The sequence below is a fragment of the Salminus brasiliensis genome, chromosome 1 (assembly GCF_030463535.1).
Source record: "Salminus brasiliensis chromosome 1, fSalBra1.hap2, whole genome shotgun sequence".
NCBI classification, from domain to species: Eukaryota; Metazoa; Chordata; class Actinopteri; order Characiformes; family Bryconidae; genus Salminus; species Salminus brasiliensis.
Window position 1 is genome coordinate 16,110,883 of NC_132878.1, and position 71,040 is coordinate 16,181,922.

At 40.0% G+C, this 71,040-nt stretch overlaps 6 protein-coding genes across 10 annotated transcripts in view; 5 read left to right on the forward strand and 1 right to left on the reverse strand.

Annotated features, from left to right (window-relative positions):
* LOC140573630 (uncharacterized) overlaps positions 1-4,416 on the forward strand; it is a 15,345-nt gene extending 10,929 nt beyond the window's left edge. Inside the window, exons 10-16 of the mRNA XM_072693087.1 lie at positions 314-712; positions 1,366-1,545; positions 1,689-1,758; positions 1,887-2,118; positions 3,632-3,706; positions 3,816-3,906; positions 4,151-4,416. Of these exons, the coding sequence (XP_072549188.1) occupies positions 314-712; positions 1,366-1,545; positions 1,689-1,758; positions 1,887-2,118; positions 3,632-3,706; positions 3,816-3,906; positions 4,151-4,226 (1,123 nt within the window). The 3' untranslated portion in view covers positions 4,227-4,416. The remainder of the gene's footprint in view (positions 1-313; positions 713-1,365; positions 1,546-1,688; positions 1,759-1,886; positions 2,119-3,631; positions 3,707-3,815; positions 3,907-4,150) is intronic.
* Positions 4,417-4,806: 390 nt separating this feature from the next.
* Positions 4,807-10,605, forward strand: tmem141 (transmembrane protein 141). Its single transcript, XM_072693122.1, has 5 exons — positions 4,807-4,917; positions 6,067-6,133; positions 6,670-6,750; positions 6,931-7,038; positions 10,364-10,605. Exons 1-5 carry the CDS (start codon positions 4,864-4,866, stop codon positions 10,432-10,434), a joined length of 381 nt encoding a protein of 126 aa, XP_072549223.1. The 5' UTR covers positions 4,807-4,863; the 3' UTR covers positions 10,435-10,605.
* A 5,025-nt stretch (positions 10,606-15,630) lies between these two features.
* On the forward strand, positions 15,631-35,364 carry sapcd2 (suppressor APC domain containing 2). The gene is made up of 6 exons (XM_072673336.1): positions 15,631-16,705; positions 24,881-25,017; positions 31,574-31,720; positions 31,887-31,988; positions 32,446-32,559; positions 33,432-35,364. The coding sequence occupies exons 1-6, from the start codon at positions 15,865-15,867 to the stop codon at positions 33,558-33,560; spliced, it is 1,470 nt and encodes a 489-aa protein (XP_072529437.1). The 5' UTR covers positions 15,631-15,864; the 3' UTR covers positions 33,561-35,364.
* An 11,862-nt stretch (positions 35,365-47,226) lies between these two features.
* Positions 47,227-48,168, forward strand: hcar2 (hydroxycarboxylic acid receptor 2-). The gene has a single exon (XM_072660273.1). It carries the CDS (start codon positions 47,227-47,229, stop codon positions 48,166-48,168), a length of 942 nt encoding a protein of 313 aa, XP_072516374.1.
* A 2,368-nt stretch (positions 48,169-50,536) lies between these two features.
* LOC140549594 (uncharacterized) lies at positions 50,537-59,055 on the reverse strand. The gene is made up of 2 exons (XM_072673340.1): positions 58,575-59,055; positions 50,537-56,474 (listed from the first exon to the last, which is right to left on the reverse strand). Exons 1-2 carry the CDS (start codon positions 58,774-58,776, stop codon positions 54,979-54,981), a joined length of 1,698 nt encoding a protein of 565 aa, XP_072529441.1. The 5' UTR covers positions 58,777-59,055; the 3' UTR covers positions 50,537-54,978.
* A 4,553-nt stretch (positions 59,056-63,608) lies between these two features.
* LOC140549604 (uncharacterized) overlaps positions 63,609-71,040 on the forward strand; it is a 10,542-nt gene continuing 3,110 nt past the window's right edge. Inside the window, exons 1-12 of one of the 5 annotated variants that reach the window (XM_072673380.1) lie at positions 63,609-63,654; positions 64,645-65,297; positions 65,793-65,868; positions 66,237-67,863; positions 67,955-68,035; positions 68,172-68,343; positions 68,479-68,568; positions 69,203-69,246; positions 69,371-69,543; positions 69,702-69,772; positions 69,855-70,000; positions 70,089-70,233. In XM_072673380.1, the coding sequence (XP_072529481.1) occupies positions 64,791-65,297; positions 65,793-65,868; positions 66,237-67,863; positions 67,955-68,035; positions 68,172-68,343; positions 68,479-68,568; positions 69,203-69,246; positions 69,371-69,543; positions 69,702-69,772; positions 69,855-70,000; positions 70,089-70,233 (3,132 nt within the window). In that variant the 5' untranslated portion in view covers positions 63,609-63,654; positions 64,645-64,790. Of the gene's footprint in view, positions 63,655-64,013; positions 64,103-64,570; positions 65,298-65,792; positions 65,869-66,236; positions 67,864-67,954; positions 68,036-68,171; positions 68,344-68,478; positions 68,569-69,202; positions 69,247-69,370; positions 69,544-69,701; positions 69,773-69,854; positions 70,001-70,088; positions 70,234-71,040 lie in introns of those variants that run through there. The other 4 variants (XM_072673367.1, XM_072673351.1, XM_072673360.1 and 1 more) reach the window with 4 other exon arrangements.

Genomic DNA, 71,040 nt, shown 5'->3' on the forward strand with positions numbered 1-71,040 from the left:
ATACACCATTTTCTTTGTATTTTATGTATTTAATTGGGGGTCACTTCCAGTATTTGTGTGGCTTTATGTTCCAAAAACATCATAATTCAGTGGGCAGGGATGGCTCAGTGGATAGAGCACCGGGGGTATTGATGACAGAGTTGTGTTTAATACCAGACTCGACAAGCTGCTGCTGTTGGGCCCTTAAGCAAGGTGGTAGTCTGAATAAGTAATATGTAAATGAGTTGGTTCTTGTGGTGTCAGAGATTTAAAAATGAATTATGACCATTTCGCCATGGAAAAAGCACAGAACTGTCCTGGTTCTCTCCATCAGGACTACAGTGAGCTGTCTGTCTCCCAGCACTACCTATACATTAAGTGTATGTGCACTGGGTCCTGGGGACAAAGCAGGTCCTCGCTCCAGCATTGCTGTACAGACCGATGAGAGTCACGACCACGCGCCCAGTGGCCTGACTGTGGCTGTCCTGGGAAGACATGAGCTCCACATCAGCTGGGGTGCTCCAGCAGCACCGCTGGGGCGTCTCTTCAACTATGAGCTGCATATGAACGGCTTTGTAGTATACTTGGGCACGGAGAGGGCGCATACAGCCCGCCGCCTCACCGCTAACACGGCCTACACATGCACAGTAACAGCCATCACATCCAGAGGACGCTGCCAGAGCAGGCCTGTCACCAAAAGGACGGCAAAGGACGGATATATGAACATAAACAGGTGTGTAAGGTAGTGACTTTGTTACTGAAGATTTGTTTACTTTAGGCCCACCTTGCTGGTTCAGAGGTCAGAACTGCAGACCATCTGTTGATGCATATTTCATGGTCGTCCCTTCTCTCTTGGCTGGAGATCCTAGGAATGTTTTTTTTAATGGTTAATTAAAGTAATCACTTAACTGTCTGCTGGGGTTAGAAACCAATAATGAGTAATGCTTATAAAGAGTGACAGTTTTATAGCAGACTTTGCAAAAGTTTGGAAACCCTTGGTCAAAATATTTCAAGCAAAAATAATGATGAAAATAACTGTTGAGAGAGAGGTGGGTCAGTCATGTGTTTGGATCAGATCTAGAAACCTTTTACAAGTAGAAATATGTGTGAAAATTCTTCAAACAAGAATGGAAAGCTGACTACTAAGAAGAATATTACAAGCTGTGATACCTGCCAAAAGATACCATATACCGTGTGGGGATCTCAAGCTTTTATGACAGACCCATTTTGCTCGCTTAGCTATTTGCAGTGACAGAAGCGCCAACCAGGGATGCCCAAAAATGCACAAGCCATTGTATGTAAATACAAGGTTGGAGTTTCTATAGATGTGAACAGTGCGTATTTGGATTATGGTTTAATTAATCTTTGTCTAAAACACATTTTCAGGTGTCTGTATTCTCCCAGTCGTCAGCCCATAACTCAGCCGTTACCAACTCCAGTGGTCCGAGAAGTGAACAAGGTCAAAACCAAGGCCAGGAAGTCATTCTCTCCACACAGTCGGCTGCCCAACGTCCAGCCGAACGTTCACCATTACACAGACCCTGATCTTAGAAAAGACAGGCATAGGTACTAACAGCATAGTGAGAATAACAGTTCTTAGCAAATAAGCAATGGTTGATTGTACGCTGTGCTTCATCTCTTAGCAGCTGCGGTCTCTGTTTGTTTGACACTGTCAGTGGAATGAGCTGATCACAGTTTATGTTTTGCAGGCTGCCCTCTGTGTCCGTTCTGTCCCACAATACTGAGACAAGCAAATCTAATCTGATGTCTGAGGAACAGGTGTGACAATATGAACATTTATTCTGAAATATTACTTGGCTGGTAATTGTGAAAACATGACCTCTGCACTGAAAGCATCATATTAACAATGGTGCTAAATTAATTCAAATTCCTGTCTGATTTGGTAGAAGTTAAAGGGTCTTGTCAATGAATTGGATGTCAAAGCAAAGTGGAATTGTGCCAGAGAAAGTTCAGATGCAGTGGCATTCCCAGTGAATGCTCCTAAACGCTCCATGGTTCTGCATCAAGAACACAATGAACAGCATGAACAGCATGAACAGCATGAACGTACACGCAGACCCCGGCATCAGTCAGATTCCCCACTGGACCACACAAACTCCAGACTACAGAACAGCTCAGGTAGGACCTTCTGCATTCTGAAAGAACAGTTCTATGAGAAGCTGACCATAAAACCACCATTCACCATTACCTTCTAAAAGAGTGGCAGTATTATACTGTAGCAGTATTGTGTTTTTTAATATCATTGCGGTCATGCACAAAAAAATTCAAAAGGTAACTTTATAAAAGAAGAAAAAAAACATCCTTCTTAAAGCCCCTGTCTACTAGTTTTAAATCTCAACAATTATTTTAACACTAAAGATATGCCACAGAATTAGCCTTTTCTCATTGTTATATTCAATATATAGAGTTATATAGAGTATAGAGTTAATATATACATATATATATAATGGAGTTAATCATAGTTAAATGCTTTAAAAGTTGCAACCTGCAGCCCACCCAGAACTGTGAGGGCGTGTCAGATGACAGAATGATTGGCAGGGGCATCAAACTGGCAACCTAATCAACCCCTGTCAGTAACTGTGCCGGTGTTGTAAAAGACAAAAAATAAAATACATATATAGACTGCTAGCTAGCTTACTGTGCAGACAAGATCAGATCATAAAGCTGTGGTCATATTTAATTATTATAGCTACAGACTATAATTTGTATAGCTATAGACTCCAATTCATGCATTCACTTGATCTGACTGATGTAAAATGTTTTAAAATATCAGGAGGCAGCAGGTACTTTCTGCTTTGTTAACAGTGTGATAAATCATCACGTTCTGAGTTTAAAAGGAGAAATGTTATCCTGAGATTATGTGACAAGGTTAAATTTCCATAATACGGTCAACAAAGCAGAACATTTCTGACCTGTTTTTTTGTGAATAAAGAGGAAAACACATCACAGGAGTGTATAATGGGCCCAGAGCTTAAACTGGCACACAGAAAGAGCTTACAGACAGAGTTTCAGATAGAGCTTAAACAAGCAGGCGTGTGGTCGGTATGATCGCCAAATGTACGCTGATGAACACAGGTGTTTTAGGGATGAGCTGCATGCTGGGGGGAAGCAGGTTAGATAAATTAGTGGAATTATCTAGTTGAATCGAGGTAGGTGACGTCAGTATATTGCTAACTCTGCCCAACTTAAATCCATCAGAGGAAAACTGCGGGAAATATACAGTAGTAAAAATCCACTCTCCACTGAAAAGACCAACATAATTTTTTTCTCTGCCAGTAAATTCTATTAATAATAGTCAGAAGAGAATCCTAAAAATGAGTAGACAGAGGCTTTAACTTTTAATGGAAGTCATTTTGGAGCATCATATTGGTTGTTTATCATGAAATTTGAACACAGTGTAAAGAAGAACTGCCAGATTGACATTTTATCAAACAGTGAAAAAAAGAAAAAATGGAGATAGACAGTTGCCGACAGTTGCCCACTGCTCCGGGCATGTGTGCTCACTGTCAGTGTGTGTGTTTGATCACTAGTGTGTATGTGTGTGTTCACTGCACGGATGGGTTAAAGGCAGAGGCCAAATTCCATCTGTGTCCAACACAAATGGTGAACATGGTTGTCTTGTCTTGTCTAGCTGTGCTGCTACAGTGGGGGTCTGGCAGAACAGGATCACACACAGGAAGACTGCCTCTCATCAGCCAGCAGATTAGTGAGTTCCCCCACATGACTCTGGTGCTAATTACTTTACTCGGGTAGGTATGGCTGAGTAATTAACTGTGTATGCAGTGACCTCTCTTTATGTTTATTGTTGGCTTTAGCTGAAAGTGTGAGGCTGCTTCAGCCTGTCTCTTATCACTGGCCTGATCTAGAGCGGACAGAGCACCAGCACAACAAAACTCCCCGAAACAGGTACACACCGATCACTAGACCTTTACATTTGTATTAAGGTTGTATTAAAGAGACAATATTACTATATAAAAATAAATAAATGAACAAATGGAACATGAATACACCATGCTGTGGTATTCAAAAAATGACATGACATGGGCCTTGTGCCCTTTATGTACTTGACTGCATGACCTTTGACCAAAGCCTTTGTATAACTTTTGTTTGGTTTGTTGATACTCTCATTTTTTCCTCTCTCTATTTCTAGGCTTGCAGCTGGGTCAAGAGTGCACAGTCAGTTAAAGGGGCGACATTTCCTTACACCGGCCTGGACAAAAACATAGTTGAACAGAATTGACCTATTTCAGAGTGTGGACAGGGCAGCGGACTATTGTGTGTGATTTTTCATACAGGAAAAAATCAGTGTGTTGTTTTTCCAGTAAAATAGTGTATGCCATACAGTAAGTGTTGATTTTTATTAAGTGAAATTGTCAAATAAATTCTCTTTTGGTTTTAGAATTAAAATCTGGTGTGACTAAGGAATCTAACATTTCATGCAACATCAATCATTTTCAGATGCAGTAATAAAATGCACAGAATTGTATTTGGACTTATTAGGTCATATTGATGGCTGTCTAATACATCAACGGACCACTCTGTTCTTACCTGCTTGCCACTTTCTTCAGGGTTTGGAGCAGTATGCTGCCTGCCAGTCTCTGGCATTTATGTTGGGATCAGGAAGTTTCGTAGTTGAAGAATTTTATTTGGACTCCTCTTTAAAACTGGTGCCTACATTAGATGATTGCAATCAACCCTTCCTGTAGTGTGTGTCTGTGTGTGTCAGTTGTGGACAGTTTATGGTGGACCCTCCCGGCCACTAGAGGGGAATATTGAATGAACCATGCAGACTGTTGAGTAAAAGAAGAGAGATCAAGTGCAGAAGTGGAAAAGGGGGAAGGGGACACTGCTGACTGTTTAGCGATGGTCAACCTCGGACTCACTAAAGTGGATGATGCCCTCGCAGCGAAACACCCGGTTGGTCCTTTAGGAGTCATTAATGAAACTGACTGGTGCTACACTAGAAGTGCGCCTCTCACACTTGTTCTGAAGCGAGCTAATGCTGTCTTCAAGCCCTGCTCGAGTAGGAAGTTCCTACTTACATTTTTGTTTACTGTATTAGAAATATATTAGTTAGACAGTAAGAGCAGAGTACAGGCATCAGGTGAGCTGTGTTTATGCAGTAAGCATCATTGCAGTAAGCCATTAAAAAAGACTAGAAAATTAAAATACAGCTATCAGCGTTTTTTATTTACACGTCTCCAAGTTTGAAAGTCAAGGCTTATTAAAATAAATAAAATAATAAATAAATACGACTTCGTGGCTCGTCGTTTATTTGAGTAGGCATTGGGGGAAAGGAGCTATCAGAAATAGTGGCCAGCCGTAAGCTGGTTGGTAGGGACCAATCTAGTCCAAGGCTGCAGTATTTCGATACACAAATGTATACTTTTATGCCATGTAAAATGTAAAAATATATATATTTATAAAACGTGGGCAGTAAAATAACATTTGAAAGTTCTGCATTAGGCTAAACTGCCCCATAAATTAACTATTAATAATAATCCAGGACCTGTGATTATAAAGACTTCTCTGCATCTCGTGTGTGTGAGAGACAGCCAATGGAAAAGTAGTTCCTACCTTAAATATTTGTTTAGTTAAAAAAAAATAAAAATAAATAAAGGATAGATATTTAGTTGATTGCTTAAAGAAACCTTATTGTGGCAATAATTTTATGTGATTATCAATTTTCCAAAGGAAACAACAAGATAAAAGGATCTGTCTGTGTATATTGATCTGCCTAAACTAGATACCTATTAGGTATCTGGTAACAGACCAGAAAGAGTATGCATGGATTTACACATCAGAAAATATAGGTTAAAGGCTGGTCTCTAAAGCATATAGCTGATGTTACTGCAAAAACCTTGTATCTCCAAAATGGCAATTTGACAGAAAAAGGGTGAAAAAAACATTTCTTAGCTATAATATACATCATTGTAAAAATATTTTGGGCCATTTTGGGCTGCACTCAATAAATTGTTTATGCACGCAGAATCATTAGGTCATATTGATGGCTGTCTAATACATCACCAGACCACTCTGTTCTTACCTGCTTGCCACTTTCTTCAGGGTTTGGAGCAGTATGCTGCCTGCCAGTCTCGGGCATTTATGTTGGGATCAGGAAGTTTCGTAGTTGGTGAGTAAGGAATAAGGAATAAATCACTGTGTGTCCAGAGGTTTGTATGCAAATATCCCCTTTTTCTGCAGCCTATTACTACAAAAACAAAAAAAACAGATATATGGGAATTTGATTGCATTCTGCCACAACAGCATTAGTGAAGTCAGGTACTGATATTATATGCTTAATCTGGATCACAAACAGCATTCCTGTTCATCTCAGAGATATTAGATGGATCACTCCAGAGAATACAGTTCCACTGCCCACAACCCACTGAGACCTTAGGCTCAGCGTCTGCTCCAGTGTGTTCTATTGGCAGTGCTTTTCAATGGAGATTAAGCTGTGATTAACTGTGTGCCATAAAATGCTATGCTATGGGTGCAGGCATGGTTGCACCTTAAATTAACTAACTTCACTGAAATAGATGCCTACAGACCTTTTGATATACAGGGTATTTTTACAGTGCTGAACCTTATAAGGTCCATCTAATGAATTCTACAGTTTAGCACTTATTTCATGTATTTACCCTCTCAAACCATCCTTAATCTTTTCAGCAGGAACAGCTTGCTTTTTATTCCTACAGCAAACTCTTCCGAGGGCACTTCCCTTCCAGTGGAGACTTCTAGCGTCTATGGGTAAGTTGTACGTTGTACGTTGTCTAGTAAGTCACATCCTGTAGTCTACTCATCCATCCAATCTTAGCATGTCTAGTCTAATAATGAGAAGAATAGCAATAACACATTCCTAGTTAGCACACCAAGAGAAAAGTATCTAATTCTGTAGGCTCTTGGCTTTGTCTCCACCTTCTCTCACAGTGGCCTCCACAATGTGCAGCTTCTCAGTGACGTTTTGGGAGTCTAAGAAGTGCACAGACTTGTGGTTATCCCTTGAGAAAGGAGGCCTGCCAGACTCCAACTCACCAAGTATGTATTCATTTTCATGTGTGTTGGATAATCTATTGACTATATGTAACATAACAAAAATACACGTCTGAGGGCAACTTTTCTAATAGGTATTAATATAAGTTTTGATTCTTCTGACTCGGAGACAGGGCATAAACATCAAGGGGTTTTCTGCCGCATGATTTGATCATCTCTTTTAAAATATGAGGTTTATACATATAGTGGCAAGAAAAAGTATGTGAACCCTTTGGAATTTTATGGTTTCTTCATTAATTTGTAATAAAATGTGATCTGATCCTCCAAGTCAAGCATATTGACAGATATCATGTGCCTAAAATAATGACTCAAAAACAAAGATTCTGATTATTCATGTCTTCATTGAGAACAACCATGAAAACATCATAATACTAGTGGATGAAGTATGTGAACCCTTGAGTTAATGATCTCAAAAAATCTTTTAAAAAAAGCTAGTCTTCTTAAGAAAATGAGTTTGGAGGCATGGACTAGAGCTACTTTGACTAATAAAAAATAAAACAATCAAACTTTTTGAGTTTGCTCTGCACAAGAAGGATACGTGTATGCAAGCCATGCCTTGCCAAAAAGAGCTTTCAGAGGATCTACGATCAAAAATTGTTGATTTACATGAAGCTGAAAAGGGTTAAAAAGTGATCACCTGTCTACAGTGAAGCAAACAATCTACAAATGAAGACAATTTGGGACTGTGGCTACTCAGAAAGTGGGTGCCCAGTCAAAATGATCCCAAGAGCACACAACCCAGAGTGACAGTCAAAGTTTTAAAGGCGTCATTGGTCCAGGATAACATCTGTGTTCGTGAGTCTACAGTCCGTAAAACCTTGCACTAGCAGGATGTCTAAGGCAGGACACCACTAAGGAAGCTGTTCCTTACTAAAAACAACATTGCTGCATGCCTAAAGTTTGCGAAAGAGCGCATTGACACTCCACAACGGTACTGGCAAAATGTTTTGTGGACAGATGATACTATGATTTAACTATTTGGAAAGAACATGCAGCGCTTAAAAAGGCACTGCACATCACTATGACAATGACTGTAAAATGAAAATGATGTAATTTATGAGTATGGTGGGGGGAACATCATGATTTGGGCCTGCTTTGCTGCATTAGTGCCTGTCCAGCTTTCAATCATTTAGGGGAAGATGAATTCCCAAATGTATAAAAACATTCCACAGGATAATGTGAGAGTGTCTATTAATTCCAAGGGTTCACTTACTTTTTCCACTACCTCTTTGAATGTTGAATGGGTGTGTTCAATATGAGCGTGTGACAAATTAATGCAGAAACAATAAAATTCCAAAGGGTTCACATACTTTTTCTTGCCACTGTATTAATAAAATCTGTTCCACAAGGCTAGCAGTTTAGAATACTTTGTATTTGTCTGCAACCAAATTGTTTAAAAACAACAATAAAATACAATACAAGATTTGTCTTGTATTGATTATAAATGTGTCATTAATGAGCTGCCAGGTTTCAAATGACTTTAAAGCAGCCATACAATAAAGAAAAGGTAAAGAAAAGTATCTTGGTACTGCAGTAACCTCTCATAAGAAGTGTGTAACGCTGCATAAATTCCTGTAACATTACTATGTAGTGTTAGTCTACATGCCGCTTCTTTTACTTAAGATGTTGATTCTGTATCTCTCAGTTTGTCAATTAATGCATGTTTCTAGCTGTCCACAAAGGGGAGCTCATAGCCTTATTTGTATGCAAGGCAGTGAAGTGATTTACACTCCTAAACTGTAGGGGGAGCCCTCGTAATTCGGCTTTAAAGGGACGCTCTAGCCAAATAAAACATTTTACGATCATTACATAAAGCTGTTGCAAACATGCCTACTTACATAAGGTTTGAATACTGGAATAAATACCTTCTCATGATATATCCTGAAGATGAAATTTTCCATAATTTATTTTCGGCTAAGAAGCTGGAAATCATATAGTTAAAAGGGATTACATGAGTCACAAATGACCCGTCCACAAAAAAACAAAAAGCTGATTTTGATTTCGGCCCTGCCTGACTATGCTACCAGGTAACCAATCAGCATCGGCTTGACTCACAGTTCTGCAGATTGCCACAAGGTGTAGCTTTTGAAGGTGTTCATATTATTGTAATTTGCGAGCCACACTAGCCAATGAACTCCTTCCTTGTGTTGCAACACATAATATACGTCTTCATTAATCTTTACAGAAGTATTATAGGTCAGCCTTCAGGGGCATGGGAACGTGTCTCTGGCATCCATTTTATGTTGAGGACTTTTAGTATTATTTGTAATCTACTCTGGCGCATGTCCCAGTATGTTGGCTTTAGTCATATGGTTTGAATTACTGGTTCATAATAACAGCATTTCAAACACTTTGTCACGCCATAATGCTCCTTTACGTTCTTTGTCTAATTGCAGCACCTTGGGTCATTTTTCACAACACTGCGCTGCTCATTTTCTAGGCAAAGCCAGTCTGTCATGTCCCTTTTCTAGCTTAAAGCAGCATTATGTAGGAATTTTTATTTAAAATAACAGCTTCACAATCATGTTGATGGGGGGAATGGTGTCCCCATCATATTACTCTACCGTGTCAGTCTACATATTCCTTTCACTTCAGACGCTGGTTCTGTATCTCTCAGCTTGTAAAATGTACATGTGTATTTACTGCAGTGGAGTAAAAGTTAATTATACTCCCCAGTATTATAACTGTAGGGGGAGCCCAGTTTGCACAACATGGCAAATCTCGCATAATGCTGCTTAGGGCCCTATTTTAGAGATCTTTTGGCGAGCCGTCAACCATGCACAGCGTAGCTTGATTTAGGGCGCCAGTGTGTCTTTGCTGTCGTAACAACAGGAAAAGTACGCCTTGCGTGGCTCGAAATGCACAAATGACATAAGTCTAAGTACTAAGTCTCCTAATTAATCATGGGTGTGTTTTTTGGCATAATGCAACATGCAATAAACCAATCAGCATGTCTCTTGCCATTCCTTTTAAGAGCCAGGTATGGTCTTACTTTGGCAGTGCCAAGATAGCAACGAACGTCTGACTGTTGACGTCTGTCTCGTTGTTTTCAGTCAGTGGTGCACCTGTGTTTACCGCTGCCAAGAAAGCAATACGCCAAAAATTTACCTGAACACCTCATTTCGAGACCACCACGGCCATCAGTGTAGATATATTCGCAAGCACCGTTGCTATTTAAATGATGCAGGTGGAAGGTGTAAAAATAGGCTGTTGAAGTTTAGACTGTTCTAGTCTTGTTTATGTTTCTTATTACCTGACATTCCTAGTTTTTCACAAAATTTAACAATTGTTTTTTCTTTTGCTTTTCCAGAAGACGAGCCTCCTAGTCGTACAACATCTGCAGACCCCAAAGTCACAAAATATGGAGATGCAATGGAGTAAGTGGCAAATTACTAACTGGCAGTGTGATGAGCATTTATTTTGGGTTCCTGTGTTAGGAACTTTAGATTTCGTTGAGTGAATTTGTAAACTGCAGCACACGCTGTATTGTATTGTTTGTAACTATTTTTCTTCTGGCTGTGAATATATCAATAAATCTGTAATGTAAACACAGTGCTGCACTTTATTGAACTTTTGAACTTTCTGTAACATTGAGAACTTTGGACTGATTTGCTACTGCTTAAACAGAAGTTTCAAATGTTTGTGTTTTATGTTTTTCTCACAGACGCTTGATTAAGTCCATAGATATCCATTCTTGTCTGCATTACATTCGTTAGATTTATGTTAGATTTGACTGGGTAATCAGATTTTAAACCTCAATTTTTTTTATTCATAATGTTACTAGACAAGTATGCATGCTTTGATGCTTTTGATGATTTTTTTTTTAAATTGTTGTCTGGAGAACGTTTTTCCAGAGTTTACAAGTTGGAGAGAAAAACTCTCCAAGATATCTACTGGGCAAGTAGCCTACTGGACATCACATCTGGGCATTTTTTGCCCCAACAAAAGACACATGATCTCTATGTAGACATCTGGGAACACTTTAAAATACTGAATGAATGCATTTGCACCTTTAATGTCACATTAACAGAACAGCCTTTTCCATTTTAAGGCAGAATGGCAGGATGGAAATTGGTCATAAATAAATGAATAGGACAAATGAATGAGTTATTTTATTGCTGCTCTGCTCAACAAGATCTCATACGACCACAAAATTTCCGTTACTCTAACCCTAACTTTAACCTTACAAGAAGCTCCCATCCACTGGTGATTTTGTAATTTACACATAACCCAGCCTACCATGTCCTCAAAAAGGAATTGAGAAAACAGTGGCGCCACAGCATTCTGCCTTTCTTTGTTATGGATCTTATAAAAAGTCTCCTATTTCTCCTGCAGAAATGGTAAGAGTTTCATATTCTACATTAGGGTTTAGACTTAGGGTTTAAGTTTGGTTAAAGTTAGGTTATTGTAAAAGGTTAGGGTTGGGGCAAGGGTTAGGTTAAGGTTAGGGTTTACATTTAGGTGTAGTAAGGTATGGATAGGTTTAGGTGTAGTAGGTTAAATTTAAGTTGAGGTTAGGGTTACGTTTAGGTGTAGTAGGTTCATGTAATAAAATTTCACTGGTTGCTGTTGATCAGTGATTGTCTGGGTTGCATCATTAAAGGTTCAACTATATTTAGTACACGCTGAAACTGTATGAACCCTGAAATGGTCTTTTAGTCACATATGTGCAAATTCCTCTTGAGGCTGGGGTGCTGGTTATGTGTAAAATGCTGCCAGCAGCATTGTCCTAAGCAGGGCATTTTTATGTTGAATAAAAACTCTGCACAGATTGATTTACTTAAAGTTGACCAATTTATAAGAATTCCATGCTATATCTACATATTTAAGCTACACTGAGTCAGCAATGACCTTTGTTACCTGTGCCTTAAAATCTTGTGTAAAAAGTTTAGGCAGTGTTAGTTTCTGTAGATTAAACTAACTGTATAAATGGGTACAAGCATATAGACTGGAAAGTTCATGGCACATGTTTTATCCAAGCAGGTTTGTGTGAGGGTTGTTTATAAACAAGGGATAATTTGTAAAGTGAATCAGGCACTGTGGAATTAATGTAGGAGTTTCAACATAACTCTTTCTTCCATTTTTTCTTTCGAACAGGAATGATTTAAATGACGTAATAGCTACGGCCACTGCGGATTACTGCTGACATAAGATTGTGAGGGGTGAAATCCACATGCTGTTGAATAAAAGCATACTTCAGTCATTTTTGGCATATTTGGCATCTGAATAGCAAATTTGAATATTCCGATGCCGCACAGGAATCGCATTTCAGTCTGACTAACTAGAGATGCATTTCACTACCCAGTGTGAATATATGTGACTAAAATCTTACAATGATACAATCCAGGTACTAGTCACATAAAGTCACATAAAGGAATGATTTAAATGACGTAATAGCTACGGCCACTGCGGATTACTGCTGACATAAGATTGTGAGGGGTGAAATCCACATGCTGTTGAGCTTTTACACCAATTGTTTTATCAACTCTGAATCCAGGTCTGTTTATCCGAATTACATCAAAATGACGTCTCTTGCAGTAAGTCCTCTTTAGGCCATACCAGTCTGTTTCTAGTTCTATGTATTATTATATCACTGTTGGCACTGAGGTCATCGCCATGCTGAAAAGGCTGACTGACCATTTCACTGCAGTGGGATGATAATTAGAAGGAATGAGCAATCATAGTATCATATGTTTACTGGAGTGAATGCATTCATGTTATGTATACAGATGTAGCCTCTAATCCAGCCTAGAGGAAAACTGATGCATCACTGGTATTAGTACAAAAGAAGTGTAGTAAAATCTTAACTCAGAGACCTCCGGTCATGACCTATTTGCATAGTAACCCCAACATCCTTCTGCTTAGTGTTTAATGAAACAGTTCAAGGCAGCTTTGGGAAAACAAAAGGCTGATTTATTTTTCTTTTAGGCTTAACCCTGTGGCTAAGCAGAGGGTCCAAAGTCCAGTCTGGTCTGACAGTGATTAAAAACCTCTTAGAGCTCAGAATTAATGCCATGGCCTGGATAGTTGGATACCGCATACACAGGCTTGTAATGAAACAATGGCTTAACAAAAATATTTCCGTCTTGAAATGATGTGGTCAAAATTCATATCTAACATCCGGCAAACAGGAATACTTGCATAATCAAAAAAGAGAAGTGATTTTGAACCCTCTGGCATTTTCCCTTTGGTTGGCCTTAATCTATACAGTGATCCAGTCTGCCTTCACTGTTACTCTTCTCTAAATGAGAGCGTTGAGATTTGTAGGTCTGAAGCTTCCTCAAGGAAAAAAAAAGATAAGGCAGTGACCCAGCTCTCAAATCATCTTCCACTTGAACTGGGATGTGGTTGAAGAGTAAGAAAGCAAAATAACAATGTGTGAATTGATTCTTTTTTATTGCAATTGCCTGTACCTTTATTTGTTTAGTGTTAAAAATTAATTACAGGCTGTGTTGTGACTGGGACATGTTTTAAAAGTTCATTGTAAAACAGAAATAATTTCAGTCAGTAAATGTGTGAATAAAAGCATACTTCAGTAATTTTCGGCATATTTGGCATCTGAATAGCAAATTTGAATATTCTGATGCCACACAGGAATCGCATTTCAGTCTGACTAACTAGAGATGCATTTCACTACCCAGTGTGAATGTATGTGACTAAAATCTTACAATGATACAATCCAGGTACTAGTCACAAAGTGGCCAGGTGTAAACGAGGTCTAAGCTAGTAAAGGTTGATAAGGATCGATCTTGTTTAGATGTTAAACGTTTTTTTTGTCCTTGAAAGTCTTGAAAATCTTTTTGCAGGTGTCGCTGCACAGTAAAACTGTGCACCAACACTCCTGAGTCTGCTAAATCTTTCTGAAGGTGTTTTGCTTCTAAACGAGGGTTTTGAGAGACCTTTCTAGGAATCCTATGAGCATCCTATGAGGTTTTCTAGACCTCGACTTGATTATTTAGCAATTATTTGAATTGTCGGAGTGCTAGGCAGCTGTGTTGAGGAGCTTGTGTCTGCTGATTGTTAGGACAAGATTTAATGAGAAGCTTAGAAATTTGCCCAACATGGCCTTTCCTAACAATGATTGTGAACATCATTATCACCTTGACCCCCAACGAATTAACATTTTCAGGGTTGTACAAAACAAATATGATACCAGTTTTCCTTACATTTTTCAAAGAATGTGTCAATGCCTTTTGGAGTTCAGTTCAATTCAAGTTCAATTGGGTTTTGGGTTCTGGGTTAGCAGATGCTCTAACCCAGAGAGAACCTATCCATTCAAAAAACAAGTCTGTATTCAGACACAGAAGGTACACAATCCTCAACTGCTAGATACAAATGCTACACTATGTCTGAATGTCAAAGAATTTAAAATGAGACATTTCTGTGCGATCACAAGCCTTTCCATCAAATCACAAGCTGATCAATGTATTTACAGCTACTGTATATTATCTTCATGTTTTATGAAACTGGATAGAATGGAATGCTGAAAAGGGAAAAGATAGTGTACGTGAAGGATAAAAAGTACTTTCCCTTATGCAATAGTATGGCCTATCCCTAAGAGAGCCAGTTCTGTAGGCTTGTACGTAAATCTACTCAAATTACGCAACCATTATGAGGGGCTGCTATTGATTAGCCTGTGACAACACTTGAGAGATAGTAACTATTTAAACCCATTGTTCTTCTCCTTGCTGGCCACTTAGAAAACACCCCTAGCTAGTGTGAATATAGTGTGGGTTCAGATTTACCTCTAAGCCTAGATACTGCCACATACAAAAGTCAGTAAGAATACCTAGATACAAAAGATGCACAATACTCAACAGCTAGACACACTACACTGTAGTAATGTCTCAATGGCAAAGAAATCAAAGTACTATTACAAGCCACCCTGTTTAATCACAAACCGTCTATCTATGTATTTATAACTTTGTATTGACAATTTTGTGTGGCTGTATAGGATGCTATGCTGAAAAGTGAAAAATGAGCAAGTGTAGGAGACCAGAAACTACTCCTTTCTTTCATACTCTGTATCAATGGTATGGCCAATCCTCAAGGTCTGGGAGGAGGCCAGTTCTGTAAGCCTTTACTCCAAATCTACTCATATTACACAACCGTTAGGAGGGGCTGCTATTGATTATCAGAGAGCAACTTTAAAACTATTCTCTCACAGAACAACTGGAAAGTGTCTCTCTTAGTCAAGTCAAGGTTTACTTGTCATTTCCACAACATGCCATGACATTTCTTCATGTGGTTGTGGTTAAGGCTCAGGTGATTTCTCTACAGCACTAAGATACAGAACTGCAAATCCATAAATAAACGAAATATACATAATTGAACAACACTAACTCTACAGAATCAAATGGTCCTAAATTAGCCTTCAGGCTCCCTCTTTTTATATGGAGTGATTTTGTGACCATTAACTGGCTGCCTGGTATTCAAATACATAAAGAACTGAAACTCAAACTCAGTGTTGCTGTGGTTGTAACCAATCAGCGTGAAGCGAGTCCCAGACTGACCAATGGCAGCGCAGCTCAGCGAAGCGGCGCAACCGTTCCAAAGGGGCGGAGTGAGAGAGGGTAGAAGAAAGTGTGGAGGGGAAAGTTGTGCGGGAACCGAGTCGGAGCTTCGGGCTGCAGAGGGAGAAGGTAGCTGTGCAGATGAGGAGAGGTTGTAAACAAAGGAGTCTTTTGAATTAACCGGGCTTTGGGATTCAGCTTTAAGGCTCTGACTTTGGTAGGTTTCAATGTGCGGTCAAAAATAGAGCCAAGTGTGGCGTTTACCTCTTCACCTCCGCCGTGAGTCCCTCCTAACTTCATGGCTTTGGTGGCGACGGACCCCAACTGCAAACGCAAAGGGCTCACTAATTCCTGCGGGACTGCTGTCAGAAAGGAGGCCGTGCAAAGTAAACCAGGTGGGTTAAAAGTGACCAGCATGCAGCCGAAGGACGCGGAGTTCGCCACGGAGGGTCTGCCCAAAGCATTTCTACACAGCCTGAGGACCCTATTCGACATCCTGGACGACGGCAGGCGAGGATACGTGCACATCTCCGAGATTGAGAGTCGCTGGCAGGGCGCGGAGGCGCAGGGTTTGCCCGGCGGCGTGCTGGAGTGCTTGAGGCGTGTGAGCCCTCCGCACGGCTGCCTGACGTTCGAGCGATTCGTCGCGGGGCTCCGGTACTCGATGCTGAACCCGGAGAACGGCACCAAAGCACCGCCGCACTCGTACACAAACGGCTCCAAAGCACCGCCGCAGCTCACACACGCGCACAAAGGCGCCCTGGCGCGCCCCTACGAGGGGAAAGTGCGACCACTCGGCCCGAGCAACGGAGCTAACGTTCACCCCGGCCGCGCCTCCTCGCTACAGAGCCGGTCGAGATCAGAGGACAGCGGCTCCGTCTTCTCCACCTCCAGCAAGCCTCCCTCCAGCGACTCGTCCACCTACGCCAGCCTTACGAGTGCCGCTCCCAGGTACCGTGGAGGAGAAGGAGGAGGATACGAGCGGACCGGCAGGAGTCTGGAGCGGGCGCAGGTCGGGCACGAGCACGCTGCTCACAGAACCGAGTCTGTTCGCGCTGCCAAGAAACCGCCGCCGCCGCAGAGCCGAGTCCGATCAATCGAGTCTCTGGCCCTCGAGTCATCTTACCTCCAGAAGCCGAGTGAGTTCGCTTTGAGCACCATTTCCACTGTGAAAATGTCAACAGCAGAAGCGAAGTAACACAGCTTCTCTAAATTCAGCTTCAGTCAAAATCCTTACATCCCTTACAGTGCAGGGAAATGGGGAACCGAGTCACCCCTCTCATATACTCTAATACACTCGTAAGATTAGTACGTTAATATCCATATCTGACATTACTTTAGCTTGCCTAAGCACAAAAAACAATTAATAGATAAAACAATAAGTAACTAGTGCTGAAATTAAATTACATCTGGAAACTAATTCAGATTTCCGCAAAATTTAATTCGTTAAGTCAGAAGTGGATTTACCCTCCATTTAATTGTTGAGCAGTAATGCCTTAGTCTAGCTTAAAATATACTCATATTTAATACTGCCTAGTATGAATATTACTAATTGATGTATACTGAGACATTTACGTATAGCATTTTTGTTTGTGGTAATTATAAGGCTAATCTGCATATGATTAAAGCCCCCTGTGTAGAGGTATAATTCATGTATAACTATAGAATAAAAGGTCAGTTTTCATAAAAAAAAAATGTTCATAGACCTTGTAGCAGTTTGACTAGTATAGTAGTATTTTTATGTAAAAGTAATATTTTTCCATTCACATACACTTGAAACCCATACACGTGCAGAGTGCATTTTAATCAGTATTTTTTTTATTAATATTATGTGTTTACTTTTTTTTTGACCGATTTTTGGCTTTGTTTGGAACGGGAAAATACCCATATTTTGCTCTATAAACCCACTTACAACCCTCAGTTTTTGGATTTGAATGAAAGATGCTGATTTACCTTTATGGTGTTACAGTGAATTTGATGAGCTCTGTTCTGATTGGCTGATTTGCTGCACTGCGATGGCTCACACAAAAGCAGCATAGCATGGCTTCGTTCATTCCACTGCATTAAGAATATTGAATTTTTTGCCAGATAATTCTGCTATCCTGTCAGTGCAGTGAAAGTATCATCATGTTGAAGTGGACATTGCATTTTATTACATAACAGGGAGTAAATGTTAATGCTGGCCCTTTGTAACAGTTCTGGGGTGTTGGATATGCTAGATTTTACATTTACATACCTTTATGGCATTTAGCAGATGCTCTTATCCAGAGAGACTTACAAGGTTACTCGTATTACAGAGGTGGGTCAGTGTAGTGTTAGGAGTCTTGCCCAAGGACTCTTATTGGTGTAGTGCAGCATAGCCACCCAGATCGAACAGAATTGAACCCCAGTCTCCCACATGGTGTGGTAGCTCAGTGGCAGGTAGTGGTGTTATCTGTTGCGCCACACCAACCACCAGATTTTCTTTTCAAGGATGAGACACTAGTGTTTGGGGTTTGTAATTTGTCATTTCCATGTACCCAACTCTCATTATTCAGCTATGGCAAGATAAATACACTCTTTCATTCTAGGGCACCTTTCAATCTGTTACCCTGATACAGAAACTAAAACACTGTCCATCCAACTGCTGTACTGTGCTGAGGAAGATGTGCCCCAAACGTGTCCTAGTTTTTCTCCTTACTGCCAGGTACTTTCACTTCCCTGAAGAGCTTTTGTAAGAAGGCAGTCTTCACTGTTGACTCTGAAATACACTAAGTGATCCTTAGTAATAGGATAAGGCTGCTTACTGGGGGACAGATCTTTGTGGCTGTTAAGTCCTCGCTGTCTGTCGCTTGAAGTAGAATACTTTTGTTTTAGCCTGATCTAGGACCAGCATCTATTATACAAATCCTAATCACACCCATTTGAAAACGAACAGATGAAACCGGTCTTAGACCAGTGGGAAATAATCGTATGTAGCATCTTGAGTGGAAATCGGTGACACCTACACAGACCTGAGGGCATGTTTGTGCTGGATGGTGTCTCTGTCTCTGTTCTGGTTAGCTAAGCTGTTATTATCAGACAAGTACATTTAGTTAAGCAGGTGATATCGGCATGTGAACTCCAGGAATGACAAACAATACGAATCAAATTAATAACAGTTTCCTGTTCCTGCACAGGTACAGACAGGAATAGGCACTAAGGCCTGGGGCACTGTGCCAAGCAGGGTTTTAATGGTGTGCTATTCTTTCTTGGCCACAGGGATTAATTGGGTTGCATTAATGCCATTTTAAAATTGCTCTCCTGAACTGAACTGAGCCTTAGATATTAAATACTATGAATTTCCTCAAATTTACATAAATGACAGCAGAAATGCAGTCATGCCAATAGAATGTGTTTCTTAAATAGAGAGAACTGGAATACGTCTAATTTTCTAATTGATGCTGTCACACGGCTTTAGAGAGGAGGAGAAAAAAACCCTATAAGCCCTGTATGTAAGACCACACTTACATACATTTACAACTACAGTACTATTATAATTAACATCTGGTTCATATGCCCTACAGTAGAACCCTGTGGGACTAAATATGCTAAAGCAAATGGGTGCCAGACAATTCTCAGTAGTTTCTACATTGGAACTAATAACTGAATAATAAACCATGGGTTTGTTGGGTTAACTTTCAGTGGAAGGCAATGTAAAAATATTTGGTCAAATTTAAGGCCATCACATTGTTCTACTGTCTGCTGACACACACTCTCACATTAACAAAGTTGCACATGGGCAGGCATTGGCAGACACACAGCTGCATTTTTAAACATAAGCTAATTAAAGTATAGCAGAGTATACCTCATGACCTCTAAACTATCCAGTCTAAGGACCCTTTACTGTACATAATGTCACTTGGAACAAAGGACAGAGACTTGACTCTTTGTTATATTATTGTATTAAGGTCACTACCTGTTTGTAACTAGTCTCAAATAAGAGAAATCTGGTTAACCTGAACTACACTGCTGCCCAAAAGTGTTACATGGAGGACAGGGAGCATTTCACACCTTACATTTCTCCCAATGAATAACAAAACAAATGCCTTTACTGGCATTAAGGATTAGGTTTCCCAAAAGCCTCTTAGCACAAAGATCATTGTTAAGTGGTAAAGTGAGAAACACATTAGGCCTGTTTTAAATACTATGTAACTTTTGGACGACTGGGCCCAGATCAGTATAAAATGCGCTGCCACTCGAAAACGATTGAATAATGTTTATGCAGAGATCCGAGCAAAGCCGTGAATTGTCTGAAGGAGGGCATTCCAGCTAACACTATCACTATAGTCATCATACAGTTACAGCATCATAAGTTTCTACATCATAAGTTTCAACATCATAAGTTAGAAACGTGTAAAAGGTAAAAAAAAAAAAAAAAAAAAAAGACAAGCTACAGGACACACAGTAAATGGACAGTACTGGATATGAACATGACCCGATTCAAAAATTAAGCTTGCACATTTATGTACAGGAGTGTGTGTATTATAGCTGGGCAATATAATGATATTTTATCATATTGTGATAACAATATGCTTTGCTAAGCATTTCAAGGATACTGTTAGTGCTGATTAAACACTGATCAGCTGCAGGTTTCATTACAAACAGTGTTATTAGACTGATTTAATTAGTTGAAGTGTAGCAGATGTTAAGTATAAATCACTATATTCGGTATGGAAGAGTATATGAATAGTAGTTTATAAGAATCCATCACCACTGTTTTTAGTCTGTGATTACATGTATTGTGATAAATATTGTGTATTGCAAAAAAAGTCATTTAAACATGGGTGTAATGTGACAAGGCAGTAAAAAGCGCTCCCTTTTAGTTAAGGTTAGATGCTGAACAAACACTTGTGCTTCTCAATCAATTATGGAACCAATGCTGTTGAACAGCTTTCCCCAGCCAATCAGTGTTTCCCTTGCATGGTTGGACCTTGGGGCTTCATCTTCACCAAGTCCAAACGTTAATCAGACCCTGCATGCCACAGTACCGGAATCAAGCAGTCAGACTAGCTGATCTAACCCAGTTGGCATCCTCTTGACATAATCTCTCCATTTTATCTCTGAAATTCCACATGAATTAAGTATGTACAGTACCGTGCAAAAGTCAGAGCGTGTTCTTCGTTTTAGTTTTCAATAGTCACTGTGTCCGTTACCTTTCTCACAACTTCCATGACTTTGTTGGCGTGCTTTCAGTTTTTCAATCTTTTCCACACCATCAAAGTTTAAGTGTTTAAAGTTGGAACATTTTCTGCTGTTCACTTTCCATGTAATACTATTTCATGATGTTGAGGTCTGGACTCTTGGATGGTCAGCCTATTATTCTGAGCACACATTCAGCTTCACACATTTTTGTAGTGTGCCGGATAACATTGCTTAACAGTGAAGAGGGGAGATAACACTATCTAACCACCTCAGGAGAGCACATCAGTTGTGCTCTCCCGGCCTATGGCCGTTGATGTCTAAATGGCACTTGAATTTGCAACCCCCGGGCAATAGTTGTAGCGCATTAGACCACTGAGCCATTCACAGCACCTTTCTCATGTAATCTTGATCATCTACATCCTCCCAGTCCCACCGCGTAGAATTGTCTTCCCACTAATGCTGTGTATTGTTAAGAACCTGGTGATATGATAAATATCACGGCACAGGGTAGAGATGCACAGATCCGGCTATTTTAGTTCCGACTTTACCCAATACCAATCCAATACTGTTGTTGAATTAATAAACTGCATACCTCACCATGTGGGAGATATAAGACTTCAGGATTGGCTTAAACATTACATTACTAACTTAAAACAATAAAACAAAATATAACAAATGAATACAGACATGCATGTACTAAATAGCTATTTATTCATCACTAAAATAATAAAAAATAAGCCCCCAAAAAAGTATTTTACATTACATAGTTTTACACTGTCAAGTTTTATTAACATCGGGGCAGATTATTGCGTGATTTCTAAATCCAGTTTTAGGAAAACTGTAATAAAAAATAAAATAAAAAAAAGTTGACTTTTTATGCAGTCAGAACAGTGGGATCTCTGTATGTAAACTAATATTTCAATATCTATAGTGTTTTTGAGAATTGCTGCAGTATTGCAAAACATACAACGATAGGTTGATATTGATATTTAACACCCCTTCTTCACACAGTGAAAAGTTAGGCTGAAACACCAGATCTGAAGCAACAGCCTAATATCTCTTCTCATATATTTAGCTTTGAGTGCTGTCCATCTCATGGTAACAGTTTTAGTAGTCTACCAGATCTCGCAAGATTTCTTTTAGCACTTTAACTCCAGTTTGGGGAACCTTTCTTCTTTTAGTTGCTTACCTTTTGACTCTCACCTTTATGAAATATCTTCTAAGAAGCATCTTTTGAAAAATCAGCAGCCTTGTCATTTATGTATATAATACATTAAGGGCCGTCTGTGGCTTTTGCATAGCTCTGTAGGCTAATGCATGAAATCTCCAGGTTATTTTCTTCAGTATGTGACCGGTTCATAAGTTGTGTCTGTGTTAGGGAATGATGTTCATTTTGTGAATGTGTGGAATGTGATGGTCATGCTCCTCCGTGACAAGCACTGCAGCTTTGGAACAGTAGCATTCTAAACCCAGCTGAATTAGTGCTGTGCTGACTACAGGGCTAACACGCTGCCAACAAACTGACCAATAGGGAGATGTTGACTAACCCATTAGATGCTAAGCTCTTGATGTGGCATTTTCGCTAAAAAGAGTATGAACAGCTCAATAGTCTACGTTTCCAGTGCACAGAGATTGCAAGGGAGTGCAGTTAACTCAAGCTCAAGCTCTGAACCTAGATTCCTCTGCAACTCACTGTCTTTCATGTTCTCTGTAAATGTCTTGAGCTATAAGTGTGACATGGCCAGGAGCAGTCCCCAGGAACAGCAAACCCTGGCACTTGCAGAGCAAGCAGGCTGGCATGTAGGCAGAGAGGCAGCAGATCAGGTCTGGGTGATGTAATCCCCGTCAGTTCAGGCTGTGGATTTGAGCAGATTACTGCACGCTTGGTACTTGCCTGACAGTGATGGAAGACTGCCCACCCCTGCAGTCAGTGGGAAAACGTGGTCCATAGTACGGTTTGGGAGAGTGGCCAAGTGGAATTTAAAGAGCATGTTGGTGGCATTAATGGATGCTTCGGAAAGGGAAATGGAGGTGGGGCATGACCTGTTTAAAAACATTGCCTCCCCCCTCCCCCCCAGAAATGAGTGGGGTGTCAAACATTGTGCACCCTTTAACACTATAGCACACATTTAGCAACCGCTTAGTGACACTATAGTGACCACTTGGGATACCATTGTAACACCATAGGATCTACCTAGCCACAACATAGAAACCACCTAGACTACCATAGCAACACCATATTACCAACTTGGAAAAGCCTCATAATGGTGGGGTAGACTTGTATATTCTTAAGCTGTGCAACCATTCTGTGTTCATGAATTTTAGTTTTCTAGTTAAGGAATAGACCAAGCCACTCTGTCAAGTTAAGCTTATTTTGACAAAATATGGCACACTGGTGCAAAAGTATGACTTCAAGATGACTGCTATTGCTGTTGTTTTTGTTTAGCTCATTCTTAGAAACATCTTCATTTACCCCACTTGACGCACCCATTTAAGGCTGGCACGCTTTCACCGCTATGTTCATAGGACACACAAGGTGTCGGGCAGCACAGCATGTCTGTGCTTGTCCTCTACAAATGACGCATACCATTGTAAGATCTCCAGAATAACCTGATAACTTCACCCCAAGAGTACGCTGTGTTTTGTCATATACACTTTAAAGCTTTTGTAACTGTTTCCAAGCAGAGGATCTTTTGTAGATGTTGCTTTGGAATGCTCGCTCACACCCAGAATCCAGGTTGAGCCATTTGTCAGCAGAGATTTGCATTTGCACTATTAGGAATGTGTAAAGTATCCTGGGAGGAGTCATCTCAAGCATGAGATGTTGCGTACTGAAAATGGTTTCTTGACTAACAGTGAGGATTTCTAAAGAAGATCTTATAAACCATAGGCATTTACTGAGCATGGTTTCTGTAGGGGAAATTGGCTAGGTTTTCAGCATTGATCTGTACAGGTAGACCAACAATAACAGGAGAATATTGTTATTCATTGTCAAACATTGTTCTACATATAGCATTTCATTATGCGGTGAGGCTTAAAATTGTTGATCACCCTTAAAGTGAGATACTATAAAAAATGCAACAAATTGTCTATGTATGTATCTGCCAATACTGATTGAAACAAAATTGATTAGTCCTGCAAAAATTTTACTGTTTACATGCTAAAGAATAAAATGCTAATGTGTTTTACTGCAGGAACCCAGCTTCACCTGAACAGTGTGCTTATCTAGAGTACAGTAAAACCATAAGTATCTAATTATCTCTGTTTTCTAATTATCTGCTGATACTGAAATGATTTTGATTAGTGCATCATTAAACACAAAGTACTGAATAACAGGAGAAATCAACCTTTATCAAACTAGTCTAAGAGGTTTGTAAACCTGCACTATACTTTGCACATATTTCCTCAGTTCCTCTCAGCCAAACCACTCAAGACCTGAGATCACTCAAGTCTTTGAGATTTTTGCTGTTGGGTGTAACTCTGTCATAACGTCAGCTGGGCAGAAAATACCAGTCTGTCAAAGCTCCCACGTATCAGTGCAGATTCCTTCCAGGATCTAAGGAGCTTGCTTTTCCTCCCTTGGCTCAAAAGTAAACAGCAGCCCTGCTTCTCACTCCCAACCAGTTGGAATAATGTACTTGGTGTTTTTCCCCGCAGTGTGCCTTGACACGGACTCCACATTCCATCACCTTTGTAAACGGTCAAGTTGATAAGTGGTTCTCTTGGGTTTCGACAGGTGTGCATACTAGGCGTGTTTTTGGCCTTTGAACTCTAACTTTACCTAAATATGGTAACAGGCAAAAAGCAGTATTCATTTATAACTTTTCTTCCTGTACAGGAGGCACATTTTTGTTGGCAGTTGTAGTTTCACATCAATTATTATAAAGGAATTATTACAACCTTTTTGTGATCCCATTCATTCCATTAGAATTATTACACTTTCCTCAAGCCAATGTTTCTTATTTAAAGGACTTAACATAACACAAGATCAGCCCCCTCTTGTGGTCCTGAGTGATATTAGTCTTAAAACTGTCTGTGGCCTCACTACACTTATCCCATGCCTCATTCCTGACGGCAGTTTAAAGAAACCTTAGAATTAATTGAACGGAATGGGACGTATCCTCTCTTACTTCATTTCTTTCCTCTCTCAGGTCCTCACAGTGAAAGCACTGGTCTTCCTCGATCACAGAGTGAGACTACTACAGGCTTCACGGGGTCAAGAAGGCACGGGAGGACCCGAGATGAGCCAAGGCGACACACGATCACTAACGGAGTTGACTATGGAATGGTATGACAGCTTTACAAGCACTTCACTATCCTCCTTGTCCACCTTGAGTCAGAGTGGCCAGTGTAGTTCATGGGGATAAATGGATAGATATAAATAGTAAATTGATATGATCTAGTTTTACTGTTTAGAAATGTTCAAATGAGTGCTGGTAGAAAACCTGACAGACAAATAAAATTCCTGCCTTTTAGTCACTGGTGGATTTTTTTTCCCCTCATTTTAATATTATTATAAGTTAATAAGTAATCTGTAAATAATGTTGAAGTTTCCTATTTCCCCATCCTATATTCCCCCCCATTCGTTCTGAATATACAGTTTAGACCCACCCATTTACACTGTATGGACAAAAGTATTGGGCTCCTCTGAAATCAAGGATGTTAAAAAGGATTTATGCTGCTTTTATTGGAGTAACTGTCTTTACTGTCCAAGGAAGGCTTCCTATAAAATTTTGAGGCACTGGTATGAGGATTTGACTACATTCAGCGACAGGAGCTTTAGTTGGGTCAGGGTGTTGGATGACCAACCTCCCACCTCATTCCCAACTTATCCCAAAAGTATTGGATGGAGCACCATCGTTCCAGAGAACACTGCTCCACAGCCCCTCTAATCCACACCTATTAACCACACCACCTAATAGGAGGGTCCTATTGTATTGGCAGTACTTCTCTAAGGGAACTAGACAAGCAGTGTGTGTTCGTTTGCACATCTGTCAGCAATGGGTGCAACTTAAAACCAAAATGAAACTTTATTCTGTTACTCAACCTAATGGCCTTTTAAGTATTGGATAAAGAGCTCCTGCTGCTTCTTATATGAAGTACAGTTCAAAAAAGGCAAACTTACAGTATTTTATATTTTATACAGAATTATAATTCAAGAACCGTATTTGCATAAATGATGATTGCATGCATACAGTAATGACTTTGCTGCTGTGCTTCCCTGTGCTTGCATATCTATATTTCAGCTGACCCTATATATGAAATCACTCATACCTGTTAACAGACATAACACAGCCTTATGAGTGTTGGAGAAAAAGTCCACAATTGTATAAAATAAGTCTACAATTGTCCCTTTGTTATTGGTGTGAAATTTCTGTTAATACATTTAAAACTGTTATAACTCCTGTCAATGTTTTATGGCTGTATTACGGAAAATTCAAATAAGTGAAGACAGAAGACAGTAGCTGGTGTTGCCAAGTCCTCTGATCCGGTTTTCTGTCAGAGCCAGAAAGTGTAGTGTGCGTGTGTAGTGGATGCCAGGGCTGAGATTAAGCTTCCTGAACAGAAGATTTGTAGCTTCACAGCCGACCACTGTTTGAGCTTGTGATGACTGTGGGGGAAAACGTAATTACTGGTATTGTGGGTTTTTTTCCGGAGTGGGGATATCTTGAGCTCTGAGAAGTGTAGGCAGGGATTATAGCCTAGTCTCTGCGTTGATTGTAAAAGCAGAATGAGAGATTGAAAAGGATTATGCTCATATGTTTCCATTTCTTCTCCTACTTTATTCATGAAAAATTTCACCTGGATTCTGGTTTGGAGTTGTTATACACTATATGCTTATATGGTACACACTGATAGCTGTAGTTTGGCAAAAAAACAAAACATGATTTATCACTTGCTTCGGTTGCAGTCAAGATGTTTGGTATCAGAAAGTGTGCTTCTTCATTTTAAAACAGGAGGTAGACTATAATTAAGACTAAGAGTAGACTTTGTTACTGTTAAAAGAGGCTTGATTATATCTTCCAACATTTCTTTCAAGTAAGCTTGTAGAAACTGGATCAAGTATGCAAGTAGATGGTTTAGTTGAGGAAACAAATGCATGCTGCTGTGTTTCTTGCAGGCATATAAAGGATTACCCTGTACTTCGAATCTGCATCATATTGTGTGTGTGTGTGTGTGTGTGTGTGTGTGTGTGTGTGTGTGTGTGTGTGTGTGTGTGTGTGTGTGTGTGTGTGTGTGTGTGTGTGAGATATGTTCAATTTCCAATTGAAAAAAATTAATTAAACTGTTGGCATTTGGTGTTTTGTAGATGTAGTGTAGATATTTTACTAAATAGTAAGAAGGGGTTGTCATGATACCAGAAATTTGGCAGTCTGCCCCAATACAATTGAAATCCTATTCTTGATGCCAATTTTGACATAACATCCAAACATTAACCTATTAAACAAACCAATTGAGTCAAACTTATTTTAGTATTAACTCTTTCAGCAACAGAAATGGGATGGACCATTTTGGTTAATAAAATTATTTTCTTTTCAATGAATAAATATTTAAATCCAAACTAATCAAATTTGTCATTGCATAGCATTTCTATTGCAGCGCCCAGCTGCCGGAAATATCAAAGAAAATAATGTGAATAGCCTGTAGAGCAGTCAGATGATTGGAAATCGGTGCTTCTACGTATAAGTAGGTCAGACTGGCGCTCACAGTGGTTGCTGCACACACGGTGAGCTAATATCACTGGTTATAAGCCTTTCTGAATGCAATTCACAAACGATGATGAACGTTTCAAGTTGTTCCAAATGTTCTGATCCCTGATCATCCAACCTACTCCTAACGCCATTCCATGTGGTGCTGTAATGGTTACTTTCCTTCGTCTTTTCTGAGGAATCCAGTGGAGAGCTGATCAAAGTTGATACATCTGAGCGGCTATCAGTAAAGCAACTAGCTTTCAAGGATGTTTATAGTATGCCTGACACAATAGCCCTGGTCTATGTAGCAGACTAAGTGCTATGCTGCAGGAAATGAGAGCGGCAACCTCCCGCAGGAGGCGGATTGCATCCTCGCTTAAAAGACCAAGGCTTTCCCTCAAAGGTAAACACATTATCTACAAAGCCCACTTGATTTTTTTTTTGAGTACAGCTTGGACATTTGGTCATTTTGCGACCTTTATCTGCTGCAGGATTCAATGCCATGTTGCACTGAAATACTATGAACTTTTCTGCATTGCTGAACTTGTTGTACCTTTCTCTACCAGTTTTAGCCGATGTTTTTACACAAGATGTATTCATGACATTTTAGGGCTAGGCTATATGATAAAAATACTACATCTCCACATGATACGTGTAATCACAGATTAAATACATCAGCAACAGATTCTTATAAACTACTTATCAGATACTCTCCCGTACTGAGTACAGTGATTTATTATTATTATATATTTTTTATTTTTTTTATTCAATGTCACCTGCTCTTTGTCTAATTAAAGCAGTCGGATTACACTGTTTGTAATGAAACCTGCAGTTCAGTTTTCTTTAAGCACTAATAATATCAGAATAATGTAGAATATGCTTAAAATATATTCACAATAGATTCGCAATAACAAAATGTATCACACTATAATATAATATTGCCAGATTGCCCAGCCCGAACTCAGTTGCTAATAAACCCTCATTGTGCAGTTTTTATACAAGATTGTTGCATGTCTAAACAGAGATGACATTGGCAAGTCTGTGTTTAACAGAGTTACCCTAGCGTTTTCTGTTGTGAACTAAAGAAGCACACATTAAATATCATTTGTGTCTGGGCTGATCGCCTGCGTTCAGGATGAGGGATAATTTATTTATTTATTTATTTTTGGAAAACTGTTCCTTTAAAACTACCCCCTGAAATCCCTCTGACTGAGTACAGGCTGCGCACTACTTTTCTTTTTTTGGCGTGTGGCCACTGCCTACCCCTCCCCTCTTTTCACTCTGCTTTCGCCAGCTCTCTCCCATTCGACCCTCCCCTCGTCCATTCCGCTCCCCCTGACAACTCATTCCTCTTTCTCCCTCTTTCCCCTTCCCCTCTCTCTCCCTCTCTCTCCCTCTCTCTCTTCCCTCTCTTGTGCTTGCTTCTCTCCTTCGCTTGTCTTTTTCCTTGCCGTGCTCTGTTCTTGTGTCCTGTTCCGTCTCCCCGGTAGGACCTGACAGGCTCAGATCTTTTCCCCCTCCCTCCTTTCTCCCCCCCCTCCCTCATTTTCCCTTATCCCCCCCCTCCCCATCCCCATGGTGGTGAGCCGGCTTGGGCCCCGGGGCCTGGAAGCTAGGGAACCATTAGGGCCAACAGCGCCAGCCTGGAGTGCTGTGTGGGCAGCCTACACTACTGTTTTCATCCCTCTCAGCAGCAGCCTGTACTCCAGCAAGGCCCTGCACTTTTTCCTGTGGGTGAGTGAATGAACGAGGGAGTGGGTTATGTAGAGGAATGCTGTGTTTTAGTTGTGGTACTGTTGATGGACAGCAGAAACATCGCTGAAGTGCCTGTGAAAGGGTATTGGTCTTGTAACAGTAGTGGAAGCCTTTTTGGCGATATAGAAGCATGTTTAATTAACCTTGGCTTTCCTTGTATATGAAAAACCATATGTGTTTTTTGAGTTGCCATCAATCACTGCCTTTACTGAAATCCAAAGGATCCGTGCTCCTCACCTAGTACTTTTGTTTTGAAAGAACAGTTCTGACTACTTAGAAACTTCAATTCCAATTTCCTTCTTGAAAAACGTTTTCTGACGGTTAAAGATTACCAGTATAAGTTACTGTGTGATCTTTCCTTTGGTATAATATTAAGGATCGCAGAACCAGACAAATCAGCCCCTCTATATTAGACTTTTATCATGGAACTTATTTTTCTTTTGATACTGGTGCCAAGAAGCATGTGTTCCTCTTGCTTTCTAAGAAAAGCTTTGTGAGAAAACCGATGCTCACTTTCATGGTCCGGTTGCGATGGAATGATGTAGCAGCTATAAGGTTTGTTGGCTGTTGATGATTAACTTGCATGCAGGTAATTATGAGCCAGGCTAAGCTGTTGCATTGTAGAAAATGATTATTTCTGACAGGAATAGCAGCAGTGGTTGGACTTCAGCTGAAGAATATGTGCACACTCACAGCTGCTGACACATTGCCTGCTACTGCTGTGAATGTTTAGTCTAGGTTAAATACACCTCTTGAATGTTTACGTGCTGTGTTCTGCAGCCTGAAGTACTTTCCAGTCAAGTACAACTTGCAATTGAGTGAAGAAAAAAAAAAAAAAAGAAAAGCTAACTGGAGCCAGTGTCTCTTCAGTCCCGATGCTCCGTGTCAGTTGATGTCATTGTCTGCCAGGTGATGTCATTGTCTGCCATGCCGTGTCACTTTAACTCTGTTGTTGAATCGCACTGCCTGCATCTGTACTAGCTGCACTGTTGCATGCACTGTTTGCCACCCCCCCACTCGCTCTTTCTTTATGAAGAGGATTTACCCTCTCCCTGGCCCACCACACAAACACACAGCCTGACATTTTGGACCATGCTTCATTCCAGCTACAAAAGCCCCCCCCCCCCCCCCCATACACCCTTTCTTTAGTTCTCTCTCCCTCTCTGTCTCTCTCTTACTCTCTGTGTGTGTCTCTCTCTCTCTTGCATTTTTTCCTCTCCCAGGGTTTCCCATTCAAATTAGGAGTTGACTGTTGAAAGGGAACTTAGACAGGGAGTTTAGTATGCATTTGCACAAGAGCGCCAGACACACAATTTACTATTCCAGCCAGTATCTCTGCTACAGAGATCACTTACTTCATGTAACCTGTCCAGTTCGAATAGTGTTTTTGTTGACCATTGATTTAAATGTCCCATATAATCACCCTTCCCAAATGTATTGTGTACAGCCTACCCTCTGAGTTAACTGTATGTATGTTTTTTATTAGATATTGGTGCTGTCACACACAAAACATTCCAAACATTTGTACCATTTTTCACTTTTTAACATCTGCATACTCCATACTAACTCAAGTGAAGGTAATATTCTTCCTGCTGTAAAGTTTTTTTCCTTGGCAGTGACAATTGTTTAATTACATGGTAAATAATGCACTGAATTAGTTACCTTTGATTCACACTAGGGTTCACACTATAGTTTCCACATCATTCTCACAATGTGCACATGTGCAATAGTCACTTCGCAGCATGTGCAATGTCAAATTACATTTTTAATGTCTTTTTTGCTGCTTGATACTGTTCTCATTGTTCATGACATATCTACCAGAAACTGTAGTTTCATCAGTTCATCTGCCCAGTATTGATTATATTACTACAATCCTGGATACAAAGTGAATATTAATATCATTACATGTTGGATCACTGATTTCTGGTGAAATCTGCAAATCGCAAAATGTATTTCAGGAAACCAAAATATAGTTGTTGTTTTTTTTTCACATTTATTCTAAATCATGCAGCCTTAATACACTCTTTCTACATCAAGAAATCACTGTGTGCCAAAAATGTAGAAAATGTAGTTCTTTCTGTAAAAGAACTAAGAATAAAGTATATAAACAAGAATACATTTATAATCTATTTCTTATTCTTGTTTTTGAATGAACTGCCAGCAAGTAATAACTAACCATTTGTGCATTTGCACATCTTTGACATCAGTGGTTGCAACCTAAAGTAGCTGAATGCATTCATTAGAAGGGGTGTCCACAAACATTTGAACATAGTAGTTAATAGCGTATTTGTGACCGTTGTATCCCTGATAATTAAATCCCTGAAAGAATGGATGAAATTGGATCATCCACAGGACCAGATTGCTGAAATGCATTACTCATTCTGGTATCATCCACAGTTGAAGCAGATGAAGGAGCTTGAGCAAGAGAAGGACTCTCTCCTGGCTGGGCTTGATGTGGTGGAGAGAGCCAGAGAGTGGTACCAGAGCCAGATTCACAATGTCACCGAGAGACAGAGGCTGATTGGACAGAGCAGCCACTGCACTGTGCGTACATTTTTATTGCTCTCATAATATTAAACTTACAATCCTGTAAAAATAAAAACAATGCACTGGTCAAAGAATCCAGCAGTACACAGTCTAGCTCTACACTGACTTTACTACTAAAAAAAACTTTACATAAATACCTTTTAAAATGTTTTCTCTGTTTCAGGATTTTATGACCGAATCCAGTCAAAGTCGCCTGAATGTCCTCCTTCCCAAACTACAGGAAGTCAACCGCTGCCTTAATGATCTTATATCATGCTCTGGAATGGTTGGTCTATCATTTCTTTATGTCTAACACTCTCTGACTGTGTTCAGAAAATATTAGATTTTAGGCAGGCTAACAGCAGACAGTTTGACAAATGAGTTTGGAATTAAAGTAATTGTGATTGGAGTCAAGTGACTGCTTTCCCCTTGAATGGGTGAATAAAGATGTTACTCATGAGGAAGGAATTTCTGGATGCTTATGCCATAATGTGTCTCTTCACAAGAAGAATGACTATCTAATATTATAAATAAAAAATGTTTTAGAAACTTTGTCAACTGTTTAGTACAAACCAAATAATTGCTAAGTAATAAATCAGTGATTTTTAATTGAATAAGCTTTTTTTTTTTCTTTAATAGTATTGTTTGTTGTTGAGCATTGTGATGATACACTTGGTATTGTCTTAACTCTATTAACAATAAACACATGATCTCTCGCTCTCTCTTTCCTTTTTTGGGCTTAGTCCTTTCCTTCACCAAGTACACAGCCCTCTTCCATCTCCCCAAATGTCCAAACGGTCCCAGCCCCTCCACAGGCCATCCAGAGACTGAAGGACCAAAACCGCCTTCTCACGCAGGTATAACTGTGACTTTATCTCAACATAAAGCAAAATCTTTTTCATGTCAACACATTTTCAGGCTGTTAAACACCCTCTTAGCTCTGTTTAGGACATTTCCCGAAATACCGTAACATGCAAATGTTTAGGCGCCCTTGGTCAAAGTATCTGGTACTGTGAAAAGCCGTGCAAGTAAACGATTGCTTGTTTTCCCAAAAGGTATAAAGTTAAAGCCACCCTCTTCATTTTTAGCTTTCAACTTTGGAAAGCTTTTCCTCTGGTGACTCTTCCATGAAGAGTGCAGGTGTCACTGCACTGTAGAACAGTGCACCACCACTCCAGAGTCTGCTCAGTCTTCCTGAAGGTTAACCGGGGATTATGATTTTATTATCTAGCAACCAAACAAGTAGTTCTCTCAAAATATCCCTGCCCCCCAGACTTCAACTTGACCTCCAGCTTCCTGTTAACTGCAATTTCTTAATTATATCGCAAACTGACGAAATAGCTACCTTTTTTTTTTTTCTTCTGCTTTGTTGCCATCAGTTATTTTGACTGCTGGGCAGCTGCATGGGTAAGCCACTGGCTGCTGATTGTTGGGACAAGGTTTATTGGGTTGGCGTTTTTGGGTAGCTTGCACATTTGCATGCTACAGTAGGCATCATAAAGAATTTAGGTGGAAGTGAAGATGGAACACAGATATTTTGAAACGAGCGGGAAACTAATAAACTCAGTAAGGTGTAACTGAAACTTTGTAAATGTGAAATGTCTGCATGCAAAAAGGATCTCTAAATTAGCGCATTTTTATTCAATTGATTTCTGTGCCCTGGTTTGGTGTCATCTCTTAGGCTAACTATGGTTTGCATGTAAGTCTCTTTTCCTCTCTTCTGTCTCAGGAGGTGACTGAGAAGAGTGAGCGTATTACCCAACTGGAGCAGGAGAAATCAGCTCTGATTAAACAGTTGTTTGAGGCACGAGCTCGTAGTGCTCATGACAGCAGTGCCCTTGACTCGACCTTCATATGAGAGGGGCAAACGCAAGCACGTCACAACCACAATGCAGTCAACTGTGATTTCACCACGACCACTCCTTTTACTGTGAATTGATGAGATTCTACTTGACTGTATCTTGTGCCACAGCTGTGATCTTCCCAAGTGTGTTAGAGGAAGACCTCTTCATAAGCAAGATTAAGACTTGCACCACTGTAAATGGAACTTGTCACTGCGTCAAAGGGACTTGTGTATCCATCCTGTCAACCCTTTAACCAGCGAGTCATCTTGCTACAATTTTAGCTGCTGATCATGAGCAATAACTTTGGAGTCCTGAGCTCACCACTTAACCAGCAATAACAAACACCAGCTGTTGGCAAAATACACATGCATCACAAGCTATGATGTCACAAGAACTTCTTCTAAGCTCCAGGAGCCAGGATTTTGGACCCAGATCACCAGCAAGCATCAGGATTTGCCCCCAATATAGTTTAGGATCCCAAACACTCCACAACTAAACATTAGTGTTTTAATGAATGGAAACACTTTCTATTTAATACAGTACAGTAATCATCCAATGTTATACAGTACAGTAAAAATCCTTGCAAGAACCTTTGCAATGGCTGTGTAAATAGAAACAGTATGAACTCGTCATCCACTCATTATGCCATGCTAATACAAATCCTCAGACCACTCCTAATAGATAGAGATTCTTAACCTGGGGTTGATTCTCCATCCTAAAGTCTTAAATGTTCATCCCTTGCTTAAGAAAAAAAACGGAAATTGCAGTATTCTCTACATAGCATTTCCATATCTTGCACTCCAGCTGTTCTGTTTTAGCAGCTCCAACTAACTTAACAGTGTTCATGCCTTTTTAATTTTGGGGCATTTACCCCAAAGTAAAGAGAACTCTAAGCTTTTTATAATTTTGGGTTTGTAGTGGTTCATTACAAGAGTGACTGCACTGTCATTTGCATGTACTGTACATTTGCTGAGTGGACCAGGTGTTTTCTTTTTTAAGAGATCAATGGACACTGTAAGATTATTATTATTATTATTATTATTATTATTATTATTAAAGGAGTCAGGTTCCAGAGGCAACAGATTAGATCTTTTGTACACGGTTTCTTAAATAGGTTTTAGCCATCATTTAATCTATACATTATCCAGGGTTTGAAGCTAATAATGTAAAATAAAATTTACATTTTGTAATTTAAATCTAGCAGCTGGAGGAATACAGGTGCTGATAGTACACATTTGGGTAGACTTGACCCAGCACATGTTGCTCTAGGTCCAAGGAAGGACATTGATGCAAGAGAAAAAATGCTTTTCCTAATGTTTACGTTTCTGTGATCGAGGAAGAAGTAGTGGCCTCCAGATGATGGCCATCGGAGCTGAAAGCCAAGCAGGTGAAGGCTTGGGGCAAGGTGGAAGAGAAGAGACACTGAGAAGTGGAAGAGACTTTGGGCATGGGCAGAGTGTTTAAGGAGATTTTGATGATCTTCCCAATGTAGTAAAGAACAGTTGCAGTTGCTCTATTAGCATTCTTCCATGAAGTTCAACACACTAGGAGCACGCAAGCTGAAAAATGGAAAACCTCCGCACTTCAGCAAGGAATTTAGAGAAAACCAGCTTTGGTTGAATGAGCATAAATTTACCCCTTGTTGAAATGAATCTTTGGTGAAATGTAGTTGTGACACCAGGACATTGCAGATCTTTACTTTTTCCTTTTTGGGCTGATCATGTTGAAATACACTTGTGTGGTCTCTGAGAGTGTTACGAATTGTAATTGAGCATTCTATAGCTTGGCAATTAAACACTAAAGGTTGTTTGCTTCTTCTTTTTAACTCAGTTGTTGAAATGATTTGCTTTACTTTGTCTGTGTAGGTTAAAGTTGGGAAAAGTGTTATTCTGACAGAGCAAGAGAAATATTATTAAGTTACCAAGTTAAATAAAATAAAAAGCCAGTGAATAAGGGTGCTCAATATAGGTCACCCCAAAAATGGACACCCCACTCCAAAACCGTTGTCTTTTTTTAAACAAAAATATATTTAAACATGGACATTTGATCTTCATTTGAACAATATGGAGAGATGGAGGTGATAAATATAGCAATAAAACTAAAGAAATGTCTTTTGTAAAAAATCATTTGTAAAATGTAATTAAAATACTTTCCTGTGAAGAAAATTCAGGGCATCCACACATTTATTGCTACTTAAAATGCCTAAAATTAGAACCAGGTGCACCACATTAGCTGCAGATGATTAGAGCATGGTTAAAGGCAATTTTATAGTTGCTTTATTTAAGCCTTAGACATTTAGTTTGGTTTTCTCTTGATTGCTAAAGTAAGTGTTTTTATCATGGTGAGATGAGCCTCCTAAAACATTCAGAAATAAAGCTGTAGATGCATATGCATACATAAAAAAAAATACCTTAAAACAATTAGAAATCAGTCGTTCCCCTGTCTGCAAAATAATTTACACATGCAACAACTGCAAAGTGGCCAGGCCACATCGTCCTAGCAGGTCCTATCCAACAGCAGACCACAAAATCCATAAAGAGGTCCCAAACAATCCTAAAATGTTATCACATAGTTTTATGTTATCTCTCTCCACCGCATCTACAATTGCAAAGAGACCACAAACACTTGATTTTCATGGGAGGTGTGCAAGGAAAAAACTCTTTCTGTCAAAAAAACAAGACCAGGACACCTGGGACAATGTGCTTTGGACAAATGAATTTTAGAGGCGTAAACCAGACACAGAGTGCAAGAGCTTATATCAACTGTGAAGTATGGAGGTGGAAATGTCATCATTTGTGGCTGCTTTTCTGTAGTACAAATCCACTAGGAATTCTTTATTGTATTAGAGGCTGGAATATGTGAGACCATATGTGAGTGGGATCCTTGACACATTTCATAAAGTCTTACACTGGCTTCACTTCGTATGTAGATTATGGAGTGAAATTGTTTTAGGATGCAAAAACGAATTTATTTATTATCCCGACTTTGTCTTAAGTATCGGTTATCTTAACAGCAATATAAATATCCATGTTTTTCCACTAGTGAAGATTAAAAGTGATTAAAGACAAAAGTTATGTAGAAGACAGATATTATGACATTTTAAGGTACTACATTTCCAATAACTGTACAATAACATCATATGTACAGTTGTGTTCAAAATAATAGCAGTGTGTTTAAAAACATTAGTAAAGCAGAAGATCTTTATAGTAGTTTTATTTCCATGCATTGGGAACATTGCATACTGTTTTCCAAATCAAAACATGAAGAAATGTTTATAATTTTTAAATACTTTACAGAAAATTACAAAAAAATAGCAGTGTCTGCATTTGTCTTTACAAACTCAAAATATGTACTCTTTTTTTTTTTTTTTTTAGGATTTAGCATTCCTATGAATCACTAACCTAATATTTAGTTGAATAACCACAGTTTTTTAGAACTGCTTCACATCTGTGTTGCACAGAGTCAACCAACTTCTGGCACCTGTCAACTGGTATTCCAGCCCAGGATACTTTGACTACATCACACAATTCATTTGCATTTCTTGGTTTTGCTTCAGAAACGGCATCTTTGATGTCACCCCACAAGTTTTCAATCGGATTAAGGTCCGGGGATTGGGCTGGCCACTCCATAACCTCAATTTTGTTGGACTGGAACCAAGATTTTGCTCGTTTACTGGTGTGTTTAGGGTCGTTGTCTTGTTGAAACACCCATTTCAAGGGCATTTCCTCTTCAGCGTAAGGCAACATGACCTGTTCAAGTATTCTGATATATGCAAACTGGTCCATGATCCCTGGTATGCGGTAAATAGGCCCAGCACCATAGTAAGAGAAACATGCCCATATCATGATGCTTGCACCACCATGCTTCACTGTCATCAGAGAGTACTGTGGCTTGAATTCAGAGTTTGGGGGTCGTCTGACAGACTGGCTGTGGCCCTTGGACCCAAAAAGAACAATTTTACTTTCATCAGTCCACAATATGTTTCTCCATTTCTCTTTAGGTCAGTGAAGGTGTTCTTTGGCAAATTGCATCCGCTTCAGTACATGTCTTTTTTTTAACAGTGGGACTTTGCGGAGACTTCTTGCTAATAGATTAGCTTCACACAGGCGTCTTCTAACTGTCACAGTACTCACAGGTAACTTGAGACTGTCTTTGATCATCCTGGAGCCGATCATTGGTTGACCCTTTGCCATTCTGGCTATTCTTCGATCCATTCAAATAGTAGTCTTGTGTTTTCTTCCACGTCTCTCTGGTTTTGCTCTTCACTTTAAAGCATTGGAGATCATTTTGGCTGAACAGCCTATTATTGTCTGCACTTCTTTATAAGTTTTACCCTCTCCAATCAACTTTTTAATCAAAGTTCGCTGTTCTTCTGAACAATGTCTCGAACGACCCATATTTCTCAGGCTTTCAAGGAGAAATGCATGTACAGCATGTGCTGGCTTCACCCTTAAATAAGGGCCGCCTGATTCACACCTGTTTCCTCACAGAATGATTGACCTCACTAATTGAACTCCACTCTGCTATTATTTTGAACACACCCCTTTCTATTAATTATACACAGACTCAAGAACATGCATATCATGAATGCTGAGTCTGTTGGTTTTCTAAGAATCTACTGCACCAACTGGTACATTGTTTGTCATGTGGTAATATAATTTATACCAAAAACAGTGATTATCTGGTTAGTCATATTGGACTGCTATTATTTTGAACACTACTGTATATAATCTATTATCATCATAACTATTAACAATAATTATTATCATGCTTTAGGTTAGGTTTGCATCGGGTATACATGTTTATTTCATATTAATAATGAACCTTGAAACAGCACCATTAAAAAATCAGTGATTAGTGGAGCATTATCAGGAATATTTATTTTCTAAACAGCCAAATTTATAACAGCCGGTATAACTAGCCAGCACATACACACTCAACAAACACACTGTTAGAAACAGTATACTAATACTGGGAAGGACCTGCACTTGCTTCATAAAATGATGTAAACATTGCTTTGAGGCCTATATTGACCTAGCTGCATTATTATAAGATTAGGCTATTATAAGAAAAGGAGTGTGGTATGGGAGTCCAGCACGGTTTACTGATTTCCCTGCTCTAACAGATCTACTAAACCTGGCAATTAACAGGTCAAATAACAGGTATGTTTACTGACACTCTGATTTGGACCAGGGAGAGCACAAAACTGAAGTTACCCAGCCTTCCAGGTCCAGAATTGCCCAGCCCTGCATTAGAAGATGATTAAACTGTGGCCATGAAGGGATACACATGGTCAGTAAAAACACATTAAAGCAACAACTGAAAAGATTCCCTACACCATCACCATCATCTCCACCAGTCCGGACTGTTGACACAAGGCAGGTTGGATCTATAAATTCATGCTGGTAATACCAAATTCTGACATGACCATCTGTATGCCTCAGCAGAAATTGAGATTCATCAGACCAGGCTCTGTTTTCCAGTCTTCAACTGTCCAGGTTTGGTCCAGTTCTGCCCACTGCTGCCTCATCTTTCTGTAAAACCTGCTGTGGTCCTGCCGTTGTAGCCCATCCACCACAAGGTTCGACCCGTGCATTGACAGATGCTTTTCTGCTCACCACAGTTGTACAGTTGTAGGTGGTTATTTCAGGTACTGGAGCCTTTCTGTCAACTCGAAAGTAATCTCTGTAATCCACAAGGTGTTTCTGTTTGTGGAACTGCTGCTCACTGGATGTTTTTTTCTTATTGCACCATTCTGAGTAAACTCTAGAGACTGTTGGGCTGCAAATCCCAGGGGACCAGCAGTTGTAGACCAAATCAGAGTGTCAGTAAACATACCTTTGCAATACTTCCAGGTGGATGGCTCGCATTTGATCAGTTTATTTTATGTAGCCGGTAAATATTAACAAAACAGTCTGAAGCAAACTTGACAGAGGAGGAGCTAGTAATTTCAGAAGTACAGATACACTCTGTTTGGGGGATAAAATGAGGTGCTAAGTTGCACACCCATGCAATATGTATACTATTTGTGAATAACACTGGCAAAATGGTGAAACGGTGTATTTGGGACAAAAATAATTAGGTTTACATTTTTCTTTATAGTCTTGCTGTTATAAACATTGATTAAAGTATATGATGACACTAATGACAAAATATCAGTTTATTGTAGCTACTAGTGTAAAAGTGGTTTTAACCTCAGTCCAGGGGATGCCACATAGATGCTCACCAGACATTTAACTAAGTGTCTCTTAAATGCAACTGAACTTTAATGTAAATGACTGTCCACTGAAGTTAACTCTACACCTAACCTAATCTTAACCTTTTAGGTTTAGATTTAAGGGTTAAGGTTAGGGTTGATTCAAGGTAAGGGTTAGGAGTTAGGGTTGATTCAAGGCAAGGGTTAGGAGTTAGGGTTGATTCAAGGTTAAGGTTAGGGTTAATGTGGGGAGAGAGGGAGAGCAAGGCCAGTTGTGCTCTCTCAGGCTCCTGCTGCTGATGACAGGCAGCATGACTTACAGTGTTTTTTCAGATTAGGTTAATATGTAGATCTTGTGGACTGGGGGAATGAATTTTATGCTTTGAGCTTTTTTTTTTTAAGCTTTTTTATTCAGACGATATAACATGCTATTTAATGATCCACTAACTGGCAAAATCCTCAGGCCATGCACCTGAGTGAATTAGTGTCTTGTGTTAACAGATGTTAGTTTAGATTTTGTCCTCTTGCACAAAGAAAAAACATCTCTTCACACACTGTGTGTCATGTTTTTCCCCTCCCAGTCCTGGGGCTGGAGGTCCTCTGGAGGGTCTCTGTCGTAGACATACACTGCACTCTTAAAAATAATGGTTGGACGTGTGCTGTTAGGAATAGCGCTTTTATTCATATAGAAGCTTATATAAACGGCATATATTATACGCCATATACACTATAACTACACTAAAATGTTTGTGGACACCCCTTCTAATGAATGCATTCATTCTTGTCGCTGAGTGCAATCAAATCCCCATAGCAGGGCTCCAAAATCTAGTAGAAAGCCATCCCTGGACGATTACTCCAACAAAGGCAGAATAACCCCCTTTTAATTACCTTGATTTTAGAAAAAAAAACAATGAATGAGCATGTGCCCCAAAACATCTGTCTGTATAGTATAGGAACCTTACATTTAAAGGCTACACAATAAAGACATAAAGTGCCTGATAAAGCTGCTGGATATTACAATGGGAACATCATGGGCAATGCATATAGATAATGATAAACAAACAGGGCTAGATATCATGGCTTGTACATGAAGAACATGTCAACTAACCAAAGCATTTGCTGGTGTGTTTTTGAATTTGCTGTCATGCTTTTCGAATTAGCTGGAGTCCTTCTGAATTTTCTGGCGTGTTTTTACATTCGCTGGAGTGTTTTTAAATTTCCTGGCATGTTTTTGAATTTGCTCGAGTGTCAATATCAGACAGAGATGACTGTAAGAAAAACATTTTTGTCTCTGCATTCCAGCACACTGGTTTTAAAATCAAATATTGACCTGTTCAATTAAAGGGAGGGTTTACATCTACATTTGCTGTTACAGTGTTTTAGCCCTCATTTAATCTTCTTGTGATAAAAGTGCAAAGAATAAAATTTTGGACCAATGCCTTAGAAGGATCATTGAAGAAACAGTGGTTAATTCAAAGGTTCTTTATTAAACCAAAATCCTTTTTCTATATCACAATTTCAAAGAACCTGTCTTGATATCTTTATTGTTGAGCGCATGCATCAGCTGCCCTGGTGGACAATTTAGACCCAGTACTCACCATGCTTGCGTTAATAAGACCCTTGGGGATGTTAAGTCAGGACTCCGCATAATTGGCCTCCTTTGTGTTTGGAAGAAAGAAATGTGACTCCATTGTCAGATCAATGAAGCTCTTGACAGCTCACATGAGGAAAAGTGCCTCTGCTTTTCCAAGACCGATCCAAAAAGAGTAGGTCACATTAGTTTGCTAAAATTAATGTCTAACTGGTTTATCTCACAGACATAGCCCTGAATATCCACGTGGCTCAGAGTTGCAGGGCCAAAAGGACAATTATATAACACAGAATCCCATGTAGTTTCAGGCAGTCCTGGACTCATGACCCAGTTGTTAACCAAACATTTTCAAGTAGAATTACAGCTGCCCAGACAGTTGGAACAAAATCCTGGGGGTGGATTGGTACTTTTTGGACCTGAATTTTCCATTTCTTGTTGCCACTCTAGGCTCAGAACACTGCCAACTGCACTATGTAACTTTGCTGAAGCAGGCAGGACGATGCTTGTAACATTGCATAACCTGAGTATCAACATATAAGGCCAACATATCAACATATACGGCCAAAATATACTGGAATGAAACGTATAAAAGTACCAAAATGTAAATATACTTAAGCACACAAATGGAAATGTCTTAAGAAATGAAGTTAATAGTGTTCAATATGGTGATGTGTGATGCTAGTCCTCACACAAACATAAAGTTGTAGGCAACTGCATTTTAACAATGAATGAAATGTTTGAATAGATATTCAGAGTCTTAATGGAAATGTAACTAGTGTAACTAGTTTATGACACCTAGGAACCTGAAGCTGGCTTTGAAAGCAGATGGGAATGCCATCAGAACCAGCAGAGGTACATGCGTTCATCCTTCTCAGAATGGAGTATATTTCGCTGATGGAGAGAGTCACTGGCTGATGGGGTGTTGAATGTGGGCTTGTAATGTTGATTGTGAGTGATTGGAGGCCCTGCCAGCTGTTGAAGTTAAGTTCAATTCTGTGTTTGTATTCAAATTTGGCCTTCGGGATGCCCCCCCCTCAGGTTGACTCTCTATGTGCAGTACGCGTTCCAGGCTTCTGATTGGGTAATGTTGTTGTTGTTACTTCAGGGTGGCGACCCTGTTTGCACACTTGTTGATATGCTTCAGAATAGAGTGAGTGGATATGTGTCCAGTCTCCAGTCTCTGTGTTGTAGGGAGGCATCTCACCACACCCACCATACTTTAACAGTCCCAAAGTTTGCATGAAGCAGCACAGTTTGCCATTAACATCAAAGGGTACATAGACAACTACAATAATGGTGCATGTAATTTCCCTATGTAGCCTGTAACTTGATATAACAACTCCAGGTAAGTTGAGCAGTGAATCCGCATACCAAGACTTGTTTACATATGTACATAAGTGGGTTGGGGCAGCAATGGTATAATGGTTTGAGAAATTGGTGTGGGACTGGAAGGTTGCCAGTTTAATCGCATGGAGTAGCAGGATGGAACAGTGCTTTCTAATCCCTCAACATATATATATATATATATATATATATATGAAATGACTAATTGGTCAACAGTGTAGGGTGTCATGTACATTAAAGGAGAAAACTACTGAAGTACTTTCCATCCCTGCTAAAGCTGGCACATAAATTTGACTGCTGTGCTCTTACGGAGATCAAAGCATAAATACACATTCTTGAGGTTGTTTTCTGAGCAAGTCTAAAAAATCCATTTGTAGTTTATAACCAGATCAAATTCATGTCTGGATTCATGCCTGGACTTCAAATCATATACATATTTTCTTAAAAAATATTACTATTAGAGGACCATGACTGTGTCTCACAGAAACCCCTGTCATACATACTTTAGTGCTGCATAAGCTTCCGACCAAAAGACCTGAAGATGTACGATGAACTTTCCTTTAAAGATTTTTACTTAAAGCAATAGGTTTAAGTGAAACGGACAGACGTTTTTCAGATCCTTTTGAAAAACAGCCTCTCCACCTGTCATTAAGGCTTGAAATTAACCGGCAGGCTTCATCACCTCGCTGTAAGAAATTACACTTTGTTACGCTAAATTTCAGGAAGGTACCACTGGACGGTTGCATCAGTTGTTTACTTCCAAATTTCCGTCAGGCTCCAATGGCAAGTTGCATCATTGCCAATCGGTGTGAATGATGAGGACTTGCCAGAACACGCTCTCCAAATGAGTCAGAGCAGTGTCTCATTCCATACACTCCATAACTGATCAAATCTAGATCTAAAATAGTTGAAAGTTGAAAATAGTGAAAAATAACTAATTGGAAGGTTTATATAATTCAGAGTGAATATGATTGTTAAAGGGCCTGAGCTGGAAAATCTCCATGTCCCCCCCTCTTTGAAAGAGAATTTGCTGTGATTGGATGTTCAGGTTCCCTGTGGTGTTGAATCATGGGTGCTGGGTTGTCCTCTGTTCCTGAGGTTTGAAGATGTCCTATGCCAGACACTCATATTCCAGATGAGCATTTTCCAAACAGGCTGACAGAACCTGTCATAACTGGAGAATCACCTCAACAATTCTGTGACGGAGGAGTAATTTCCAAGAACGCTGGTAAGATTTTTGCAGTTTTTCCTCCTAATAGATTTGTCTTTTGAATATTCTAGAAGCTTGCTTTTTTGGTTGTGCATGTCAGGGATAAGATCTAAAAAAACAGGTTCAGGTTAAAATAAAGATTATATATATATATATATATATATATATATATATATATATATATATATATATATATATATTATTAAAGTAAATCATTAAATCAAAAGTGGTTCTTTTAAACAATTCTTTGGATTGGATACTTTTTCCAATGGATAATAGAACTATTGTAGTATATATAAAGTCATAAAGTGAAGGTTCTATACCAGTTATCCCAATAAAAAATTATTTAATGTATATTGAAACATTTTGAAAAGGAAATCTTTGCGTTGCACAGATGTGGTTTAGGACTTGGCACATATGTGAGTCATTTAACATAATCAGTGTCAAAAAGATTTTTTTTTTCAGATCAAGAAATTACAGATCTTACCAAAACCAGGATTCTTCCACCTCAGTAACTATTTTCTATTACAGAATAACAATGAGAAGTACAACCCCTATCACACTGCAAATTCCAAAATAAAGTGTCTGCCACACTCCAGGCTATCAAGCCTAGACCTTACAACATCCTTTTTTTTGGATTGAGTGGACATCTTTTGCTTGATGAATTTGAATTTTGGAATTTGGCTCCTCTGAAAACCTCATGTGCACTGCATGTGACCCGATGAGGAGTGCATTATGTTTAAAGTTAAAAGCAAATTAAAAGTTACTTTAACTTTACTTAGAACAACAGGCTTATGAAAAATAGATACTACAAGTAACATAGATGTTCATAGATACAAAGGATTGAAATGAATACATTTATTCAGCATAATTTGATGAACCTTTGAAGACTATAACAATAAACATAAAAAGTAAAAATACTCACTTTTCTAAAAACTATAATGGTCAACTCATATTTGAGCTTGATAAAATACACTGTGTTAATGGTCAACTCAAACTTAAGCTTGGTTTTTAAACCACTCTTTGATTCTGTGATGGTACATTGGTGGTTCTTATTCAAGTGACAGGGCAGTTGTTGCAGACAATAGAAGCATTTCCAGAACATGAAAATTGAGGGTGTGGTTTGTTTTCATGGTCATAAAATAATATCTGTATAGGTTTGTGGTTACAGTGTAAGCAGGAAATACTGTTCATTTGCATGGTTGTTGCATGTCAAGGCAGCTTTTTTTCCATTTTGGTCTCAGTCGGTGATCCAAAAAAGAGGGGACTCGTAGGCATGGAAGCATATTCAGTAATAAATGCTCATTCAAGATTAACTGAATTCTTCATTCGGTAAGCACAAGCTGTTATAATAGCTGTGTAATTGTAATTGCTCGTTGGAAGATAGCGGTCTTGCTTGATGTTTTTTAAAGAAGGTTTTTAGAAACTAGGTATTGTCTTGTCTATTAAACTTAACAATGACAGAGGAACTACAATGCCTAGTGTAAAAATAAACCAGCAGTTTAAAAGAAGTGCTTAAGATTAAACTATTTTTAAAATGTTTTCAAGTCAAGTCAAGTCAAGTCAAGTGGGTTTTTATTGTCATTTCAACTACATACAGAGTAACAGTGAAACGAAACAGTGTTCCACCAGGACCATGGTGCAACATAGACACAGTGCATACAAAAAAGTGCAACACAGTACAAGTGCAGACAGACAACACAACACAGTACAGACAAAGAATAATACATAATTTAGGGGTAGTGTGCAAATTATGCAGTGTGCAATAAATATTGAGTCCAGTATTTTTCTGTATGGTATAACAAACCTGAGACAAAAGCACATACAAAATGCTGCTAAACACTACAGTGTCAAAAAGAATTGTTGTAATGATCAGACACATCACAACACAGAAAAACTAGATGTTTTGTCGTTAATTATCATTATTTCTTAATAATCTAAAATCTTAAAGGAACTCACTACTCAATAATTCCATTAAATGAACATGTGGCATTGTGCGTTGTCATGTTGGAATATCCATCATTGGTTGTCATTTCAAGTGAACAGACATGGATAAACATATACCAAACAGTACCCTTATATCTCCAGTGTTGAAAAAATCCTTCTTAACTTTCAATGGAAGTCAATGTATTTTTTTCAATATATATTTTTTTATTCCAAGTAATGTTGGAGCATTTCTATTGGTCCATTCATCATGAAATGTTGACACTACATAAAGGACAGCTTTCAGATTCGAATTATGTTAAAAAGTGAAAATCATAATTATAATACATAATTAAAAATGGCAGATTTGGCATAAACATTACAAAACAGATTTTACACAATTCCTTTTATTTTGGAAACACAACACATTTGTCTAAAACAATTGCCTAAATAAATACATTTAAAATAGGCCTAAATCTGGCCTATTTCTCTTTGAACATGTAGTTCAGTATTTGCATTCAGAATATTTGTGTACATATTGGAGGGGCACTGAATATTTAGATCTTAAATATGTTGTTTTCCCATGTACGAGTGTATACCCTTTATGCTTATAAACTTTTATTACACCCTAAGGGTTACTAATCAATAACTACATGCAAAAAAATGCAAGCTAGCAGAATGGGGAATTTTTTAAATACATAATTTTCCTACATTAATGAACAAATCAATTTAGATTTCAGTTCAGTTCAAATTCAGTTGATTTTAAGCTCAGTGCTGAAGTTTCAGCATTTAGTATTTGTTTTTATAATTTAGTATTTCTAAGAAATATTTGGTAGAAATGTTCTAATACATGCTTTTAAATTTATACACTACATGTCCACGTATGTGGATACTCCTTCTAATGAATGCATTCAGCTACTTTAAGTTCCACCCATTGCTGACACAGACGTGCAAATGCACACGCACACACAGCTTCTTAAGTCCCTGTAGAAAAGTACTGCCAATAGAATAGGACTTTCTGGTGCAGATAAACATAAACCTACTGGCAACATGCCTAATGCCAGCTGTAGGACAGTGAAACTGTGTTCTCTGGAATGATGGAGATCTAATACTTTTGGGATGAGTTGGGGGAGTTAGGGATGAGGTGGGGTGATTGATCATTCAACATCCTGACATCACTAATGCTTTTGTCACCAAAATCAAATAGAAAACCTGGACTGTAGAGACAGTTACTTCAACAAAAGCAGGATAAGCTCAATACCTTTAAAAAGAAGGAATGAGCAGCTGTCCCAATACTTGTGTCCATATAGTCTATTTCCTTTGTAATCTTTTTTTATAAACTGAAGACATTGCTTAAATCATTGTAGTAATATACTCTTTAATCTGTGCAAAATCTGCTCCATCAGGTGAAGGACAATGGAGACAGCTACCTACATCAACAATTCCCTGTTCCTCACTTACCGTCCCCTCAATGCCTCCATGGCGGACAAGACCGTGTATGAAACTTGCCGGCATATGCCTGAGGTCATCCTTTTCTACCTGGGCCTGCAGTTCATTAACATGTTCCTGGGCATCCCGGCCAACCTTATGGTGCTGTGGCTCATCTTCAAGAACAAGGGTGACTCGTCCACCTCGGACATCTTTATTATCCACCTGGCTGTGCTGGACACCTTCTTCTGCCTCATCCCACCACTGGAGCTGGCCAACCTGGTGTACTTGACCACTAGCAGCACATGGTACGTCCTGCGTTTCTTCTATGGTGTCAAGGACTCCTCACCACTCTTCTTGTCCTGCATCTGCCTGGACCGCTACATGGCCGTCCGACACCCAATAACCTTCACAAAACTCAAGGACCGCCCGCATCGGCCAGTTTGCGCTGGTGTCATGTGGCTCATTACTCTAGTCTATGCTGTTCTGAAATGTGTGGGGACAATCCCTAGCTTCGAAAAGGTCTTCACAATCATGATCTTGGCAGCCTTTGCCTTCATGGTCTTCTGTAACATCTCCATTCTCTGGGCCCTGCAGCAGTCTGGACCGGGCCGGGATGAGATGCACCCGGTCAAGAAAAGGGCTTTTAAGATGGTCCTCATCATTTTGGCCATCATTGTCTTCAACTACTTTCCTCCAGTTGCTCTTTTTCCGTTTCAGGCCTATTTTTCTCCTGAAGTTTTCAAATGCTACATTCACTACATCGCTTTTGGATTCATGGACATCAGCAGCAGCATTCAACCAATGCTCTACCTGTCCAGAGAGCCACCCAAATGTCCTGCATGCTGTTGCAAGGGCTGCACTAATGACGAAACTGAGACTACAGAACTGAGAAGTGAGGCATCTACTGTGTACACTGTAACTGAGTAATATTGCTATCTAATTAAGACATAAAGGGATTTGAGTAGCGCACAATGACATTAGCAGATACATGTATATATACACTGATCAGCCATAACATCATAACCACTGGCAGGTGAAGGAAATGGCAGTGTTTATTTTGTTACGATGGCACCTGTGAAGGGGCGGACTAAAGTTGATGTGTTGGAAACAAGTGTAAGGATCTGAGTCATGTTGACGAGTGAAATTGTGATGGTTAGGCGACTGAGTTGAAGCATCTCCATCTCATGACAGGGTCATGGGTCCCCGAGGCTTATTGATGGAATCAATGGAGGCCCCACCTCCATTCTGTTTTAATACAAAATAATATACAATATTAGGTTTTAATGTTATGGCTGATTGGAATAGGCACTTTTTGGCCTATTTTAAATACCAGTAAATGAATTAAATATATATTTTTAATTATTTAATTAGTATCTGATGCTTTACAAATACCTTAAAGAGAAATCTCTGACACACTGCAGTTTTTTTAACACATTGTTTTACAAAAGAGAGAAAAGAGTTTTTGGACCTCAACCTTGACCCCTGACCCACCACATTTACTACTTCTTTATAACCGATATTGGCCACTACCAAGCTAATTGGCCAATTGAACATTGGCCACTACCACGCTTATTATTTCTTCTACTATCACTAAGCTTAGATAGAATTGAGCTGAATGAGTTTTTTTTATTGAATAACTTCACACAAGCAGAAGAAGAAAAAATAATTAATAAGCTTGTTAGTGGCCGATGTTTGAGTTCAATATGTGGGTCAAAATGTGGTGGGTCAGGGGTCAAGTAGACTATCCAGCTCAACACTAACACACTAACAACATGACCTCACACACTTACCTTTATTTCCATTGTCTCTGTGCAAACATAAGATGAATAATTGTATGCTATCCAGCAGCTTGTTTCCATAAGACAGACCTCTAGTGAGAAAAATGCTTAATGTAATGATGGCTTTTTTCTGCTACAAACTGTTGTCACCTCAGTCCAGCTAAACCTCTCCACCACACGGTTTGAGTTTAGTTCAAAGAGCCACATGAGGGAAATGCTGTCACATGATGTTAAATGTATGTATGAATGTATAATACATTACTTAAAGAAACCCTAAACATTCTAGTTTTGCAACATTATAGTTTCAGAGCTACAGATCTACTTAGGCAAAAAATCAATTAAATATTACAGACCGTTTCCATTTCTATAACCTACATCGACTAATTTTAGAACTAAAACTTTTTTTTTTATCCATCCATGAATGGAACAGTAGCTATGAGCTATTTATTTATATTTAATTAGTATTACACTCAAGATTTGTTAAGGTGCGGACCAATATCGGATCCATCATCCAGCATCCTAACAGAAATGTATATCCAGATTGGGAATTCTCATTAGAACTCTCAAATTGTAGTTAAGTTAATGTAGTAAGGTTATTTGCTATTGGTCTGTTCACCATGATATATCCATTCAATATAAACACAACTACTGCATTTCAAACATGTAGAGAAAAACAGTTTGGTCCCACTTTATAATACGTGTCTCTAATAACTGTATACTTTCACATTCATTATCTATGCAACACAACTATTGGTAATCTGTTCAGTGTTGTAAATGGATCACAGTAGTACAGCTTATGAAATACACATAATTACACAAGCGTATCTCAGTAGTTCTAACACCACACTCTCTCTAAAGCCAGGTTCGCACCACACGACTTTCAGAGTCATTAGACCGCTGTACTCTTCACTCTTCACAACCTGTTGTCTTGTAATCAGGAATCTTTGAGTGGTCAGCAAACGTGGGGTTACAAAATAGATCTTTCACCAGGAGGAACCCACAACAAGTCTGTCTGCTCTCCAAACAACAGGAGAACTGATGCGATGCCAAGTGCAAGACGTTTTTTTCTTCCCAAATGGATGTCTGTAAGAGACGAACGCTACAAGTGTGCTGATATGCAGTAAAAAACAATCAGAGGAAAAAGAATTTGGATGAGCTGGGTGCAGCATTAGGCCTACTTAAAAAGCTCTCGGATGCGTCTAAAATGAGGGCTAAAATTGTGTATTGTGAACCTGGCATTGCGTAATTGTACATGTATAATAGGCTGAAGGTAACCATGTTCATGTAAATGGCTGCTTTTCCTGTTTCTGATAATTATTGACATACTAACTAAAGCTGATATACATGTGTATCTACAAAAGCTGTGCTTCTGCAATGCAGCTGTGACAACTAAATCACCAGTAGTTACACTGTTATTACATAACTGTTAATGTGTAACTACACAGTTATTAGATACATAGTATAAAGTGGAACCAACAGTTTCAAAAGAACAGCAGCGAAATAATTGTGTGTTATAAATCATTTTTATTGTTGCTCAGCAATAACTAGTTCTAGTTGTTTCATAATTACACACAATAAATAAAAAAAATCTTTGGTATCACTTTATCTCACTGGATTAGGCGTATCTGAATCCCGCTACATTACTCATATACAGCTGTACAATAAAGAATTCAGGGGCAATACTTTACTTTTCATGAAAAGACAAGGGACAGGTCATATTTAGCCAGCTGCTCCACGTAAATATGAACCCAGGGAAAGGTAAAGAAATAATTTTTAAGTTGTAACTTTTATGTTAATTCATTTCTTTCTCTTGCATATTCACACTTCTAGAGCAACTCCATCCATCTTATCTGCTTTTTTCTGGGGAGGGCTGCAGTGGGCCCAGAACCTGCCTGGAATAACTGAGCGCATCCCTGGACAGGGTGCCAGTCCATTGCAGGGTACCACACTCAGGGGTAATTTACCATGGGGGGGAAGCCCACAGTGACACGGGGAGAACACACATTGCACTAAGAGAGACTGGAGCAGGAATCGAACCCACAACCAATTGCAACTAGATCGTGAATGAAATGTTCTGACCTGTTGCTGACGGTATACTGTAAATACTGTACAAGCTATTTGAAATAAAACTGATCATTTAAAAAAAAAGGCAAAAGTAACTCAAATGTAAGCCACATGAAATATTCAAGCTTACACTAAATAAAAACCCATTTATCTTATGTTCTGACTGCTCAGTGTGGGCCAGAAACACTACTACATCACAGTTTAAATAAATAGTAAGTAGATTTACAAGTTCTTGAGGATCATTTTAAAGTCATTAATTCACAATTGAAACAACAGTCAAATACATGCAGTATATTAAAGCAGATGTCATTTTCATTTAGATGTCAAGAGTATAAATAAACATTAAATAATAAAATGTGCACATACGATTGGTCTGATTGGTTTTACTGTATACTCTATACTCTAGACTGTCTAGACTACTCTAGACCAAAAGAAGAAAAAAAACACCCACACAGAGCTGAGCTCTAAGACATAAAACAATTTTTTAAGTTTGTTTAAATCAAGAACTGATTCCTGGAGCAAACAAACCATAAAACATTGATTTAAATCTAAACATAATCAGTATTATCTTTTATGACCATTATGTCTAGTGCCTATACCACAACTCATCAGTTCTGCAGTGATGCCTGGATCTAGCCATCGTTCCAAAAACTACACACACAAACAGCTAAATTGCAAACTGGACTGTATACACCCTGCACTGTGTGTAACATCTATCTGAATTGTTCTGTCTATAAAAGCTACAAGGATAAACTTCACCATCAATTTGTTGTATCTGTAGCGTTTCACTAATTACAGAATTGTCTCTCAGTACTTAATAACAGAACAGTTGATTTAAAATAGGAAAATGGAAGCCAGTTGACTTCTGCTATAAGTGTGTATTAAATGCGTTTTTTATTTTTGTCTATGGTAGTTGACCATATGCAGCAGATGGAGAACTGACAATAGAGTACTAATCAGGAGACCCTGCAAGTGAACAACTTTCAATATTTCTAATAATACTGCCAAGCGCATACCTACATGTATTACTCCTTCAGGTAAGACTCTCAAAGCATCCTCCTATTGCCTTGATGTAGTTTCAGTTATTCCTACATTTTGGAAATACCTTCTCAAGGAAAAACAAATTGTCCAGGACTAGGTTTAATCTCTGTCCAAAAGACCACTCTTAAATTTCTCCTATGTTCAACCAACGTTAAGCATCACCAGACAGGCTTGGCCATGCAATCCCCGCAAGGGAAGGCCATGCCAAGAAACAGCTGGTGCCAGGACATCCAGGCAGACATTGAGGAGACAGACTACACCTGGAACCACCTAGGGAGGCTGGGACAGGACAAGGAGCAATGGAGGACTTTTGTCAGTTGCTTATGTCTCAGGTGCTACAGTGTGCCTAAGTAAGTAATCACACAGCAAAGTTCCTACATCTAGTATAAAGCCTAGCTAAGTAGAGGGTGTTATTGCAGCAAAGCGGGGGACACTCTATTAATTCCCTTGGAATTAAAAGAAATTCTTCAGTAAAAAGCACTTAAGCTCAACACTCTTAAGCGTTTCCGGTTTTCAGGTTAATACAGCACTCTTCTCTAAGACACTGCACACATGAACAAATCAAACTGAATGAAAAATAGTGGGGTCCTGTCAGTCACGTTTGCAGGTTACACAAGATCAACACAACTCCCCTAACCAACAACTGTTCTGTGTAACATTTAAGCAGTTTATTAGCACTTAATCTTTGCATTCTCAGATCTAAGTAGCCTATAATACAAATCTTCTTTGGTAACAAAATTTCCTTCCGATTAAACATAACTACTACAGAAATAAATCACTCGCAAAAGTGACCACAAAAGAGGAAGGACTATTCAATATCTATGTGCATTTCTTAATAGGGAAACAATTCAGAAATATTAGCCTGCAGACAACTCTCTACACTATACACTCACCAAGCACTGCATTAGGAACACTATACCAAAACCAGGTAGGGCTTCCTCTGACCCGTGTTGATGTGATTGCATTTCAGGACCACTTTGCGAATCAAGTTGCAAATCTCCTATTTAACTACATCCCAAAGGTGTTCTATTGACAGAGGCACCATACAGGGAGTGGGGGTGGTTGGAGTTAGGGCAATTTTAGTTGTCTAGGAGCCCTACAAGAATTTTTGAGCATTTTGGCAAAACTGTTATAGAGTTTCGGGACCCCAAGAAATATCTTTTCATAGGGCCCAAAATCCCTGCCAGCACCCCTTTCTATTGGATTCAGATCTGGTGACTGGAAAGGTCACTGAAGAGCGCTGAACTCATCGTCATGTTAATGAAACCAGTTTAAGACAACTTTTGCGTTGTTACATGGTGCATCATCAAGCCAGCAAAAAGTAATTAGAAGATGGCTAAATTATGGTCATAAAGGGAGGCACATGGTCAGCAAAAACATTAAAATAATCTGTGGCCATCAAGAGATGACTGATTGGTATTACCAGGCCCAAATTGGGCCCAGAAAACATCCCTTACACCATTACACCACCAATACCAGCATGGACTGCTGGTCCAGGGCAGGTTGGGTCCACACTGGCTACTGTTGGCACCAAATTTAGATGGCAAGGCCATGTTTTCCCCCTCGACTCTCCAGTTCAGGTAAGCTTGTGCCTACTGCAGCCTCAGCTTTCTGATCTCGACTGACAGACGTCTTCCTCTGTTGAAGCCCATCTGCCTCACGGTTCAAGACACTGTCAGCGCAAACCAGTCTGGCAGTTCTCCGCTGACCTTTCTCATGAACAAGGAGGTTCTGAACTGATGCTCACTGGATGGTTTTCTTTACTGCACCACTCTGAGTGCAATACAAACTCTAGAGAGTGTTGAAAATCCCAGGAAATCAGCAGTTCTAAAAATGTTCAGCCTGTCTGGCACTAACATTCATGCTGGAGTAGGTGTTCAGGCGCCTCTAATAAAGCGTTTGGTGAGTGTAGTTAACTGACTTGACTGGAATACAACAGGCTTCCTAAACAGCAAAATGTACACAATTTCCCCCCCAAAGATGAGCCAAGACATGTTTGGTGTTAGAAGTTTGCCAAAACCTCCTGATTATAAGTAACATCTAAAAAATGTTTAAGATTTCTGAAGTGGTATTAGTATTTAGGAAATACAAAAGTACTTAACACAAGTACATTAAACAGCCAAAACCAATAATTAACATCAGTCTTGAAGCTTAAATTATCAGTAATATTGTCAAAGCAAACTTCAGACACCAAACATGCCATGGTGGATTTACTGCGTTTAGAGAAGCTAAGTGATTTGGATTGTCCACTGAACTAATCTTTTAAATCAGAGAACCATTTCTAAACACACAAACACCAGTTCATTAGGAATGAGTCAGTATGTTTAATTAGCCTCTAGCCAACCTATACTACGTTTTCATTATCTTTCAAATAAAGCCATGCAATATTTTTTGTAGAATTTCTCCTAATTAGGTAATGCCAATTAACCCAAGCAATGCTCAGAGACTTCACACATCTCCTCCTATACATGCAAAGCCAGCCACTGCCTCTTTTTAAATTGCTGCCAAAGCGGTATCGCCAGACAGCCGACATGCTCTGAGGAAAGTGCCGGGTCAACAGACCAGTTGTGCTCTTTTTGCTCTCTGATGTCACAGCAGCATGGCTTGGGAGTTGAACTGGGTTGAACTGGCCACCCCTATAACTGAACTGATGCGATTTAATTCATTACATCCACATTGAATGACAACATTAAATTACAGGGTTTTTTCCATGGTCCTTTAAGGCTACAGACGTTCAAAAGCAAATGCAGGTCAACACAAACAGATCATGGTGCAAAAAGCTATCATGTTCACAACAACATACATAAAGGCCTGTGTTAACATTTTGTGACGGGCAGATCCAATGAGATTTGAACTATTCTGCATTGTCCTTTTTGTCTGTAGTTGGAGGCCTTTGACGTTTCCTCGATGAAGACTCAGTTGTGCTCGTCTTGGTATGGAGCTGCTCGTGCCTCTTTAAGTGTCCAGTTCTGCTGAAGCTCTTTTCACAGTGCGAGCAGCTGTAGAGCCGCTCTCCAGTATGAGTTAGCTGATGGAGCTTCAGGCTGCTGGCCACCGTGAAACTCCGGCCGCACTCGCCGCAGCTGTATGGCTTCTCGCCTGTGTGCATGCGCTTGTGGATGGTGAGGTGGCCAGCTTGGCTGAAGGTTTTGGCACACAGGTCACAGCTGTACGGCCTTTCTCCTGTGTGGATCCGGTAGTGCGTTTTGAGGTCGCCCATGCCATTAAACCTCTTCCCACACTGACTACAGCAGTATGGCTTTTCCCCGGTATGAATTCGGAGGTGGATTCTTAAGTTACCGGCGTTTGTGAAGGTCTTGGCACACACGTTGCATGTGTACGGTCGTTCACCGGTGTGAGTTCGCAAGTGGACTTTGAGCTGGTTGTGCTCCTTGAAACGTTTGCCGCAGTGTGGACAGCAGTACGGTTTCTCACCGGTGTGTACTCGTTTGTGAATCCGGAGCTGACCCTGATGGGCATAACTCTTTCCACACAAGTTACAGGTGAACGGCCTTTCTCCGGTGTGGGTGCGCTTGTGATTTCTCAGCAGGTCGGCACGACTAAAGGCTTTGCCGCAGACGTTGCAGTTATGCGCCCTCTCTGTGCTGTGAGTCTTCAGGTGGATGTTAAGCGAGGATGTACGGCTGAAGCTTTTGCCACAAAGACTGCATGGGAAGTTCTTGCCTTGTGTTCCCTCTTCTGAGTTTGAATTTTCACTTGACTGGTCCCTTTTTTTCAGTTCAAGGCCCTCCTCTGATTCTACAGCTACCTCAACATCTGAGCGGTCCCCGGTTACTGCACAATCAGATGGACCCTCAAGACCGGTTTCCAGTAAGTTGTATGCTGCATGACCAGCATCATCCACATCGCTAGCTTCATCTTCACTTAAAGAGCTGTGCAAGTGCTTATCGGACACTATGGTTACTCTAACCTCCCCATCACCGACTCTGCAGTGGTCTAGGGGAAGCCCAGTCTGATTGTAACATTCAGAGCCAATAAAGTTCTCCACAGGACATTCTACTTTAATCCGATTAGTTGAGAAATTAACAGGCAACTGACAATTCGAGAGATTGATGACAGCGCCTTCTTCATAGTCAGGGTCAGTCTTTACATAGGTCAATGTGCTACTTGATGTAGCTTTGTCTAACTGAGGTGTTCCACTCTGTGGTGGTTGAGAGCAGGATTGCAGTAACCTGGACTTTGGATCACTGCTTATCCTTGTCTGAGTTTCGCTCTGTCTCCTAGAATCCAGGCCTCTTCTTTGACCCCTCAGGGTAAATGCACTGGTTGGATTTTGAAGGGAGGTCTGCCTTGATAGGTCCAATCCCGCAACAGCAACATCGTCATTCTCTGAAACACAAATAATGTCTGTAGTTCAGTTTTGCTCTGGCAAACATACAATATGCTGGGTTTGTATACAAAAATGCTTGAACATCACATGGACCAAGACAAATTCCTTGTATGGGTAACATACTTGGTGAAATAAAGAGATTCTGATTCTGAAAAGTGTCTCTCCTAAATGCTTCTATTCAACACAGTTTTACTGTATACTGCTTTTTCAAGCAGAGCAACTAAAAAAACTAAATTAAATAGAGAAATCCATTCTTTGTTGCATGATACAGAATAGTGGAATTAAGATGTTCACAAAGGAGTTCAACCAAGGGACCCAGGATTAAAGGAGAAATCTGGAATTGTTTAGACATAAATATAAACTTAACCAGAGTGAATAAAAATGTGCATTGTAGGAAAAACAATAAATTTCTTTTTTACATTGGAGGTGATCATAACCAGTGGTCACACTGTCTACCACACAAATGCAGCCCTTTTTATTTGTCATTAAAAAAACACCACTGAAACTACACATGGCTAGGCGAATGTAGAGTGAATTGCTCAAATGTGGGACACCTTTGATGTAGGTCTTCCTCAAATAATTAAAAGTCAATAATACTTAATTTAACACACGCTGTGATGTTAACACAAGTGGTAATGGCATGTGATCGACATCACATGATGTCGGGATTTTGTCTGCATTTTTGCCTCCCGTTCACACAAAGACACTAAAAACTGAGTTATTCAGAAAAACGAATAACTCGCCAAGGTGGAGATTTTTTAAATCTCTGTTTTTAGTGCTGTCGTATGGACGGGGAATACTAAGCTTACTTACTAACGAAGAATGCTAATGCCATAATGCATGTTTCTGGATGAATCTCAAATCTATAATGCTCTGTTTAGACCAAGGGACTTGTCTAGTACACTACATAGGGAGTAGTGTGTAAACTGAGATTATCCTTTTCCTCCTTCCTCCTGGTGTTTTGATGTTTCCTAATGAGGTTCTGTCGGCCCATACAGGGCTAGCATGCTCACACTAGTGTTTTCATTCTTCTGTGTGAACAGAAAGATTTTTTAAAATGGAGAAAGAAAAATCTCAGTTTAAAAAAAAGTATCTGAATATGCGTGGACATAGCCTTAGATTGTGGTGGAATAATCTTCTAACAGGAAGCACCCCAAAGCAAAATTGTCCCACATTAGGTTAATTCGCCCTATATATGCAATATTGGTGATATAAAGGTTCTAAATGAAATACTGGTTATAAACTAAAACATGTTTTATTTGAGCACTATTTTTCCTCATGGTGACCTGTATCCCCCCCCCCCCCTTCTTCATGGATGGGTTTTAAAAATACATTCCTCTATCGCAAACCAAACGTGAACAATAAAAGGGGAAAATGAGGGATCAGGGAACCTATCTGCAGCCAACATGTATAATCACTTTCTGTGAGGTCGCTTTTTAAGGCTTCAGACTTCTGGTGCCTCCTCCTCCTCCTCCTCCTCCTCTACCTCCACCTCTGCTGTAAACAACTCTGCCTGTAAGTAGCATTGTGGGTCACCGGCTTATGTGGGACACCAAAATTTTTTTGATGCCGGTCTTTCTGAAATTAATCAAAGTCAATGAAACCAACAATCTGTGTAGGCATCATAGGATGTCTCAAATGTCCAATCTTAGATTAGGATGAAGCCATCTTTAAACAGGAAGCCGCTCAATGCTAAAATGACATTATGCTCATTTACTCTTTGCACATTGTGAAGTCTGCTTTGTCAAGACCATCATTTTTAAAAGCCAGGGCAAGGTCAGTCTGGACAAACTGACCTTATATTAATACTCCTGCACTTGTCCACTACATCCAAATGGTTTTCTTTGCATATGCCAGCTTGGAAAGAAAGCTGGGCTCAGAGCCAGCCGTGTTGCAGCACCACTGGAGCAGAGAGGGTTGGCTAAGTGCTTCGCTCCAGGGCCCAACAGAGGCGCCATACTTGGCTTAGCGGACCCGGGTATCGAACCCACAACCCGGTGATCAATAACCAGCACTAACTACCCGAGCACCGAGCCCTAGAACAATACAGCTAGCTATATCAGAACAAGAAAACCCTTCATTCGTGTAACAGGGCCTACCCGTCTTTACATGGCCCTTTGTGGCCTCCTGGACCAGCAGTCTTTTCCTGAGGTCCTCGTTCTCGGACACGATTCGTCGTATTTCTCCTTGATACTCGGACAGGGTCTCATCTACAGAGTCCAGGATATTCCCCACGGTCGCTCTGAATATTTCATTCAGAGATGACTCCAGGAACGCTTTCAGGTTTTTTGAGCTTGCCATTTTTCCTGGTTTGAGTGTGAATGAGAAGACAATAGCACGGGGCTCTCGGACTGTTGGCCTCAGGAGGTTGGTGGCTCCCTGGCTTATCACACAGAGCCGAGCCGCGACAAACGCTAGCGCTACCGTCCGCACGAAGAAGCAGCGACCATCTGATACCAGCACGACGCCCTCACCCACCAAATGATTAGAATCGCCTGACACTGCGAGTGTAAAGGATCTCTAACTTCTCTTTGTGAACGGAGTGAGCAGACCCGCAGACCTACATCCCAACCGCTAGTTCTACGGCGAATGGATATTTACCCAGATTCAACGGGTTCAGCGCTCTCTGTCGCCCCTGGAGGTTTGGAGAGCTGCCGCATAGGCAGGCATTTCCCCTGCTTTTGGTCTACGTTTACATTTTGTTGTTGCGTATTAAAGGTGCCAAATAACGTGTCCTGACTATTTTTTTTAAGTTTAAGCTTAAGTTATGTGAATGTATAAAAAAGTAAGGACGTGAGTTTGGGCGGAAATGGCTTAGCTGTGCAGTTTACAACCCTGTTAATTCTGCCTCAGAATGGAGCCCTGTTTTTTTTAATGGAGGGCTCATAATAAAAGCTCTGCTTTTATTATTCAGAGTTTTTAAAAACACTGTTGGTGTATTTATATGATTTTTATTTGTTCTTGAGAAAACAAATTAACGTCAGATTCATGATGTTTTCACATGTTTTCTCTGCTCTTGATGAATCCCAATGCCCTCATAAATTGAACAGATCCCATAGGAAACACTGGTGAATGTCAGAATATTCTTCAAAACTGTATAAGTGGGTTTGAAGAATACATTTCTTCTTCTGAACAGTTGGTCAATAAGCCTCATTATAATTATAAATGATTATTTTATTATATTTCTTTCTTTTCGCACTGCCTTGGCTGCTTTTGTCAGATATTTTAACTGTAAGACATTCTAGAATTAGTGTTTATTACATTAAAATATAAAGAGTAATGGCAGAAGACCTTCTTTTTTTAAGGTTGTCAAACAATATGCATTTAAAATAAGATAAAGTTTAAAGATAGAGTTTAGTACAGGGCATACAAAATTACTGTATTTTACAATTTAACCTAAAACTATTTTTTATTTTATTTAACATAAAAACGTAGGCCTAACTTCAGCACATGTGAAAGCACTGCTGTGAATACTGTTTTTATGCAATAAAAATGAAAAATGCAAAAATAATTATCAGCGTTTTTTGATGGTTAATTTAGGAATAGAACAGAACAGAAACTGCCAGTGATTAAGGGCCCTTTGAAAATATATTACATTGGGCCCCACAAGTCTAACAAGTCTACCAGAATACAGTTAATACATGTTTAGGGCCCCTTACAGTCACAGGCCCCCTATTCGTCCTCTGCGAGTTCTCTCAGACGATGGCTCCTTGCTCAGTAGCTCCACTGTCACGGCACCAACGTCTCCCTCTAGCGGTGATGGAGGTTCATCTGCAGTGGGCGGTGGCTCAGGCTTCCCCATCTCAGGTATCATTCCGTCTTTGTAACAGTTGACGCCAACCAGGTGTCTTCTTTCACTCGTCCATTGGGTGCTCTCTGTCTGCACACAGTTCCCCATACTCCCTCATTTCCATTCCAACCGACTGATCGTCAGGAAGATCATCCGAACAGACAGATCCAGACAAAGTAATGGAGTTGTTGATGGAAAGCATGCTGGGAGAACTTTGTAGAAGTCTGTGACTCCTGAAAGGCACCCAGGCTGTAATTTAGCTGCTTAACTAGACTTGCTTACAACAGCACGGGTTAGCTTTCCTGACTGAGAGGCATTCAAAAACAAGGATCAATGGCTTGTTCAGCTATTGCAGGTATGGTGTTGTAGTCATTGTGTCATTCTGTCATACTTTGTTTATTAATGTTAGCAATCGTTCAGTTTTAGGTACCTGAGAAATATAATTTAAAAAGTGTTTATTTGCTCAATAAAACTATTAAACTATTATTATTAAATAATTATTTTGTATTTTAAAAATAAATAATTTAATGTAGTATGAAGGAATTTTAGTAATGTCAGTGTGTTCATATAACCATGTCCAGTCCTCTTTTTAATGCTGTCAAGTATTACTTATAGTAATATCTAACTTTGTGCTTCATTAAGTTTAATGAGTTGTGTTGATGGTGGATTCAAACTAATTCGTGTAATGGTTGGACACCATCTGGAACCTGATCTTTGTTTTTTTTTTTTTTTTTTTTTTTTTACAAACCGGATTCCAAAAAAGTTGGGACACTAAACAAATTGTAAATAAAAACTGAATGCAATGATGTGGAGATGGCAAATGTCTATTTTATTCGTAATAGAACATAGATGACAGATCAAAAGTTTAATCTGAGTAAATGTAACATTTTAAAGGAGAAATATGTTGATTCAAAATTTCATGGCGTCAACAAATTTGGGGACAAGGCCATTTTTACCACTGTGTGGCATCCCCCCTTCTTCTTACAACACTCAACAGACGTCTGGGTACAGAGGAGACCAGTTTCTCAAGTTTAGAAATAGGAATGCTCTCCCATTCATGTCTAATACAGGTCTCTGTTCAATCGTCTTGAGCCTTCTTTGTCGCACCTTTCTCTTTATGATGCACCAAATGTTCTCTATAGGTGAAAGATCTGGACTGCAGGCTGGCCATTTCAGTACCCGGATCCTTCTCCTACGTAGCCATGATGTTGTGATTGCTGCAGAATGTGGTCTGGCATTATCTTGTTGAAAAATGCAGGGTCTTCCCTGAAAGAGATGACGTCTAGATGGGAGCATATGTTGTTCTAGAACCTGAACATAGTTCTCTGCATTAATGGTGCCTTTCCAGACATGCAAGCTGCCCATCCCACAAGCACTCATGCAACCCCATACCATCAGTGATGCAGGCTTCTGAACGGAGCGTTGATAACATCAATCTCTGGTCCGGATGACATGGCGTCCCAGTGTTCCATAAAGAACTTCAAATCGTGACTCATCTGACCACAGAACAGTCTTCCATTTTGCCACACTCCATTTTAAAAGACCCCTGGCCCAGTGCAAACGTCTGAGCTTGTGGAGCTTGCTCAGAAATGGCTTCCTCTTTGCACTGTAGAGTTTCAGCTGGCAAAGGCGGATGGCACGGTGGATTGTGTTCACTGACAATGATTTCTGGAAGTATTCCTGAGCCCATTCTGTTATTTCCTTGACAGTGGCATTCCTGTTTGAGGTGCAGTGACGTTTAAGGGCATCCAGTAGAGTTTTATGGCCTTGACCCTTACGCACAGCGATTGTTCCAGATTCTCTGAATCTTTTGATGACGTTAAGCATGGTTGATGACGATAACTTAAAAGTCTTTGCTATTTTACGCTGGGTAACACCATTCTGGTATTGCTGCACTATCTTTCTGCGCAACAATGGTGGAATTGGTGCTCCTCTTACCATCTTGGCTTCAGAGAACCACTGACACTCTGAGAAGCTCTTTTTATACCCAATCATGTTGTCAATTGACCTAATTAGTGTTAATTGGTCTTCCAGCTGTTCGGTATATGCCCAATTTCCTTTTTCCAGCCACTTATTGCTACTTGTCCCAACTTTTTTGGGATTTGTTGATGCCATGAAATTTTGAATCAACATATTTCTCCTTTAAAATGTTACATTTACTCAGATTAAACTTTTGATCTGTCATCTATGTTCTATTACGAATAAAATATTGACATTTACAATCTCCACATCATTGCATTCAATTTTTATTCACAATTTGTTTAGTGTCCCAACTTTTTTGGAATCTGGTTTGTAACTAACTTTATATATTTACCAGTATATATTTTTGTATGCGTCTGAGTTCATTTTATTGGTTTCCAATAAAATGACAGTACTGAATATACACCAATTAGCCTTAACATTAATACTCTTGTTTCTACACTAATTGTTGTATTTTACCAGCTCCACTTACCATAGAGGAGCACTTTTTGTAGTTCTATAATGGTCTTCAATGGTCAGCCCCCCACAGGACCACCACCACAGGACCACAATGTCATTCTCAGCATGGCAGTGACATTGGCATGTTGGTGGTGTGTTAGTGTGTTAGTGTTGGTGCTAGAGTTTATGATGACGATGCTGCTGGTATGGTTTATGGAGCTTATCCTGTATGAAAAGTGGAGCTGATATAATGGGCATAGAAACAAGGAGGTGGTATTAATGTAATGGCTGATCTGTGTATACTGTTTACGTCTATACCTGAATCTGTCATTCTAAGCTGGTTGGTCTGGCTGGACTTTGGTTTGATTCCCTGGCCAGGCAAGTGCACCATTCAACACCAATAAGAATCCTTGGGCAAGACTCCTAACACTACATTCACCTACCAGTTTAACATTAAAGAAGCTCTGAATGAGAGCGTCAGCCAAATTTCATGAATGTAAATGTTGTTTGTCTGCCTAGAATGGTTTGGGATTAAGACGACTAAAAATAGCGCACGGTCAGCTAGCTGTAAGTGTCTTGCACAATGACTGTGGTTGCTACAAACTCTCACCCTAGCTCCGAGTCTCAGTTCCCTAGAACGTCTCCTAAAGTCAGCCAAATTACATGGAAAAACTTGGGGTGGAAAAATAAAAGGACTGCTCACAAGTTTTAAGGCCTCCAGATCAGGTTAGGAGATCTAAGATTAAGCTTGAGCTATATTGTTATACTACACATGACCCATTGATGGCTACGGTGCGATTGGCCAATGACAGGATATCTGAAAACAAAGCCAGAACACCGTGGAGCGTTGAGAAACGTTCAGTGACTGGTCTAAGGGTGTCAACTTTCTGTCGTTTATTGATGTCTGCTGGCTGAGGTATGGGCTTGTCATTCTAAGTCTTATGTGGCTGTACCCAACAGGAAGAGATGAGGTGAGCACCAGCAGGAAATGAATGGAAGAATGGACCCGGATGTGGGTTAAATGATGTGAGCAGAGCAAACTATCAGAAAATGAGGTACTAGCTTCACTCTGTCAGTTTAAGGGAGTGTACGCATGCCATACAGAACCTTAACGATAAGCTCCTCTGTCGCCATCAGTGTCGAAAGGTGATTACAAGAATGTTACTCTCGCCAGTGTAAGAAACTGACAACACACACTCTAAATCCAACGCCATCTCTCTTAATCTTCCCCTACCACCCTTTCTTTTTCTCTCTCCCTCTCTCTGTTCAGTGGTTTATTTGCGGCCAGGAAGTGTAACTGTGCCTCAGTGACGCCTGTGCAGAAACGCATTGCAAAGCACATCCGCTGTGCACTTCTTAGAGTGAAGTTGAAAAAGGGCGTTTGGTTATGGCTATTGGCTAAAAGGTAGTTTTATGAAGGTGAGTCTAAGATCAGTTTTTGTTCGGTTTTATCTGATTCACAACAAGAGTAGTTCTAGCTTTTAGTGTGTAATCAATGGCTGAGATCTTTGAGATGGTAGTTGTCAAGAAAGGTGTTGAAGACGGAGGCAAAAACTGAATTTAATCTGGCAGCCATGTTGACTTCACTTTTAAAAGATACAGAGTGTTCATTCTGATTTTGTTGGATTAATATTGAATGTGACCAATAAGAATAGCACATGGGCTTTTATTAGACTATAGTGTTTATTGTGCTCCTAGCTATTGGTGTAACCAATGTATTTCTGGTGACACACAGTTTAAACCTTGAATGCCAGATTTCCTACACTGTACTCATAGTTCTTTATGTTTCTTATTGTCATAAGTGTCTAAGTGTTGCCTAATATTGTTTCTTACTATAAATGTAATATTAAATATGTTATTCTCTACCTATATGAACTCCTGCCAAAGCAGATGGGATGGGCTATTTGTGTGTAATGCTACTATACACTCTGACAGAACACGCTAACCAGAAGTCTTTTCAGTGTGGGTGTTGCCAGTAATTTCAAGTGAACGTGTGTATGGAGATGGAGGCCCTTCCACTTCCAGTCACTACAGAGAGTCAGTACTGAACTTTTCACATACCTTCGTTGTGTCTACTTCATTGCCTGAGGATCTGGGATTCCTTACCATGGAGAGGAATCTCGTTCTTCCTGCGCAGCCACCCTATCAGGAAACCGATGTCTTTGAGGCAGAGAGGCCTCAGCCGTATCTGGAGGCTAAGCTGTACATCGAGAGGCTAGAGCAAGACAACAAGACATGTCAAGAAGAAAAGTGCATGGACAGAAGCCCTGAACCACTCGAGGGTCCGGAACCTTTAGAACATGGGGTCTCCCTGACCATGTACCCCATTAGGGTACCCAGCGTGCATTTGACTTGTGCCACGGTGCAGTGGGACATGCCGCACACTCTTGCAGAAGACTCATCCCCAGACTCGGCCTGTATGGATGAGCTTAACTCTAGTGGTGGCGCTAGCTTGGACTGGACTGTCAATCCGTTGTCCTCAGACACCTTAGCCTTGAGCCAGGAGGATACTATTGACTTGATACCAGAGGAGGCAACTGGGCAGAGCGACTCCGAAGATGAACTGCAGCAAGCGCCAGCTGTAACTGTAGAAAATAAAGTCAACTCCTGTCAGGTATGTAACAGCCAAACAGGAAATACTGTGTGGTTTGGCTTCTTAAACACTGCCTGTTAAAATGAATGTGGGGGCTAGATAGTGAACTATAGAGATTAGCTCTCAGTTCATTTTTGTAGCTTTGAACTATATAAAAAGTGTAAGTATGTAATATGAGTAAAAGTATAGAGTTCCAGAGAAATTATTGACCAGCCATAGCAGACAGCCTGAAACTTGGCACAGTTCGAAGACCTGAGTCAGAGGACCTTAATTTTTGAGATGGAACATATGGATGAAGTAGTTGAGGGGGACTTAAATTAATCTTCTGGGTTTTTATAATCATATTTTTCCTCTTTATTTTTCTTCTGAATGAACCTGGTTTTTATATGCACTGGTACTATAAGTCAGTTGATAGCCATCAAGTGTAAAAATCAAAAGTAGAACTCCAGCTCTCCAACAGAAAACAGTGATGTTCAGCCTGTGATGCTAATCCAAGTCAACTAATTACTCCTACAGACATGTGATGTGCAGGACATAGATGAGAACACATGTGTGACACCACTCAATGAAGACACCCAAGAACTATTGAAAGGTAACTGATCTTGTAAAAGAAATATTGCATATCACTTAAATATTACATTCTGACTTTAGTATTCAAATGATGACTGTAACACTACCGGCTGGAAAAAACTTATTCTGTGGGCAGATGTTTTATGTCTGACCTTCTGTTTTATTTATGTCTATGTGGAGGCCAAGACACATCTACTGTAATTTTCCATTGACCTCTGCACTGAGAGGTGTACTTCATGAGTACCATAGCGTTTACCATCGAGTTTGTGACTGTAGCTTAGTAGTACCTCTGCAGAAGCATTGGGGACACTACTATTCAGTGACTCAGAGGGAAATGCTGTAAATGGCCTGAAAACCTTAACCTAAAAGTATATTTCTCTACTTTTTCAGACACTTCACAACCATCAGAAGTCAAAGTAGGTAGTGAATTAGGGAGTTTTGAGAACAATTCACATAGAGTAGAAAGCTCTGTCTGCACAGAGGAGAACCAGCAGGGTTTTGAGAGCTCAGAAACTCTAGAAGAGGAACACAGGGAAAAAACACAGGACTTTTTGACACAGTCAGAGAAAGTCCTTGAAGATGCTTGTCAAGAAAAAGAGGGCATGCATCTCTACCTGGGGAATGGGGATGAGGATGAAGGAGACAGTGTCAGCAAAGGTGGGTTGTGTCTAATGGTAATGAAGGACCATGAAGTGGACCAAAATTCCACATGCCAGTCAAGTACAAACAACCAACTGAAACAAGAACCAGACATGATGGAAGAGTTGGATCAAACACATCCACACAGCATCACAGACACACCAGAACCAGCAGAGCCCCAACCTGACGGTGTCTGTGATGCTAGCCTGACTGTAGAGACAACAGATGAGATGATGCCAAAGCAAGAGCCAGAGATATCACAAATAGTGTCGGAGACAACAGGAAATTCAGCAAAGTCACTGCAGGCCATACTTGTTGCAACACTGGACATGACCTGTGATGATGAGACGCTGCAACAGTTACAACATGCCGAAACTTTTCCGAATATGCAGGGGTCAGCATGGGCAGAGAAGCAAGGGGAATTAACATGTGAAGAGCACACAGAAAGCTCAGTGGAAATTGAACAGGTGGAATATACGACAAGGCTGGACCTCTCAGAATATGAGCTGGAACAGTCTGAACAGTCCAAACAATGGGAAAGTTCAGTCGATGAGGAACCCTCAAAAAAATCAGAAGATTCAAGCCAATCAGAAAGTTCCAGTAAAATCTCAGACATTTCAGAAGTCCCCAATGAGACACAGCCTTCTGAACAGTCAAACCAATCAGAATATTCAAGTAAAATCCCAGATGATTCTGAAGTTTCCAAGGAGACACAGCCTTCTGAACAGTCAAACCAATCAGAATGTCCCAGTGAAATTGAACCCTCAGAAGATTCTGATGTTACCAAGGAGACACAGCCTTCTGAACAGTCAAACCAATCAGAATGTCCCAGTGAAATTGAACCCTCAGAAGATTCTGATGTTACCAAGGAGACACAGCCTTCTGAACAGTCAAACCAATCAGAATATTCAAATGAAATAGAACCCTCAGAAGATTCTGAAGTTTCCAAGGAGACACAACCCTCTGAACAGTCAAACCAATCAAAATGTTCCAGTGATGCAAACCCCTCAGACCAGCCAGTTCAGTCAGAGCATTCCAATAAAACAGAACCCTTACCATTGCTAGATCTTGAAAACCTGACACTGACACAACAAGCTGACCAGCTGGACCAGCAGGAGACTGAGCCGCAAAGACACATCGGGGAAAAACCGCGAAATGAAGACAAGGATTGTGTAGATCATTCGGAACAATCAGAGCATATGCATGGGTCAATGGAACAGCTGGAGGGACAGAAGCTGGAGTCTGTAACACTTGTGGTTCCTTGCGAAAATAACAAAGTGGAGGTCGTAGACATGGAGGAGGCCAAGAAACTCGCTGAGCGACTGTACAAGCTTGAGAATGTTCAGCGTACAGATGTGGTCCGCCATCTGGATAAGGAGTGAGTCTCTGTAGTGTATGTTTTTACTGTGTTTGTAGAACAGATAAACTGGAAAAGTCCTAAACTCATTCAAACGTTTTGTTCAAATTAGCAATGAGTTCAGCCGTGTTGTGGGGGAGGAGTACCTGAAGTTCTTCGACTTCACAGAGCAAAGCTTGGACGATGCTCTTCGGTGAGATATTTTGAGTTCAGGGACACAGTAGCTACTGAGTTTCGTTTCAAAGAGAAGATTCTAATGCCAAATAGTTTCATTGTCTCTTTTGGTTTGCTTCTTCAATTTCTTTTCTTTATGCCGATCCTGCTCATAGGTCATTTCTATTGGAGGTGGTTCTGATTGGAGAGAGTCAGGAGAGAGAGCGAGTTTTGGAACGCTTCTCCAGCCGTTACCAGCAGTGTAACCCCAACTCGTTCTCTTCACCTGGATCTGTGCTCACCCTCACCTGTGCTGTAATGCTCCTCAACACAGACCTACACGGACAAGTATGTTTGACTTCACATGTAGAACAGAGGATCTAAATTGTAGATTTGTTGTAGACTTTGATTTTCATCTCTACAACAGTGTTTTCAGAACTGGTTGGTCTATATAAATTGGCTAAATGTCTTCCTTTACATCAGAATGTTGGCAAAGCCATGTCCTTGACTGACTTTGTGTCCAATCTGGATGGGATGAATGAAGGAGAAAATTTCAGCAAAGAGCTGCTGAAGGTGAGAGAAATAGCTCAGAGTGTACATGTATATTTATCATGTTTTACATAACACACTAAATAGACAAAAGTATTGGGACACCTGTACATTCATTGTTTCATCTGAAATCAAGGGTATTAAAAAGAGTTTATCCTGCTGCTCTTATTGTAGTAACTGTCTCTACTGTCTGAGGTTTTCTACTAGGTATTGCCATTGCTGTGAGGATTTGATTGCATTCAGCAACAGGACTGTTAGTGAGCTCCATATGTTGAATGATCACCATTCTAACTCCAGTTCCACTTCTCCACAGCTCAATGCTGCAGGAGCTTTAAACCCCTGGCATTAGGCATAGAGCCAAGAGGTTTATGTTTATCTGCTCTAGAGAGTCCTACTGTATTGGCAATACTTCACTACATGAACTAGACAAGCTGTCTGTGTGCATTTGCACACCTGTGTCAGCAATGGGTGCAACTTAAAGTAGTTGAATGCATTTATTAGAAGGACAAATATTATAGTGATATAGTGTATGTATATTGATACAATACAATATGCATTACTGTTACATCTCTACATATTTTTATATGAACAAATGTTTTGAATCATGTCTTTGTAAACTAACATTTCCCCCTTGCTTTTTCTAAAAACATTCTTTCAGACGCTTTACAACTCAATCAAGAGTCACCCACTTGAGTGGGCAGTGTGAGTGTTTCCTTGCTGTGCTTATCACTGACTTCTTCGAATAGACCTACTGCAATTCGAATATTGCCTATTTTCTCCCTGTTTTCTCTTCTAACCTTCTCTTCTCATTTATCTCTCATCATAGAGAAGAGAAGGAATTGGTGAAATCTATGATCTTGGAGCAGGACTCTGACCAGGATTCTTCTCTACGGTCTAAGAGTAATCCCTTCCAGGATCTTGCTCATGACAAGAAGGCAACCGTGTTTCAGAAAGGCTTCCTGAAGCGCAAAGCACATGCTGACATAGACGGCAAACGGAGTAAGTGAGCAAGAACTTTCTGTATATTTTGTAACTGAAGGACAAACCAACACATTACTGTACTGTACACCATTCCTTGTGTAGAGTGGTAGATTGACTGAAGCAATTAGGTTACGCTGCTTGGCTGTAATGTGAATGTTGTTGTAACTGTATGGCAGCTCCATGGGGAAAGAGAAGTTGGAAGACCTTTTATGCAGTACTGAAAGGAATGGTGCTGTACCTACAGAAGGTATGTCCTTTACAGCACAATCTTTTGTGGAATAGAGGCATGAAACAAGAGTAATAGCGGCATCTCTTTCTCTCATTTTCAGGATGAATACAGAAAGGACTGGCAGAGCTCTGAAGAGGTGCTCAGTGTTCATCACGCCCTGGCAGAAAGAGCAGAGGACTATACCAAGAGACCTCATGTGTTCCGCCTTCAGACTGCAGACTGGAGGGTCTTCCTCTTTGAAGCAGCGTATGTGTTTTGGATCACAGAGAATCACCTATACCTTTATCCACTGTCTGGATTGATCTACTATGTTTTGATTCCATTTCACCTTTAGGTCAACAGAACAGATGAACTCATGGATTGGCCGAATCAACCTGGTATCTGCTCTGTACTCCTCTCCTCCATTTCCAGCTGCTGTGGGCTCTCAGAGGAAGTTCTGTAGACCCATCCTACCTGCAACTCAGTCTGCACTCACTCTGGTATGCAACTAACCACTATCTAAACCCTAGTTGGTCACTCTTTAATTTTGGATACTGCAGATTATATATAGATGTCAAATGACTCCGAGTGCTTGCTGTATTGTAGTGTAACACCACTCTGCACATGGCAGACTAGAGTTATAGACTAGTCTAGTGTAATGGTTGTGCTTGCCCACCCACTACACTACTAATCCAACTCTGCCATGTGTAGAGGGGTGTTGCACAACCACTATACCAATAAGAGTCCCTGGGCAAGACTCCTAAAGCTATATTCACCTACCTGTAAAACATGATTCTAATGTAAGTCACTGTAGATAAGAGTGTTAGCCAAATGTTGTATACCAATTGGCTAATATTGAGTAGGTCCCCCTTGTGCCACCAGAACAACTCTGACATGTGCAGGCATGGACTCCACAAGACCTCTGAGGGTGTCCTGTGGTATCTGGCACCAAGACATTAGCAGTAGATTTTTAAAATGCCAGTAAGTTGTGAGGTGGGACCTCCATTAATTTGGATCTATGAGCCTTGGGTACTCATGACCCTGTCGGTAGTTCACCGGTTGTCCTTTTTTGGACCCCTGACCAGTACATACCAGGAACACCCCCCACAAGACCTGTCTGACTTTTTGGAGATGTTCTGACCCAGTTGTCTAGCCAATGCAATCTGGTCCTTGTCCAAGTTGCTTAGATTCTTATGCTTGCCCATTTTTTGCTCATTGACCCCCTTCCAGTACCCCACACTAATATCTTGCTTAAACCATGCTCGTGTTAGTTTTGCAACTTAAAAGGCGATATTAAAGTATTTGAG

Bases quoted from the DNA above. Each gene is read 5' to 3' on its own strand.
- hcar2 (XM_072660273.1), top strand. From the start codon at position 47,227: ATGGAGACAGCTACCTACATCAACAATTCCCTGTTCCTCACTTACCGT.
- LOC140549594 (XM_072673340.1), bottom strand. From the start codon at position 58,776: ATGGCAAGCTCAAAAAACCTGAAAGCGTTCCTGGAGTCATCTCTGAAT. The intron at 56,475-58,574 runs GTAGGCCCTGTT...TTTGTGTTTCAG, and splicing joins AAAGGGCCATGTAAAGACGG to AGAATGACGATGTTGCTGTT.
- sapcd2 (XM_072673336.1), top strand. From the start codon at position 15,865: ATGGCTTTGGTGGCGACGGACCCCAACTGCAAACGCAAAGGGCTCACT. The intron at 25,018-31,573 runs GTATGACAGCTT...TATCATCCACAG, and splicing joins ACGGAGTTGACTATGGAATG to TTGAAGCAGATGAAGGAGCT. The intron at 31,989-32,445 runs GTTGGTCTATCA...TTTTGGGCTTAG, and splicing joins TTATATCATGCTCTGGAATG to TCCTTTCCTTCACCAAGTAC.
- tmem141 (XM_072693122.1), top strand. From the start codon at position 4,864: ATGGTCAACCTCGGACTCACTAAAGTGGATGATGCCCTCGCAGCGAAA. The intron at 6,134-6,669 runs GTGAGTAAGGAA...TAATCTTTTCAG, and splicing joins ATCAGGAAGTTTCGTAGTTG to CAGGAACAGCTTGCTTTTTA. The intron at 7,039-10,363 runs GTATGTATTCAT...TTGCTTTTCCAG, and splicing joins GCCAGACTCCAACTCACCAA to AAGACGAGCCTCCTAGTCGT.